This window comes from Canis lupus, chromosome 29, assembly GCF_048164855.1.
Source record: "Canis lupus baileyi chromosome 29, mCanLup2.hap1, whole genome shotgun sequence".
NCBI lineage: Eukaryota > Metazoa > Chordata > Mammalia > Carnivora > Canidae > Canis > Canis lupus.
The window spans coordinates 12,669,520-12,741,608 of record NC_132866.1 but is presented as its reverse complement, the minus strand read 5'-3'; the positions used below and the strand labels follow the sequence as shown (position 1 = coordinate 12,741,608).

Genomic DNA, 72,089 nt, shown 5'->3' with positions numbered 1-72,089 from the left:
TAATGTAAGAAGCGAGGTGTGTGAAGTGTGAAAATTCAACTACTTTAACCAGAAACCTGGGACATAGCAGGGATCCTTTTCCTATGTAATCTGTCATCACTTCCTACTGATTCTAGCCTTGCCTGGCCTCTGTCCATTCCTCCCCGGCCTCTTGGCCTCCACATCTCTCCCCTGAATGACTGCAACAGCCTCATGCCTGTCTCCAATCTTTATCCATGTTTCTCCAACACACTCTCCATTTAATACCAGGAGATACTCAAAACTGCAATTTTGATCATGTCCTCGCAGCCTAAAGCCCCTCAGTGCCTTCCCATAATCTGAGAATCAAATCCAAACCCTTTCTTGTGGTTTATAAGGCCTAGTGGTGTTTGACTCACTGGTCTGTTCAGTGACTTGCAGATCACTCTCACCTTTGCTCTCTACATGGCCACCATGTTTGACTTCCCTCCTTGAAAACAGCAGGCTCTACCTCATGCCCAGCCCTTCACATAGACTTTTCCCCTAGCTGGAAGCATCCTTATCCTTCTCTCTTCCTACATCTGCCTATGCCTCTGCCTCCAAACAGCTCTCTCTATCTCTCTGTCTCTGTCACACACACACACACACACACACACACACACACAGTCACCTCTTTAGCTTGCCTTGCTCTTGCTTCTCCTCCGCTGAGCCACCCAGGCTGCCCTGCCTCTTTCTTTTTAACAAGATTCTGTGTTAACAGTTTTAGGAACGTGAAGAAGGACCACCACTTAACAAGTGGGACCATGGCCCTGGAATCTTGTGGTCTAGATTCAGGCCACTGCTTTGGGGTTTTCTAATTGTATGATCAGAGCAAGTTACCTAATGTCTTTGAGCCTACTTTATTTGTGTTTTCTTATAGAACTGTTGTGAAGATTAGATGCGATATCTGTAAAGTGCTCAGCTAGGTCCCTGGATCATAGTTAGAGCTCAGGGTATCACTGTCATCATTGTCATCATCATTCCCATTGTGATTGTTGTCATCATCATCGCTATCATCATTATTGTCATTGTCATCATTGTTATTGTTATCATCATCATCATCCTCGTCATTGACATCTTTGTCATAAATGTCATCATCATCGTCATCATCATCATCATTATGCACCGTTCCTCCCTTCAGTTGGAGATCCAAGTCATAGGCACATGAGCAGTAGCTAACACACAAAAGAGTGTGTACTAAGCAACCAATGTCATGATATTTCCTCTCCCAGCATTTTCCTTCCTTTCTTCCCTTCCCATTCCCTTCTCCTCTCTTCTTCCTTCAGAGCCAAGGACTCCTCAGCTTGACCAGCTTGCTACTTTTCTGCAGGCTTCCCCAGGACTTTGCATCCCTGGTGCTCTTCCTCTCTCCCTCTGGACTCAAGGTGGAGTCACTCATTTGGTTATGAATCACAGCTGGCCTTTATATTTCCCAAGCTTTGTCTCCCAACATCCACTCCTTGAAGGCGAACCTGAGGCTTGGCTTTGTGGCCTCCACAGATCACAAGCAAATATTCCTTGAGCACCTATCGTGTACGAAATATGGCTGTATGGGCTATGGGTACACCAAGTGCCAGGACTGAGCTTAGCTGGATGGATGCTCAATGAGTGTTTGGTAATAGTCTGATCTAGCATTGTTTTATAAGAGGGTGTAAAGCTCACACCGCTCTTGCAAAGAATTAAATTATTTAAACACCAAAACTGTATGTAGCTTACAGCAAGTAGTCAATTAGGTTACTTAAATTAATTTTTGGCAGCAGCTAAATGGAGCCTCAAGTCTTTTGTCTTTAAACAGCTAATCCAAAACAACAACAAAAAATAATTATTTCTGAAACAATATTATTCACAGACTTAAAATATAGGGATTTAATTAAATTTGTGTTGGTAATCTTTTTATAGAAATTAATTTCAAGTTCATTCAGAAAAAAAAAGGCCACGCATACCTCAGGATCCTATGTACATTGAACACTCAGGTTACCAATTCTTTTGATATCTGTGAGTAGGATAGAGGATGTCGTTAGGTTCTTCTGAATGAGTTTTGGGATTCAAACTTCTTACTTAGACATGGTGGGGTGTTTGTTTGTTTTTTGATATTTCGATGTTTGAGACATAAATAAAACCTGGCTTCTTTCTCAGAGTTGCTGAGTGAACCTAAAATTTGTAAATGAGACAGTATCTAAGATATGGAAGCAACACAAGTGTGCATCACCAATGAATGGAAACCCAAAATATGGTGTATATATACACCACACACAATGGGATAATATTCAGCTGAGGACATTATGCTAAGTGAAACAAGCCAGCCATCAAAAGACAAATACTATATCATTCCATTTATATGAGATACTTCGAGTAGTCAAAATTATAGACAGAAGGTAGAGTGGTGGTTTCCAGGGGCTGGGAGAAGGGACAAATGAGGAGATATTGTTTAACAGGTACAAAGTTTCAGTTTTATGAGGTGGAAGGAGTTCTGGGGATTGATGGTGGTGATGGTTCCACAACATTATGAATGTATTTAATACACTGAATGATACATGTAAAAATGGTTAAGATGGTAAATTTTATGCTATGAGTGTTTTACCACAATAGAAAAGTTAACAGAAATATATAAATTAAAATTCTAGTAAAATATTGAACACACATGCAAGTTTCTCTAGAAATTGGGCTTCTGTGTCAGAGTTTACCTCTTAGATTCTACCTAATACTTAACAAATCAGCCTCTATAGTGATTTTTATCAGTTTCTCTTTCCATCAGCAGTATATTTCAAAATCCTTACCAGTACTTAGTTTTGTCAACCTCTAAAGGTTTTGTCAACCTGAAATGGAACCTATTATTTCCATTTATATTTCAATAATTGCTAATGGGTTTAAGGAAAATTTTATGTGCTTATCGGCCATTTAAATATTCTTCTATGAATTGCCTACTCATATCGTTAAAACATTTTTCTTTTTGGGTGTTATTCTTTATCTCGCTGATCGGTAGGAATATATATATATATATATATATATATATATACACATATATATTCTGAATGCTAAAAATGTTATTGTCATATATATGGAAAAAAAATCTTCCATTTGAAAGCTTGTCTTTTAACCTTGTTAATGACGTTTTCTATCTTACAATTTTTTTTGATCTGACCAATTTTTTAAAAAGTATTTAGGATATGCTGTCTTCCTAACCAAAACATACTTTTGTTTCTTCTGCTGGTTAATATCTATTTGGGACAATTTTTAATATAGTGTTTTGCTATTAATGCAAAGAAAGTCTCCATATTTCCATATTACAGATTTTAGGCCCTATCAGTGTATAATTATCAAGAAGTTAAAAACATATTTCTCACCTAATGATCTCTGAATTGTATATCACTCTTCTTCAAGGTCTGAAATATCTATCCATTTCTTTCCATGTCTCCTACCACTGTCTTAATTCAGGCCATTAAACAATGTTCTACTTGGACTATTGCAGTATCCTCTTAACTGGTCCATGTCTCCAGTGTATCCTTCTCACCCATCTACCAGACTGTTGGCTAGTTATCATACTAAAGGGCAGATCTGATCATGTAATTTTTATGCCTAAAAAACATTCCATGCCCATTCTCCTCCATTATCTGAAAAAAACTTCAAGTCCTCAACATGCTATTTGGGCCTCTTCATCATCTGACCCAAACAACTTCACAACAACTCTCCTAAATCTACTTCCAAAGGATTAACCACAAAAGCCTTCTTGATTCTTTGTACACTATGTAAGGTTTCCTGTCTCCCTTTCTGTAGTCCTCTTCTTGCTCATCACAGTCTTTCATTTGGAAATATGAATATCCTACTAACCACCATCTAAAAACCTTGGCTCAGAGAACTTCTTTTCCTTAACTTCCCCTCCCACACTTAGAATTAATTTCTACTTTTTAAAATGGTTTTATTTATTTAGAGAGAGTGGGAGGAGGCGCAAGGCAGGGAGAACAAGAATCTCAAGCAGAGTCTGAGCTGAGCCAGTCCAATGCAGGGCTCAACCCCACAAGTGGGAGATCACGACCTGAGCAGAAACCAAGAGTCAGACACTTAACTGACTGAGCCACCCAGGTGCCCCAGAATTAACCTCTTCTTGAGCCCCACTTCCATCTTCCTTCCTTTGGCCCTATCAAAGCACTTACTACATATTCCCATTATTAGTTAAATTATTTACATCTCTGTTTCTCTTAGGAAATTATAAGCTTCATGATGACTTAGCTATGTCTAATTCACACTCGACCGTAGTACCTAGAATGGTGCCTTGTACATAGTGCTTATGCACTTTGGTTACATGTCCTTGCCTTTGCTAGAAGAGTTTAAATCTAGAGAGATAAAACAAATGCTCAAAGAGGCACAAAGGAAGAAGTAACTTCATGAAATTCTGAACTGGCCTCCTTTTCTCCTTCTGTTGTTGAGAAAAAGAGCAGTTTTATGGACATGAGGAATGATCTCTCCTGAGAACTTGGCCTTACAGCTTGGGGAATGATGTGGTGTGATAGGACAGAGTTGTCAATTTGTATTTTTTAAATGATTTATATATTCAATGTATTGGGACTTTTAAAATTTCTCAAACTCAAAGGATGGTCAAACTAAAATGATGCTGAGAAAAAAAAATCTAAACATTGGACAGAAGGTATTTTAACTAGTCAAATGAAAACCAGATGTCTTAAATTAAAACACATAAATTATTTGAGCTTAAAAATTTCATATATCTTCGTGATGAAAATCTATCACTCAAGACTTAATAAGATAGATTTTGAAAGCTTACATATTTGTATGTTTAGTTAATTGATGACATTCAATAAAATGTCTCTTTAAAAAGCTGCTTAAAATTATAGACAACAATGATTATGTTGTTATTACATTATTTCTACTTTTGCATTACTATCAAATCTTGTTTAACTTTGGGAAACACAGGAGATAGAAAATAGTGCACGGAAGAAAATAGTAATCAACTGTATTTCTAGCACTTATAGTTAAACATTATTAATTTACTCACTCCTCACTTGTTAAAAAAAATTAGGGATCCCTGGGTGACTCAGCGGTTTGGTACCTGCCTTTGGCCCAGGGTGTGATCCTGGAGTCCCAGGATCGAGTCCCACGTCGGGCTCCCTACATGGAGTCTGCTTCTCCCTCTGCCTGTGTCTCTGCCTTTCTCTCTCTCTCTCTCTCTCTCTGTCTATAGTGAATAAATAAATAAAATATTTTTAGAAAAAGAAAACTTAATACATTTTATAAAAGTGATACATGCTTATGATAAAGAATTCACAAACTTTAGAAATGTACAAAGATAAAATAAAAGAATTTTTTCCTTAAAGTGTCAATTACTTCACAAATTTATATATTGGTCTTAGCAAGGATCAATTGACTCTTCTGGGTATAAATTTCAGGTAACTTTTTAAGCTGCCCTATAGAGCGTTAGTATAACTCTTCTGGGAAATATCAATTTCTGTTTTACATGTAATAGTTGCTATGAAGTAGATCCTCAAAACTTTGACCAGTTTCATTTTGAAAGAATAATGTCTTTTTTCAGGTGTGAAAAGTGAATAAGCAAATTATGTGATAGGAATTGAGAAAGTTCTTGAATGCCCCCAGCTTGAAACTTCAACGAGGAATATTCTAATTTGGAGAGATCAAGATTGGGGTTGTTCTACGTGATTCAGAAATCCTGCTGAATATTTGCACTTTTGCCTATGTGTTTACTGCTCCTGAACATATATTCCTAAGAGCTTGAGTGTGCACAAAGCATTTGCAGCAACCTGAACCCTTTCTTTTCCCAGCGCCTGCTGTTCTGCCTGGAATGGCCAAGCCAGCAGGTCATTTCTTAGAAAGCCAATCCTCCTCATGCTCATCCCTTCTTCCAAAAGAAAGGATTCCTAAGAAGATATCTGAAGACATGTTTACACCTGTACCAAAATCTTTGATAACCAAGGCATTTTCTTTTAGGTATCACTTACTGAAACAAAAATGCAGTGAACATAGGAAGACACATCCCATTTTCTCTTCGATGTGTGGGAAGGCAAAAGAAAGCATCTCTCTCTGGCTGACTCCAGGTCCCAGACTTTAGATGAATTACAATTTGTCTTTATTAATAATGTACTGTGTCTTTATTAAGAAGACTTTGACTTTGAATGTTGTTACCTCAAAGATAGGGAGAACAATATTCCAGTAAAAACACTTATGTAGCTTAATGAAAGAGGATGCTCCTAGGGGAATATTTGATGGGAAAATGCGTCAGGCTGAAATTGCATATGTAGCTAGGCGTATCTGTCTAGGTGGAACTAGAGCCGGAGTTCCATTCGATGACATAATCCACAAAAATCCGTATAAGACATCACGGTGCAAGTCCATGGTGAGCATAGGAAACCGCACTCAATAGTCCTCTGCAAGAAATACCAGGAGATTACTTTTTTCCCTGCCTTAATAAAAATTCCTTTCTATCTCACTGAGTGACTCTTACTTTTATAGTTCTCAAAAACTAGTTGATCTTTTATATTCAGGAGATCTATCTTCTATAGATAGTGAGGAGCTGTCTTCTGGGCCCAACTGCCTTCCTAGCCAAGATCCCTGGCTCTTCCACTGGTGAAAAACAAATGAGAAATTACACTTAGTTCTCAAATTTTATAACAGTCACACTTTGTTTGTAAAGAGCTGGCATTATGACTTCATCTAACAGACGGAGTTAAGTGGCTTATCCAAGGTCACATGCATAGGAAGTGACAGGGATAAGACTTGAACTCCTTTTGGTCTTAAATGTTTTGCCTCTGACACTACCAGCCCTGGCCAATTTTGAGAATCCGTTCTTATTCACGTGATAGAAAAAGATGACATTTTGGTGTTATTATAAAACTGATTCCATGAGAAACTTGTTTGAGAACCATTTGGAGGAATGAATTTGGTCAATCTACTTGTGGGGCTCCAGTCCTGGCAAAGCAGTGCCCTGAACCAATATGATACTCTCCTTCTGCTCCAATCACCTAGAAATTCAGGAGAAAAAAAAAAAACAGCTAATATACAAAAAAATTTTAAAAATACATTGCTGAGCTTGAAAGAAAGGCAAGTCCTCAGATAGAAAAGCAAAAGCAAAGCCAGTGTCAAAATCTTGCCAGCTAGTGAGGAGCCGCTGTCGGGTCATAGGTTTTAAGCCTGAGCAGGGTCAAAAGCTAGTACTTGAAACCCTCAGAAAGAGTTTTAGGAGGGTAAGATCCAGATCTTACAAAGGAAGCAACAGGAGGTGTCTCTCTGCTTAGGGATCTGCATGGGGGTTGGAAGGAGTCCCCCATGAGAAATTCAAATGAACTCATACGTAGATGCAGGAGCTGAATTTCACTGCTTGTGTGGTGTGGACATTCCAAAGCAGGAAATGAATATTAAAAACCAGTCCCCATCCTGCAAAGCTCAGCAAATGTAAAACCAAGATGGTTCTGTAGCAGTATTTTCAAAACCTAGGATGCAAGGGAAATAGCCTTATTGCTGAACTTATTTTTTTTTCTTTCCCTATGGCATTAGAACTGGTGGTCGTTACAGAATTTCACTAAATAAATGATTGCCTTGGGAGCCAATCCCAAGCTAAGTCACTAACCCTTTTTGGAGAGGGCGGAAGGGGTCTTCCCCTGGACACATTGGTCAATTTAGTTCCTGTCCTCATTATTAATTCTCTCTACTGCCAATTTAAATTTTGAATTAAAAAAAAAATATATGGCCAAATTGAAGAAAGCAAGTTAAATTTACTTAAATCATTACCAACATAACTTGTAAAATTAATTTAGGAATATAGCAAAGAATAGTAAGTTGAAATTGTGTAACATTGCTTGTAGAGTTGCTTTGTAGGACTGAGAGCCCACCGGATATATTTTTGTTTTTCTTTAACCTTTTTGGTGATCACTTTAGAGGAATATTCTTCTAATTAGGTAGCTTTCCAGTTGTCATTGTCTTCATATAAAACTTTCAATATTGATTGATGAGAGGGATTTGTCAGCTTTGAGTTTCCAAGAGCTTAGAAATAGTTCAATGATCATGAAAATAAATGGGAGCACACCCCTTTTCTCATCCTTGTTCCGGGGAGGCCCGAAGCCAAGAGGGCGGCTTGTTTACTTTCACTGCAGCCCCCACCCCTTCGCAATCCCACTGAACCTGCCGTGACCTCCTTTGACCAAGCCTCTTCATCCACAAGGCAGCCAGAGAGCATCTTGTGGCCAGATGTGCGCCCCCACACCCAGCGTTCCTGGGCTCAAATTCATAAATCCCCTGCTACCCACACTGACTGCTTTCTCGCCGCTAACAAATGCCTCTTTGGACCGCTGCTCCTTGACCCACTTCCAAGGCAGGGAGGCGATTGGCCAATTTCTGAAATGACACAAGATCGATGAGGTGTCCTCATGCCCAAACCCAAGAGGATGACAGTTAGGCCTCATGCCCAAATCCTCCTTCTCCTTTCTTAGCAGGCACCAGGCGGTTGAAGTCATCCTATATCACCACGGGGTCCAGGAAATTTCTCGATCCCCACAACACGGGATGTATTTTTGAATCCCGTCCACATAGGCCCAATACCTCATCATGCCTATCCAGTGCCCTTACTTATCAGCCAGGATCTGTATTTTTTTTTTCTGTCTGTCTTTTCTTATCTATCAATGCATTAATAAAAATACTCAGTGATGAAAAAACACTGGACTATAGTATATTAGCAGCAGGAAAGCCAGTTTGGGTTGTGAATATTTCATATCCATCGTGATTGGACAGAAACCATCTATCTACTTCAGAGCACATGTTCTGCTCTTTCTTTCTTCTCCTTTTACCTGTGGGGTCATGAATGAGTTGACATTTGTGTAGCACTTAACTAAAGATTTCTATCTTGATTCTCCCATTTAATCCTCTCTACAGCCCTGAGACATAGGTAGTCCCGGTATGTGTTACAGATGAGGACGACAAAGCTCAGATAGGGGTAAGTGACTTGGATAATATCACACAAACCACCCATGGTGGGGCTGCTCTCTACACCCAGACCTTCCACTGCCTAATCCCATGACTTTCCATGGCATCATTACCAAGTCTCTGGAGGGCACCTAGTTCAGTCTTTTTCTTGTTTTGATGAGTGATCCAAGCCCCAGGACTTCCACCAAATAATGGTAGAGCTGGGAGGGGGTCAGGATTTCCTTCCTTTTCATCCATATCTCCTTCTACTCCCCTCTGCTCCTGTCCCTGCCCTCCCTTCACTCAGCTGTCCCATGCACCCAAAGAGCACGCATGGTTGTCTGTGTCCTGGACGTGAGTCTTAGAGCAAGCTGCTGTGCTGAGCCCAGGAGCCTATGTTTCCAAAACGTGGTGGCACTGAATCATCAAATGACTCTCCCTCACCTCTCATATTCATCTCTGTGGTCTTACAGGCTTCTCTTCTTCCGACTCTCAGATGATTTTGTAGAATAAATTAGCAAGTTGCAGGCAATGAGCCTACTGAGACACGATGGATGTGGACAGACAAAACACTACTCAGGACAGTAAACTTATTTTTTTCCATTTTTCTCATGAGCCAGGATCTGTATTTGCCTTCTATATAGTTCTGGGAAAAATAGAGGCAAGGCATAATTCTGAGCTTATTATTGTTTCTGAAGCAGGATTTGTTCGTTGTTCATCCCTCGAATCACTTGGACAATGAAATGACACCTGAGTCTCAATGCTAGAACATCCCCCTTCTGGTTCCCAGGATCCCCCAGGAACAGGTTCTAGAGAAACTTCTTGTCCAACTTTGATAAAGAACAATGGCAGTCTCTCTTATTTCTATAAATAAAATCCTCACAGGCCTTTTTTTTTTTTTTTTTTACAATTCCATTTTTTAACAATCCAACTGAGTTTCAAAACCTTAGGGAATTTGCCTACGATCAAACAGCTAGCAAGTGGGAGAGCCCTTGACTGGAACACCAAAGCCACAGGACAAACCCTGCATGTCATCAGAAGAAATCTCACAGACCATGGTCAAAATCACAAGTATTTATTGATTGTGTTGGTTCTATAAGAGGCATTGGAGGATATTTGAAGAAGTTACTGGATGAAGTCTGTCCATGAAACTTTAAATTTTGGCAAAGGGGGTGTTTGTTTTAAGTTACTTGGGTCATAGGCTTCAATGATTCCAGGAACCACCATCCACCTGATGTTGTTGGGAACATGAGAGGTTTTTTTTTCTAATGTAATTTGGGTGAAATGTTTATAGTGATTTCTCTTAAATGAATAGAATGATAGATTTACAATTGTAAAACCTCTCTCAGTCTTCAGGATGCTGGAACTGGAACTGGCTTTAGCTATTATCCACCCACGCCCACCCATTTGCCCCCTAACATTCCTAGCTACTGGTTTTCCATCCGTTTCTGGAACAGAGCCAGTAGGGAGAACTCATTTTCTCACAAAGCAGCTTGTTGGGTTTTGCCAGAAGTCTATGTTATTAAGAAGTATTTATACCTATGGAGTAGCTCTGCTTCTACCTATCAGCTTTCATTTGTAGCCTGATGAACTTTGGGCCAGACGGGTGAGGTGTCGTGCCTAGATCATGCCCCCTAGCAGAGCTGACAGAGCCAGCAATAGTATCACATCTGGGCCTTTCTAATTCTTGTCCCCTAGAAAAGAGCAAGCGTTCAGATGCTTCCTGGCCATCGTCTGCCTTGTTCTCTACTGTCCAGATTTGATCTGGGTAGGGCAAGAGCACCTGGGGGGTGCTGGGGTATTTCTGAGGGACACTGCGGTGACCTACATTTTCTCCACACTTGTCACACTTTATAGTATTTGCTGAATTCTCTTTGAGTTCCATGAGGACAAGGATCGTGTCTGACTGGCTTAGCAGTATATCCCCAGGACCAGCACCACTCATAGCATGTAAACACTTGTATTCTCAATAAATAAAAAATGAACTGCAACTCCCATCACCCTCGGGACCTCTGCCTCCTATCCTTAGACCATGAATTTGCTCAGTCTGCCATGGAAGGCCACACAAACTGGCCCCAGAGTGACAGACTTCTAGTTTTAGAAACACAAGTTTCCTGTGACCAATTTGGTCAGTGAGACACAAGAGGCAAAGAAATAACTCTCATGCTTGAACTTTTCTTGTTCCTCAGAGATCATTGTCAAATTTTTCAACTAGAAAAAGTCGAGAGGGGAATATTAAATGCAAATGGACTTTGGCAGGGTGAGGGATTGTCAGGCTGCTCCAAGCACACACTTCTGTGTCCACTCTTGAGGAGGGAAGGAGGCAAGGTTTCGGCTCTAAGTGGGAGATTTATTTTTTTAGGTCAGGTGTTTTTTGAAGTTTGCAGATGGCAATTTCATTTGCATTTAATGTCCTTCAGATTATTTCCTTTCTGTTGTGCTAAACACCTCTCTCAGTTGGGTCTAATTTGATGAGGTCATGCTGTGACCCTTGACCCCTTGGATCTTAAATGAAACCATCTGACCAGAAAGGAGAGAGGGCTTTCTTAGTCTCGTTCGCAGACATTTGATATTTGCAGATGTGCAGCCAACTTTGCTAACTACCCATTTGCCAGTTTAGCTCTTGATTAGAAGTGGAACTAGTGAATTATCCACATCTGAGTCCAACATTTGAAGAATAAATGGGTCCAATTAATTCTTTGTCACATTCTTGTCAAAATAAAAGCACTATGCCAAAGGGGGGGAAAAAAACAACCGCCTGTACCTACAGAGGGTAATTTGGGATATTAGCAAACAATTAATCTTGGAAAACACCTAAACATTGCAGTGTACGAAATGTTTGCAGAGCGCTCTGCCAGTGAATTGAGATTTCCCATATAAAAGTAGACAAAGACCCTTTCCTATGGTATAGAATGCAGGCCGCTCCATTAGGTCCTTGTTGTCATAGATTGGGAGAAAGGGACCAATTCTAACTCCTTAATTAAAACTCAAAACAAAAATTGAGAAAGCAGGTGCATAAGTGCAGGGTGAGATTTTCCCAGATGAATAACATTTTTATGCTTGGTTAGGCATTTGAATTGCAGCCTTCTAAACAGTTTTGCAAGAATGCTTATTTTTTTTTCCCCTGGAATTTCACCATCATCTTTTTACATATACAAGATTCCACCTCATTCTAGCTCTGCTCATAGGCCGAGTGGTATAACCTGTGAAGTGTCATTTGGAGGAAAGAGATTGGTAACCACAACTTTCTACTCAGAAAAAATATCCGCTTCTGGAGTAATGATGAAGTACGTTACTGCTTCAGCCATGTCCTCACTTTGTACTTTGGAGTAAATGTACATGTCTGATTAAACCATGTCTCAGGGACACACAGGAAAATATTGCTATGAAAAATTATTTAAATTTGGTTTTATTTTTATGGGATGTCACATACAAGCAATTTAATCAAAGCTCACGGTATCTTTCCAGAGATGTGATGTTGGATGCTACTTGGTGTGACTGGAGCCTAAGGAAAGAGGAAGGACTAGGATAGGAAATGGATTCACCCAGGGGACCAGAAGCCTGGCTGTAGGGAGCAGGGCATGAGGCAGAGCAAATACTGAAGATGAGCTTCTTGTGGCCTTCAGGTACTTTTAAATATCTTGAATTAACTATTGACATTTAAACATGGAGGGATTTAATATTCAAAAGCTAGATATCTGGCTTCTCTTGAAAAAAAAAAATCCAAAGATCTGGCACCAGGGAGCCTGCCTTCTCCCATGGTAGAGATGAGCTGGAAGAGAGGAATGGCTGCCCCATTTAGACAGAGCGAGTGGCCTCCAGGGTGCCAGAGTCCTCACCATTTCCTTGTACTGACACCCTATCCTCTTGGCTCACCTTTACCTGACACTTCCTGGAGCTTCTGAGTTTGTGACCCTTGATGAGGTAGGATAAATATAGGTCCAGGGTTTGATGGGCCTGATATAAATCTTGCCTCTGCCCTGGATTACGTGTTGCCTCAGACAAGATTTATTTTACTCTTTCTAATTCTAAATGAATACGTGTTAGTTTTAGAGTGACTGAAGGTAAAGCAAAGTATAAAGCAAGAGAAAAAGAATCTTCCAGTTTAATAACTATAATATGTAGCTCTATCGCCCTTCATTTTTTCCTGTGATTTCTTAATATGATTGAGATAATTATGTATTATTTTGTGCCTTGTTTTTCTCTTAATGTCTTATACCTATATTTTCCTATGCTTTGGTAAACATCATATTTAAAAGCTATATAGCATTACATTGTGTGCAATACACTTAACCATTGGTCTCTTTCTTTCTTTCTTTCTTTCTTTCTTTCTTTCTTTCTTTCTTTCTTTCATCTCTCTTTTGCTTTTATAAATAATACTTTGATGAACATCTTTGTGTGCCAGTCTCTATTAACATTTTGCATTATTTCCTTAGACTAGATTACAAGAGTTGCAAGTTCTGTGCCAAGAGGTATGAATAATATTTTAAAGTTCATGAATCATATTGCCAAATCCTCTCCAGAAGGGTTGCAAACTACATTCCTACTAGCAGTATATATAAGAGTTCTCTGGGTGGCGCAGCGGTTTGGCGCCTGCCTTTGGCCCAGGGCGCGATCCTGGAGACCCGGGATCGAATCCCACGTCGGGCTTCCGGTGCATGGAGCCTGCTTCTCCCTCTGCCTGTGTCTCTGCCTCTCTCTCTCTCTCTCACTGTGTGCCTATCATAAATAAATAAAAAATTTAAAAAAAAAATTAAAAAAAAAAAAGAGTTCTCATTTTACTTCAACTGCATAAGCTTGAGTAATCTTGCTCATAAGGGAATCAAGTTGATGTATTAAGAGAGATGTCTCATCGTTATTTTGTATACATTTCCCTTACTATCATTTGAACTCTCGCTATGATTTGATTTTGTTCTTACATTCAATAGCTACTTTGATTTCTTCTAGTATAAATTATTTCTTAAATAAGTTACTTTATCTTTCTTAGATTCATTTTCTTCATCTCTAAAATGGGTATAATAATGCTGCACCTGCCTCGTAGGTTAGTCTTGGGAATTAAATAAGATTGCTTACATAAAGTTCTACACACGTAATAGGCACTTAATATGAGTCACTGTTCTTTATTTCCTTGCGATTAAACAAGGATGTGCTAACTTTTTTGCTTTTTCTCTAGTTAATAAAACAGTGTTGAATTGTAGCCCCTTCGAAATTCAATCTAATTGTAACAAGTATTTATTGGTTCTCACTGATTCTCACTATGGGTTAGACACTCTGCATCTTCTTTTGGTATTCACAGAAAGCAGGAGATGGTCATTCTTATCATTGGTCTTCAAGTGAGAAAACTGATGTGTAGTGAGGTTTAACCATCTGCTGGGTTGCAAGAGCCAAGACTCAAGTTTGAGCCATCTCACTGTGCAGCCCACCCTCTTCACTGTCAGGCCACACTACCCGGTGAAAGGTCCTACTTGGTGCTCAGGACCACCAGCGGGGCTGCCCAGATTCCCACCTGCTCTGCTCCAGTGCTGTGATCAGATGAGGATCACACCCCAGTTCTGTACCACAGCATTCTCCTTGGTAAAATGAAAGGATTCGGATAGATGATCCTAAAGTCCCATCCACAGGTACATAGTGACTTTACAGTCAGGTGTGTGTCCACATCTGTCATACTCATAGACACACTGAAAACTCAAGTATACACACACACACACACACACACACACACACACACACACATATTCCTTGAGGAGAGCCAACCCTAGCAAGCTATACTTTTGGATTGTTTTTCCTCCTAGCCTTCTGAAAAAAAATATATATATAATACATATATACACAAATATATTCATATTTCATTAAATTTATACACACACATATATAACATACATATGTTTATTGTGTGCCAGACTTTGTTCTAAAAGTATTATTTGTATTAATTCACTTAATCTTCACAACAATGCTATGAGGTAGTTCTTATCATCACCAGTTCCCAGAGGAGGAAGCTGAGGTATTGAGGTGCAGACGTGTTGAGTGTCAGCTATAAGCACATGCATTAACCCACTTTCCTCTGCCACCCCTCATAGATAGAGATGTTGCTTTAAATAAGTTCAAGTAAATTAAAAATAATCCTTAAGGTGTGAGAGAATGTATGTCTTATCAGTTTTTACATTAATATCGTTAACAGAAGCCTAATTTTAAAAAAAGCTAAGGTCATGGGCACTTATACCACCCTCTCTGTCATGACTTAAAATGTTTCCTCTGTTCATAGGAAATTGTAATTTGAATATATGTAATTACAGCATGCCTTTAATTTTGTATTTTGGTTTATTCAATTAATATTACACCATAAGCATTTCTATGCTGCTACATAGTCAACACAGCCATGTTTTATAATTGGTGCTTGTGTGGCTCAGTTGGTTAAGCATCTGATTCTTGATTTTGGCTCAGGTCATGATCTCAGGGTCCTGAGATCGAGCCCTGAGTCAGGTTCCATGTTGGGCATGGAGCTTACTTAAGATTCTCTCTCCTTCTGCCCCTCTTCTCTTTCTTTCCCTCTCTAAATAAAATAAAATAAAGAGTAAAATTGGAGACTAATATTTTACCAGATGACCAATCCAAAATTTGCTTACCTCTTATCATTACATGTTACCATTAATTCCAATTTTCTTCACAGTTATAAGTAACTCTGTAATAAACACATTTATTCATGTAGCATTTCATTTTTCTTAGGGTTATTTTTAAAAATTAATTTAAACCAAAATAATTACCTGTGGTTGATTATTTTTGCTTTCAAAAATTAGTTCTATAATTTATAGTGTTTTCACAGTACTTAAATTATGAACAGTGATTGCATTGGAAGGTGACAGAGAAACAAATAAAATAATAAATATGTGTTACATTCTGCACCTAAAATTTATGACAATAACAGAAGAGATGCTTTTGGAAGGAAATTTGATAATTGTTTATTTTCAAAGCAGCTTTTTTTTTTTTTTTTAAGGGAAGTTCTTCCAGAGCCCGTTTATTTTGCATTGATCACAATTTCTTTTTTGAGCTTCAGCCTAAGGGTTCACAGCTCTTCTAAGTTTGTGTGGATAGGTCTGTTATTACAGGACAACAGATTTAGATGTTTCCCTGGAAATGTAAGGACTAATGAACACAATTAAGAAAACATTTATATTTGGTCTGAGGAAGAATATCCTCAAGACAAGGCAGAACAACCATATGCTGAATATGCAAAAAAAAGCTGGGGTTCTCAAATTGTTGTGCGTATTAGAATCATCTGAGGGACACTGCAAACTCCCTGTGCTCAGGGAACACTCTAGAACAATTAAACTAGACTTGCTGAAGGTGAGCTCAGACTTCAATAGCTTTTAAAGCTCCTCGGGTGATTCAAATGTGAGATGAGGGCTGACAACATGTGCCATAGGAGATGCTTCTAGAATTCTACTGCATGTATGAACCACCAGGGATCTTACTGAACGTAGTCTTAATCAGTAGCTCTGAGATTCCACATTTCTAAAAATATCTCAGAAGCTGCTACTGTTCTCAGGACCAGTTTAGTAGTAGAGACTCGGGCATCAGAAGAGGTGGGGAGAACATGAATACAGTAGGCAAAGGGGAGGTGAATTTGGGAAGTAGGATGGCCTCCCCAACTTCAAGGATTCTCAGGGGGGCAGTGTTTAAAACTACAAAATAAATCTCCTTCAAAGATGTTTTGAAATGTAACTTTTTCTTTGATAATGAAAAAGAAATCTAAAATCCATCTCATTTACATCACGATGTCTATGCTATGTTTTGGATCACTGCTGAGACTCTTATATGAACAAATGAAACTGTTCAAAACCCACTCAGTTGATATAGATGATCCTGCCTTCATTATTTTTAAATAAATGAGAAGAGTTGTTATCATAGATTTGTTCTGATGGCAGCAAATTCTCATTGCTACTTTGCTTTCAGAGCTTTTTGTCTGTCAGGGGTATCAGTCTTCAACATAGGGTCTAGATATGGGTGTTTCCCTCTGATGGGTAAGTGTCTTTGGAACCTTTCTATACTTGAGAGATCTGCCCCAGCCAAGAGGAGGAGGATGCAGTCTCCCTGGTTGTCATAAATGCCCTTTTCTTAAGCTTCAGGCTCTATGAGGTAGGACCCAATAGACAAGAGTGGGTGCCATGTAGCAAATGGAGGCGTCTCTCTGGGCAATATTAAACTCGCTCCAGAACCTCAAAGGCAGCATGATGGTTAAAGCAGGGATCTGGTTAAGATCTGAACCTCTGGGTCAAACGCCTGGTTTCATTCCTTCTAAGCTGTGTAACTGTAAATAAATTATTCACATTTTCTAGGGCAGCAGTTGTCCATCCTGTAGGCCCCCATGAAGCCAGGAAGCCATGGTCAGTTCTATTTTTCTTTCACCTTGGCTTAGCAGGACCAATTTTCCAGGCAGAGGGACATCCACTGCATCATGCCAGGACAGGAATGATTCATGTGAATTTTGCTTTAGCTATTTTGTTATGATTTCTCTTGTCTGGTGAAAGTGCTTTTCAAAAGTATTGTCTGTGTCAGGACTTAGAGGTGGCAAAAATATGAATTTTTGTATCTTTTCCCCCCCATGAATCCCTGACTGGTTCTCCAACCCATTGGCCATGTGGCCCAAAGGAAAGAAAATTGCAGGCAGGTGAGGGGGGTCCGGGAATGGAAGGAATCTCTGGAAGACAGGTTCAGAGGGACCTTTGCTCTGAGTGGGGAGGGGCCTTGACATATCCACCCCACCCTCCCAGTTGATGTTTTCTATCTACCTAGGTTATTCGTTTTGTAAAAGAAGGCCGCTCACTTTCTAAAGAACTTCACTTGCCAACATCCCACTGACACCATAACCGGCATGCCACTGTGGTCCTCAGGACTCATTGAAAGTGGAGAGGAATCCCAACATCAAATACTCAAACACTGAAATCAGAGACAAAGAATGGTGTCATGTTCTAGGACTGGACTTCTTTCTAAGACTAGAACAAATTCAACTTAGAAATCTCATCTGTATGATTGCCAGATATTTTGAATAGGGAGGAAGGAAATGTCGTCCATCAAGCTCTAATTGTTTGCCGAATGCTTGCTCAGACCATCTCATTTTATCTTTCCAGTGAGCTTCTGAAGTAGGACTCACATGAAATTGCTTCATAAAGAAGGCCAGTTCCAGAGAGGTTGACTAATTGTCCAAGATGTGTAACTAATGGTAGGGCCTGAATTCCAACTTGTGTTTCAAGCTCTGTTTTCCTGCTACTGATTCCACATTTCTTCTAGTTTGATAAATGCATGTGTGCTGATATTTTATCTTTCAAAAAAAAATAAATAACAGAAAGGAACACTGTGCTCTGTTCCACAGAATCACCCCATTACAGGATTTTGATGTGTTTTCGAAGTATTCAGAGCGAGCATGTCTTCCTTTAAACAGGCCTCAAACATAAATAGATGCTGACTATATTAGGGGTTCTTTCGGGGGTCTTCAATTCTTCTGAGAAAATGGTGTAAACAATGGATTCTCTCCCCAGAGAAATGCACATGTACGCATGCATGCAAAACTTGCACAGAGTTTCCAGCTCACGGATGCCCTGGAATCTGCAATTAAGAAATGCAAAGGGCGGACACCTGGGTAGCTCAATGGCTGAGCATCTGTCTTTGGGGCAGGTCATGATCCTGGAGTCCTGGGATCGAGTCCCACATCAGGCTCCCCCTGGGGAGCCTGCTTCTCCCTATGCCTATGTTTCTGCCTCTCTTTGTGTATCTCTCATGAATAAAAAAATAAATTATTAAAACAAAAAGAATGTAAAAGGCAAGAACTTTTCCCACTGCCCCAACTTCCCTTCTTTGTAAGCTTCCTAGAGGCCAGCTTCCAAGGAGACAAACTTTTATTCATCAGTCAAGTATTTATTGAGTCTGCCAGGGACTGCTGGGCACTGAGGACATAAGAGTGAGGGGATGCCACCGTTGCTCCCAGGGCACGAGGCAAGCAGGCAGAGAATCAGCACGGTGGAGGCTACTTGGTAACTGAGCCAGATGGATTGAGAGGAGCAAAGGGAGAGCCAATCCTGCAGAGAACTCCCGATTGTTGGGACAGTGAAGGTAGCAGGCATTTGTCACTGTTTATGTGTGCCCAGCATTTGAACCCCATCCTATTCAGAGAGAAGACCACCTCCTAAAACAGGCAGGTCCAGAATGATACATGACTTCTTCACCCTATTAAAGCCCAAAGTGCCAGATTCTTGTTTGCCAGCTTCCCTTACCCTTAGGGCCCAACCCACAGCTTCATCTGTACTTATCACAGGAAGGGAAGCCCTCAGTCTTGAATTAGAAGCTGGTGCAGCAAAGAAGTAGGTTCGACCCAGGGACTGGGATCGGCAGCAGCAACAGGTGTATCCAAGCTCCAGAGGTAGCTGTCCTGGTGATTCAAGGGGCAGCAACTAACCCTCAGCAGTGGTGAGGGGAGCACTGTGGTACAACCTTGGGATGTGTCCCCTGTGACTGGCACAGTGGTAGTCACCAGCCTGGCTCTGCAGCATCACCTGGGCCTTGTTCTTGGCTGCCTATCCCCAGGCACATTTTCTGGGCTCCTAGAGATACTGTGATTTACCCAAAACCCACTGAAATTTAAATGATCCAGTGTCAGTTTCTGTGCCTTGTACTCGTACACTCAACAGACGCAGCGATTTTCTGTGACCAGGACAGAGCAGAGTGATAAAGCTGGGCATGCACTTGGACTTCCATGGGATTACCTGCTTATTCCATAGAAATTCTGGTAGCTAACACCCAAAGGATGTCAATAGGACTCAAACTAGAGCTTCCTTACAACATTATTTGTTCTTTTTTTAACAGCTATTTTGTTTAGCACTCACTTTCCTGAACATTTGGTCTCTAAGGTTTTATATTTATAAATTTTCTACTTGGAATCAGTCTACTCTCATTTTAGACTGGACTAGAGAGCTCAGTTGACACCCATTTAGTGAGTGCTTCACGTGATTCGCACAGCAGGGGCAGTGAAGATACTCTACAGAAGTATAAGATACAGTCTCTGCCTTGAGGGTCCTTAGGATTTGGTTGTGAAGATAAGACATGAACATGTGTCAAGATAAAAAACCCGGTTCCCCGGATACCTGTCCTGGGAACAACACAATAAACCAAGTCCTAAAAAATAAAAATAAATAAATAAAAATAAATAAAAAAAATAAACCAAGTCATTATGTCACATAGGCAGAGGGATGGGATCGTAGATTTTAAACATTCCGAAATATCCTCATGTTGGAGTCAGCTCAAGACTTAACAGCTACATTTAAGATGGATAGGTTTGGACAGTTTGCTTCAACAATGAAGTTGTAGGTCATTGTCAACAATAGTCACAGAACAAGATTTTTGTTCGGCCCATTACCCGTCGCCACAGCTCAATAAAATTGTTATTGCTGACATCCAAGAAGAGGCAAGACAGGGGGCCAGAGAGAGGATGCTTTTGGGTTTTCATTTCAATGGGAAGTGCTCCAGAGGTCTTGTCTCACCATGAGCCTCAGTATACTTGTTATCTCAATAGGGACTTGTTAGCCTTTGAATCTCTCCCTAATGGGTTCCCAGAAAAACCTAAGAACAGGAAAAGGATGAGAACCGCAGGCTGAATCAGAAAGCACGTTAATCAAGTTCTGAAAGAGAAGCTCCTTGCAAGTTTGTCCCTGGATGGTGCCATTAACACACCTTTTTTTGTTGTTGTTCTTAGCACCAAATTTAAAATAAAAGTTTACGAGAAACCTGAGTGGAAATAGATTCGATGAGCCTTGCATTTAGAGGTGCCATCTGTTCAATTTTTCACCCTCGCAGAGTGTTAATATCTTCTGTGCGAAGACACCATGTGTCAGCATTTTCTGTGGGTTTGGAGTTACCAAACAGTTCATTTTTTACTCTTTGGCCCAAGTCGGCCAAAATTCCCTGAGTGTGGACGTCTTGAGTTTTGTATGTGTTTCCAGTGACCTCCTTGCTTGAGGGAATTTCCTTTGAAAAGCCTATTAGGAGAAGCGACAGAATTTGGAACTGACCTGTGTGCACTTATCCAAGAAATGTTGGGGGAAGAGGAAGGTGCAGAGGATCAGACTCTCCCGGAGAATGGCTGGTATCTATCTTTATGAATAACTTCAGCGAGACTTAAATGAGTTTTAAAGGCCCTCATAAAAGAACTAGGGAAAGTCACCGGGGGGAGGAAACATACAATATTTCTATTGCAACTGCCAGTGATCTTTATAAACTCTAATTAAGCCCGGATGGGGTATAAGATATCCCAACTTTTATAAATGACTCTGTCAACTGGACAATATGCAATGTTCAAATTCCCACAAGAATCACATTCATTTTCAATAGCATTTTAGTGGAGGGAAGAATATAAATATTCAGTTGGAATAGTATTTCACTCGAGGAAGAATATAATCTATGACTTATTTCCGTACCAAGGCACACAGCTCTGGTTTCTTCGAGTTTGGCTCTTCCCCTTGGAGCTGCAAGAGAAAAGCAGACGCTGTTGCTGTTGACGGTGTCACTGCCATGACTGCTTTTAAAACAGCTCCTGGTTCCCCGGCTTCTCCCCACCAGCAGGGCAGGCGTGTAGATTTTAAAAATCATAAAATTATTTTTTCCCTTGGCCAATGCATTAGTGATTTAAAAGTTTTTGAAATACGTGTTTGCTCATATCATTGATGGAGATTTAAAATATAATGACACTGTGCCTATTTTCAAAGGTAAAAGGAAAGAATATGAAGCAACATACAGAAAGAGAGAGAGAGAGAAATAAAGAAAAAGAGAAAGAGAAAGAGAGAAAGAGAAAGAGAAAGAGAAAGAGAAAGAGAAAGGAAAAAAAAAAAAAAAAAGAGCCCAAAAGCACATAGACGTCTGGGTGCATAGACATACAGGGCTAAAGTGGTCGTAGGAACTGGACGAGAAAGTTTATCCTTTAGTATAAAAAGGATAAAATCAACACAATTTTCAAAATGAGCTCTCTTTAAAAAATGGCATGCACATTTGAGATGTGACAGCAATCTCGTCTGTGGATGTGACCAGGGAAAAATTATGAAGGCAGCATGCCTGAGCCGCTTTCCCAAAAAAGCAGAAGTCTGAGCAGTGAAAGGAAGCTAAATGCTGGAGAAGTGAGCAGTCCTTTGGAGGCTTCGATGGCTGTGGCTGTGCTTAACTTTCAGCCAAAAAGAGATGCAAACGGGACCAAAACAGATGTAAGTCTTGGGCTGCTGAGTACTCCATGGGCTTCATGCACTAACCTGAAGATTTAGGCCCAGGAAGGGCACCATTGGTCAAACCACGTGGGTTGGGGGACGCTTCGTTAAAATAGTTTACGTCCCTTGGTCATGAATCCATCCCAGCCCATGGATTATCTTTATGATCAGGACTTTACTTCCCATGGGAGTTCTCATCACCACCTCTACACTCACTCTCCGTGACCCTCATTGCTTCCACTATGCTCTGTCCTCTCTTCCCTGGGCGGAATCCCTAGGCAACATCTCTCCAGGGTCCTTAGAGATAGGTACTACTCTAATCTCCATCTTACAGATGAGAAAGCAGGCACAGAAAAGTGAAATAATTGCCCAAAGTCACACACTGACTAAGGAGCAGGGCCGGGTCTTGAACCCAGACTCAAGTTCAAATACTATGCTCTCAGCCACTCTTCAATACTGGCCATCCTGGTTGTTTGTAGGAATATGTCATGTAGTGGACATCTGTTCCTATCATTATTAGCAATTGGTGTTGGCCTCTTGTGAAGTTGGTTCACTTGAGACAGTCTTCAAGAGACTACTGAGCTCTAGTTTTTTTGTTCTAGAAAATACCAGTTTGGTTGCCTACAACTATATTTCATGAAATAGGCATTCAATAAACATTAGCTATGATTAGCTAACGTGGTCATAGCATTATTAGCATTCTTGCTTTCTTATGAGTTGAGTTAGCTTGAGATAGTCTATAAGAGAATACTCTGGCTTGTTGTTTAGACAGTATTTGGTTTCTAGGACAACCAGGCTGAGGACCAGACTTTGTCTGAGTGTCTACTGCAGAGTTATCCTGGGAAGTCTCTGCCTGAGCATGTCTATGACACTTATCATCTCAGTGTTTTTGAATAAGACAATTCGTAATCAAGCTAGCTAAAAGAAAATAGAATAAGATTAGAAATTACATAAAAATTAAGATGAAGGGCAGCCCTGGTGGTGCAGCAGTTTAGCGCCGCCTGCAGCCTGGGGTGTGATCCTGGAGTCCTGGGATCGAGTCCCACGTCGGGCTCCCTGTGTGGGGCCTGCTTCTCCCTCTGCCTGTGTTTCTGCCTCTCTCTTTCTCTCTCTATGTCTCTATGAATAAATAAATAAAATATTTTAAAAATCAAGATGATTATATAATTATACTGAATTATAACAGTAATAAGATACATATTTTAGTTGGACAATGAATCTAGTTCAGAGCTTCCTGATGGCCAAGTAGAAAAAGAAAACCCAGCAAGACAGTTACCTTTAATTGGTAAAAAGTAGTTTATCACTTCTTTAGGAGGGGCAAACTTACTGGTACTGAAGCTTAGAGTTTATTGTCATCAAATAACAATAGGATAATGCATCTCATTAAAAAGTAGTTTTATGAAAGATCCAGACATATTTATAGTGATGCTTCTAATTCCAACCAATGATAGAAAGGTAGACACAGTATTGAGTTGGAGCACTGTTTAGTGGAGTTTCTGTCTACATCAGACTTTGGTACTATGACTTGCCATCAGGTTAGAGCCTAAGAGACTGAGAAGAATATGCCTTGGACATGTCAGTCAAGCGTCTTGAGTCTCAGGCATGCCTTTGGTGGGCAATACAGAGCATTCAACAATGAGCTGGCTGGTCAGAGTTGATTAGGAAGAGGTCTAGCCTTGTGAATGCCAACTGGAGATTGGATAAGAAGATTGATTTTGTTATGTTTATTAAGAAGCCCAACATGTATTTTTATCCCAACAATTTTACTTATATTTATAACAAGTATCTGTGGAACAAAGACACAGTAAAAGAGTATATTCATACCTCATATAGCTATGAACACATTGGAATGATTTCTCTACAGTTTTTCTATATAATCTTATTTTTTCATTTTATTTATTTATTTATTTGACAGAGAGAGAAAGAGCACAAGCAGGCAGAGCAACAGGCAGAGGGGGAGGGAGAAGCAGGATCCCCACTGAACAGAAAGCAGGACACAGAGCTCAATCCTAGGACCCTGGGATCAAGACCTGAGCCAAGACAGCCACCTGACTGACTGAGCCACCCAGGCACTCTTTCTATATAATTTTAAATAACTTTTCTACTCACCAAAGCATGTATATATATTTAATAATAAATCTATGTTTATATCTATAGCTCTAAATATCCATCTTAATATATATGTATGTGCGTATATTTATAACTGTGTGTATGTATTTTGATTCCATAGAAGATTCTTTGAGTTTCCCTGCTAAAGAAGTTTGAAAACTACTGGTTCATAAATTATTTTTATTTTTCCCCAGACTTTTGTCATCTAATATTGAGGGATTTAATTTAACCATACTTTATTTTTTTTAACCATACTTTAATTGTTGCCAAAACAATTTATTATTATGCCAAATTAAAAGTATTTATTTATTATGCTAAAATGGACATTCTCATCCATAATTCTCTGTGTACATCTTGACTGTTTCTTCCAGATAAATGCAGAGAAGTGGAATGGCTGATTCAAAGGATGGGAAGTTTTAGAACTTTTGGTATAGATTTTCCAGAAAAACTATGTACCAATACTTTCCTCCAGCAGTGGGCTTGCATGACTTTGTGACTTATGAACAGCAACAGTCAAGCTGGTCTCCATTTGCTGGGCACCTGTGCTCCACCCTGCAGTTTATAGACATCTTGCCAACAACCTTGCAAGGTTGGCCATCCTGCCCCATACAAATGAGGGTGTGAGGCTCGAAGTTGTGCAGAGTTACAAAGCAAGGAACAAGACGTGCTGGAATTGGAAGCCATTTCACGGGATCTGTCCGGCCTGTCTGCCTCCCACATTCAAACAGCAGTTGGCTCCTGACTCAGGAAAGAGAATCACCTGTTCTCTCATTCCATTTCCATCGATACCTCATTGGGTTTCCATTTCCGGAGTGCTATCTGAGCCTAACGGGGCTCCCTGTCCCACTCCCTTAGTTTAGAATGAGCCTCTCACCTTCCCTACTACAAGGTCCTCCTGGCTTTGATTGACAGGCAATATCATTTTAGAGTGAAAAGTATTATGTTGGGCCTTCCTAGATTGTGAATATAAGATCAGGGCTCCTCGATCCCGTCTGGGCCAGAAGCCAGCACAGGTCCTGAGTTCTCTCTATATCCGGCTTAGAGGACCCCACCACAGAAAAGGCAGGAGAGGATGGGGGAAGCAGCAGCAATTATATTAATTAAAATAAAATACTCACTTTCTTTTGGTCTCATATTCAGCAATAATTCACTCAGTGGAATTAGTTCTTTTTTACTTAAGGGCAATATGCCTGACTCATGGGTGTCTCTGTGAGCCAGATTTCATGGTCTGTGTCAGAAATCTCTCTCTAAATCCTTGTAAGTTGTGGTTCATCCTATACAATGCATTTTTGAATGCCCATGGGACTTATCCATAAAACTCCCTCAGCTGGCTGACGTTTCTCTTTCTTCCCACCCCCAAGTTTGGAGAACACAGATCACTTTAAATGCTGTGTTAAATCCAACCCATAAGATCCGGAGCAAAGAACACAGACTAACAAGACCTGTCTGGGCAGAGGCGCATCATGGCTGCCGGCTCCACCATCTTCCCAGCTGGCTTCATGGTCAACCCAGGACTCTCATCTTCTGCTGATTCTGATCTTTACCATTCTGGCCCTTTGAGGAATCAGCCATGCCACCACTGACACCCCTCTATATCAGCCTCCACACTTCAGCTGGGGGTAACTCCTCTGCCTTTGAACTCATCACTGACTCATCCAGACTCTCTTGTTTCCCTGTCTGCTCTGTCATTATCTTCTTACCTCCTGGCCAGAGGGAAGCTTACCTGTCTGTTCAACGAGATTCAACCCAGCCGTGACTCACCCCTTCCATGCCAGTGCTGATTAACACTGAGACTTCTGAATGGTGACACTCTGGCACCAACAAGCCCCTTCAGAGAGAGAACATCTCCCACACATGAGAGTCCTCAGTCTAATGTTGTCACTTCAATGACCCCTGTCCTCATGGCACTTAAATTTTAGAAGTCGAACATTCTAACAAGTTCTTAAAACACACACACACACACACACACACACACACAAACGATAAGGCAAATGTCAACCTTCAAATTAATTTAAAAATCTTCCTTTCCCTCACACCATACATAAAAATAAACCTCAAATGGGTGAGAAATTGACATGTAAAACACAAAACCATACATGGACTAGGATAAAACACAGGTGAGTTTCATTATGTAACTGGGACGTGGGAAGGTTTTCCAACTATGACTCCAAATCCAGATGTAACAAAGAAAACATTGAGTTAAAACTTTGTTTTGTGTGTGAAAAAGATCATAAGTCAAAACACAAATGTTAAACTGGAATAAAATACTGTAGTTGCCACAAACATCACAGACAAAGGTTTATTACCTTTTATGCATAAAGAACTCTTAAGAATTATGGGGGGGAAAAGAATAAACTTAACAGAAAAATGGGAAAAGACATATACAGAAAATTCACAAAAATTGTATAATTGTGTAGACATACACAGTATGCACAAATGAATATACAATTGACCTTTGAGTAATGTGGGGGTTAGGGGCACCAACCCTGTGCACAGTAAAAAATTCATATATAACTTTGCACTCTCCAAAAACTTAACTATGAACAGCCTACTGTTGACCAAAAGCCTTACCAATAACAGTCCATTTACACACATTTTGTGTATGTACTCTGTACTGTAGTCCCATAATAAAGTAAGCTACAGAAAAGAAAATGCTTTTAAAAATATTGTAAGGAGAAAATACATTTACAGTTCTGTGCTGTATATATGGGGAAAAATTCCATGTGTAAGTAGACCCACACAGTTCAAACCCACGTTGTTCAAGGGTCAACTGCATGACCCTTACACACTAAGAGACGTTTAACGTCACTTAGATAAGAAAAATGCAAATTAAAACTGTACAGAGATACAATTTCCCCTGAATCTGATAGGCAAAATGTCAAAAATTTGATAACATCTTCTTGATGAAACTTCGAGGAAATGGGTACTCATACATTGCTAGCAGGCAGCATCTAATTATGCATGCATTTACCTATTGGCCTAGAAATCCAACTTCTAGGAACTTCCTCCGAAGATATACCTCTAGGAATATAAATAATTATGCATAAAATTATTCCTTGAAATTGTGATTTATAATAGCAAATTACTAGAAGGAGTCTAAATGCCAATACTTAGGAGAATGGCTGAATAAACAATGAAACAGACTCACAGGGAAGTAACATGCAGATGTTTAAAAAAGGGGATGAAGAAGACTTATATGAACTGGTAGATGATAATTCTCATGATATATTGTTAAGTGAGAAAGAAAATCAAGATGGAGATATATATATATATATATAATGTACTACTTGTGCGTAAGACAGAAGGAAAAATAAGATATTCCTGCAAAAGAAATACAGGAAGCATAAGCCAAGAAATGAGTTAAACTGGCTATTTACAAGAGGTAGGTGGGAACATAGTTGAAGGAATAAAGAAAAAAATAAGATTTTCATGAGTGTATAGTTTTGACTGTTGAATCATGTTTATATTCACACATGGAGTTAAATCAGAAATGATGGAGAAGACCCTAAATTTGTATACAAATGGAAATAAGCTGACCTAACTATACATGAAATTGATAGCATAATCACATAGAAGGAAGAAAATAATCTAAATAAGTTTCGAGCATATTCCTACCTATACACTGTCAGCGGGATATAGGCTGAAGACATAAAGGACCTCAACTTGACTCAGTAGGTTAGTTATTGACAACAGTACTGGTAGAGTGTTTCTGAAATATTGTATGGTGAGATTGAAAAAATATGTAAATATACTGATGTTGCTGGGAACCAGGCTTCCCCCCCACCCCCCCGCCTGTGGATAAAGGGAGATAAATAATAGGAAAAAAAGGAGAATCATGATTTTGGGTTAGACCTGAAGGTATCAGGTGTGTGTGTGTGTGTGTGTGTGTGTGTGTGTCCTGTTCACACACCCCTGTATGAGGTGTGGGAGATGGGACATGTTAGGCTCAGCTAGCCTTCTGGGGAATGGGTCCATCCTAGGTATTGAAGAAAATGGGATGATTAAAAAGCATGTTATAGTTTGCAAAAAAAGGAGACACAAAGTCACAGGAAACTGGATCCTATTTTTAGCACATTGTTTGAGGTAGCTTAGCCAAGTGGGAAAAGCTTAGGCTCTAGAGAGACCCAGAGAAAGGACTTGCAGTGCCAGCACGTCTTGTTCCTTGCTTTGTAACTCTGCACAACTGGGTCTCTTTGAGCTTCACACCCTCATTTATATGGGGAAGGATGGCCAAACTCATAAGGTTGTTGGTGGGACCCTATGAGAGATGTCTATAAATTGCAGGCCAGAGCACAGATGCCCAGCAAATGGAAATCAGCCTGACTGTTGCTATTCATAACTCACAAAGTCCTGCAAGCCCACTGCAGGAAGGAGGTATTGGTACTTAGTTTTTCTAAGTTTGTCTGGAAGAAATGATCGAGTTATACACAGAGTTATGGAGGATGATGTCCATTTATAGCATAATAAAGAAATACTTTAAAAGTGGGTAACAATTAAAATATGATTAAATTAAATTTCCTAAACCTAGATAATGAAATCTAGGCAGACATATAAATTAAATATATAAAAATAGTTTTAAAATGATAGTTTTTAGGGATCCCTGGGTGGCGCAGCGGTTTGGCGCCTGCCTTTGGCCCAGGGCGCGATCCTGGAGACCCGGGATCGAATCCCACGTCGGGTTCCTTGCATGGAGCCTGCTTCTCCCTCTGCCTGTGTCTCTGCCTCTCTCTCTCTCTCTCTCTCTCTCTCTATCATAAATAAATAAAAAAATAAAATAAATGATAGTTTTTAAAGTTTATTTTAGCAGGGGAATCTAAAGATAAAATGCAAATATATATGCATAGCTAAATGAGTAAATATACAGATAGATTTATTTTTCATTTAAAAATATGTAATTACTTTGGTAATTAGGGGAAATTACATTAAAATCATGCAGACGAACTGAAGATACTATCTCTGTCATTCCTTCTACGTTCATTAGTTGGTGTTTGTCGGTGAAGAAAATCTTTCCCTTCTCCCTCTCCCCCAGCACCCAAAGGCTTTTGTTTTTCTTTTTGTTTTGAGTATCACTATGGAGTTCTGGATTCTTTGTGCTATGATCCATAACTTTCTGCTGCTCAAATTGTCCCGAATTTGGCAATGGGAACTCCTTTAGCTGGCTCCTGTATCTTTTTGACATCTCCCCATCCATCTTTGAGGACTTCCTTGCTTTCTGGCTCAAGATACTCTGGGCTCACTCTGCACTTCTCTCTCCCCTGGCAGTTTCTCTGAAGAACCCCAGTTTCTGTTAATGGAAACTTTGGTATTTAGAAAACAAGATCTGGACACTAGCAGGGCTCGTTGCCCCTAGAGTGTCACTGCTTCTAGAATCTTCCAATACACACTCAAATGTGTTACTATCTGAAGTCTCATTTAAAAAGGGTTTTTCATTTCCGTACAAGATAAAAAATACTAAACCTAAAGGTTTATAGCATTTACTCCCTTTTTCTCCCCTTTAGGTCTCCTTGTTGTATTCATTGGGATAAGGGGTGGAGAGATGAGTTGGACAATAAATAAAGAGGCCAAATGGATTTACACAAGGGCCAGTGCCTCTCTCTGGGATTCCGGGATGTAAGAGAAGCGAGTTGGAATTTCAGAGACACAGAGGAGATGTTAGGGAAGCAGCCACAAAGAGAAGCAGAGGTGTTTTCAGAAGGGAGATGCCTACTCAGGACAGAGTTTTAAGAAGCTTTGCTGTCTCTTATGTGATAAAATTTGCATTTTCTACCTCATCAAGAGACTTCAATGAAGACATTATTTCTCTAGACCTTTGGATTGGTCTCATGTTTCTTTCAATGGGGACACCAAGCAGAAATGGTTCTTAAGGCAAATTCAAGAAGGCCTGGAATTATATTGGATTATAATCATTAAGGGAGCATTTCGTGTAAGGAGCTAAATATCACCAATTCCTATCGTCAGAGTGGTGGAATGAAAAATAAATACACTCTGGAATCCAAAATGGTTTTGTAATCCATCCCACCACCTAGTAGTTACACAATCTTGGCCAAGGTACTCAACTTTTCCAAATCTTGTTCTATCTGGAAAAAACATAGACAACTTGGGAACAGTCCGAGTTTACCAGTGTCCTTTCAATGGAATGTGGGGCATTGTTGAAACCAGTGTCTCAACTGGGGTGATTTTTGTCCCAAGCATTATTTGGGCATTTCAGAGGATATTTCTGGTTGTCACAACATGAGCATTGCTACTGGAATCTACTAGATAGAGAGCTGGGATGCCGTAAAACATTCTATAATGCACAAATCAGCCGTCCACTATGAAAAATCATCTGTCCCAGAATGAGATTAAGAAAACCAGGTCTAAACACATCCTTCCTGGGGGCTGATCTGATTCTTTAGGGATCTACACCTTTCATTGTTTTTTAACTACTTTACAACTCTACAAGTTGCAGGAAACTTACAGGGATGCAAGTGATTCTCGTCCATACAGATATAAGTGCATTTTATCCCAGAAGAGAGGCAAGTGGTTAATACCAGGGAGATACTGACTAGTTGTGCATCTTTAGCAAATTCATTTCAGCATTCTTGATTACTTCTATATGCATCTATTCAAAGGCCTTTCTTTATACCTATTGCATCTTACTAGTTTTCTCATTAATTGTTGAGTTAAAAGATTTGACATGGGTATTTTGCACACAAGCTGTGATTCTATTCATAAAAAAAAAATTAGACTTTAGCTCTACTATCCAAAAAAAGAAAAAAAATCTTCTCCAGATTACAATTGGGTTAACAGTCCAGCATGAAAAACCATCATCCTTGCATTTAGTAGTGTCAAGGCAATGCCACTCTACTTCTTTTCTCTGGTGGACTATGAAGCAGGTTATTTGTCTTGATACTCCGGGACTCTCTTTTCTTTCCTTTTCTCTATTCCCCACAAAGTTTTTCTTCCCCCTTCTAAAAACTCCTGTACATGCCAGATCTCTTCCCTCCCCTCTAATAAAAATCATTTTCAGAAAGAGACCTACTAACAGTCATTTACAACTTAAAGTCAATTTAGTTCAATAGGTCACCTCTTCCAGGCGCCCCCAATAAAAGAAATAAGGTATTAATACACACTTTGTGGGGGAAGCAGTTTTGTAGAAAGAAGGGGCTCTCTGATAATACAGATACTGTGCCACAAAGGAATTGCCCACCCTATTTTGAGCCCACATAGGGCCTTGGTTTTTCTCTGGTAAGCATTGAGATCAGCGGGGGACGATGACAAGTAATGTATCTGAATATAAAGGACCCATGAAACCTAAATTAAAAGGGCTTTAGCAAAGCGAAGTATGCACATTATATTTTTAAAGATCACATGCAATGACAGGGCAGTTAAAGATGAATGGGATGGGAAGGGATTTTGCTTTTAGGAATTTTGTGGCCTTTTGAAAACATTTGAAAATGTAATATTTTCTAAAGGATTTCTTAATCATTCCTGTCTTGTCCATCATGGGAAAAAAAATGTGATGTTTGCATTTTTCTGCATTTCTGAATCTCTGCCATTTGGACTTATTTAAGTAAACTGTCTCCTGAGATGTAATACAATGTGAATAAAACACAGCCTGATCCATAGCAAATACAAATCGTATTCATTTATCCTTTGGAGTACAAACTTCAACCGTAACTAAATACAATATGCTGGCTCTTTTTGTGCTTTTTTATGAACTTTTGAAGCAGGTTTGTGATGAATAGATTTTATAGGATTATGCAGTTATAGTTGGCTTTTAAATATTTCAGAAAGAAATCATAAACATGACCTCATATGTTAATAAATCAATTATGGAATGCTGTTTTATACATATGTTCAAAATATGACCCTATCCAGAAACTCCTTAAATGCGTCCTAAGAAATAACTTTAAACTCTTATTCAGGAGGCTCTGGTTTTCAAAACACTGTATGTTGGAATTCTGCTGCTCCATATAAAGAAAGAAAAAGTTTCTTTAACCTAAATATATATTGTTTCTAATACATTAAATATTAAAGCCATGTTGAGGGTGCGACATTTGCTCTCCATTAGGCCTTTTCTCTCCTTATTTTCTCCTGCCAAGTTGAAGCTACGAAGTAAAGGCAAGAACAAGAACAAACCTACCAAATGGGTTGAGTCATTGACACAGACCTCTTGGGCTTCCATGTTCTCGGTTCTGTTATTTTTTTATATTTGCATTACTCTTTGATTCAAAAGGTCATGAACCACGAGGAGAAGTTTAATGGCTGTGATTTGCCTAAATGATTAAGATTTCTATAAGACCACTTTTTGCTTCCCAGCAGTTGAACTTTTAGAACTGTTACTTACTCGTTTCTCTGTGTGATAGTCAAAATGACTCCAGGACAGCTCCAAATGCTGACAACAAAGACTCTTTTGTTCTCTATAAATGTACTTTAAGAATATTTAATATTTCTTTATTAATTATTGATCTTTGGCCCTCATTATTCAATATTTAACAGCATGATCAACCAGGAAAATAATTCAGCAAACTCATCTTTAAAAGTGGAAATGGATCGCCTGGGTGGCTCAGTGGTTGAGTATCTGCCTTTGGCTCTGGGCGTGATCCCAGGTATCGAGTCCGGCATGGGGCTCCCTGCATGGAGCCTGCTTCTCTCTCTGCCTGTGTCTCTGTCTCTGTGTGCGTGTGTCTTTCGTGAATAAATAAAATCTTAAAAATAAGAAAAAGAAAGAAAGAAAGAGAAAGAAGAAAGAAAGAAAGAAAGAAGAAAGAAAGAAAGAAAGAAAGAAAGAAAGAAAGAAAGAAAGAAAGAAAGAAAGAAAGAGTTGCCACTTTCAATTGGGAGTAGATAATGCCACCTAATCCTAAATTCTAGTTTTAAATCATGGCTAATGAACCTGAATTATGTTAGCAAGCATCAGACAAAATAAAAATATTAAAAGTCCAAGGTGCAGATAATAATTTCCAACTTAAAGTCCTGTGTTCAGATTTTTATAATTATAAGATTGGAATTGGGCTTTAATACCTCATCTTCAAAGCACTAAATGCTTAGGCCAGCAGTTTCAGTTGTATCTGCCTTCAGAGCCAGACAGGTAATAGAAATGATTAGAGCAGACAGCCAGTAGAAAGATATAAGGTAGGAGAGAGTAAATGAACTGTGACAAATGGGGGAATGTATCTTCCACCTGAGAATTACAGGTGAGATTTTGCTTTTTAATGCTACCTTGCTGAATAAATAAAATGTCCCTGGGGTACCTGGGTAGTGTAGTCAGTAAGTATCTGACTCTTCATTTTGCTCAGATCGTGATTTCAAGGTTCTGAGAGTGAGTCCCATGTTGGGCTCTGTACTCAGTGCAGAGTCTGCTTGATATTCTCTCTCTTTCTCTCCCTCTGCCCCTCCTGCTTGTGCTCTCTGTCAAATAAGTACATTTCTATTTTATTTATTTATTTTTAAGATTGTATTTAGTTATTCATGAGAGACACAAAGAGAGAGGCAAAGACATAGGCAGAGGGAGAAGCAGGCTACCCAAGGGGAACCCCATGCAGGACTCAATCCCAGGACTCTGGGATCATGACCTGAGCTGAAGGCAGACGCTCAACCACCAAGCCACCCAGGTGCTCCTAAGTATATTTTTTTTAGAAAATGCTTTAAAAATGTCCTTGTTGCCATACTGAGATCATCACTCCCACAGTGTGCAGCCACAGGTCTAAGCCACCCAGGAGTGCTGCTAAATATTCAGAGTTAGTGAACACCTAGCCTTTTTCAAACCCCTTCTGTTGTTTATTCTGTTGTTCTTGTTATTTGTCTACTTGTTTGCATTACTAGAGTTGGAATTCTCCCAACATTGAATGGAAACGTCTGCTTTGATATAAGTCAGCGTTCTTGTTTGTTCACTATAGTCAGGGAGAATTTAAATCTTAGCCTATGGAGGTGAAGGTACCTAAGAGTTCCATTCAACAAACTCTAATGACTGCATGAACTTCCTCTTCACTGTTTCTAGGGAGTGCTCATTCTTGGTTAACCTCCTGAGTGTATTTTTCAGAAGAAATCTTTGTATTCTTTATCAAATTATACATTAACCTTTCTTTCTCTAGAATAAAACTTCCACTCTTTGGCTTTGCCTGATAGGACCCATTTTCTGTTCCTTGGTCTGCTTTTTGGGAGTGACCACCCCAGGCATTGTATCTCTTTTTCTTCTCTGGAGTCAGAGAAGGGACAGAATGTGGTTAGCACTAGGTGAGTCTGAAACTCAACTTTCTCAGCAACATCTATGTATGTTTCTTCTCATTCTTAATTCTTTTGACCAAGAATCCCACAGCGTTATCATAATCTTAGCCTAGAATACTGTCAGCTGTGCATCCCATAAAAATTATATGACCCCCACCAAGAAAACTACTGATCATTTTGGAAGATATTTGTTTAAGAAAAAAATGGAGTATTGGGTCTTTTATCAGAATGATAAGACTGAATGTCATAAGTTGGAAGATGTCAATTATTTCCAAAGTAAAATGAATTTAAATATGATAGCAATAAAAATCATAAATAAAAGTGCTCAAAAGTTGTGCTATAACAGTTGTGAATTGCAAATAATTATTTAAGAAAAGATGTATGAGGAAGAACTAACCCTAATTGTGTGCTGGTAAATGGACTTTCAGAGGAAAAGAGAGAGTGCGTGAGTGCTATGAAATATAGTGTTGTCAATTTCTGTGGTGTAAGTACTCCCATGATGGGTCAATTTCAAACTACTGACATGACATCATCGGATATGGTGCTGGAAAAAGATGTGCAAAATTGACTTTTGTGAGCTGGTAAAAGACAGCTCTAGCACATCACTGACTGAAGCACATTAAAACAATATTGTAAAAGAATACCAAAAATATTGTAAAACAATAATTTTAAAAGCATACTATTACTAAAAAGAGAGAGATAGAAAGAAAAAGATAGTAAAAGGAAAGAAAAAAGGAGAGATCAGTGTAACATGATGGATATCCCCCAAATGGATATATTCTCTATAAAAGTATAATATAATGACAAAGAATATATTCCAAACTACTGAAAGAGGGAAGCATTTTAACAAATGATATTGGGACATTGCATAGAGGAGGAAGGAACATCGGAAATAATGTTGAACATCATCTCACACTGTACACTAAAATCTGGATGAATTTGTTAATGAAGAAAAATCAGAAGAAAAGTATGTGATTCAGACTTGTAGAGAAGGGTAGAGCTCTTAATGACTGAAGAGATGGAGAAAATATAAATAACCAGATCAATATATTTAACTAAATAAAAATTGTTAGAACATACAAATTAAAAATCAAACAGAAGGACTTCTACTTCTGAATAAGTAGAAGAACCATAGAGCAGATTTATCTTCTCACTTGAAAGAACTAAAAATAAGGAGACAAAAAATACCAGTAAAAACAATTTGTGAGATCCTGTACATTAAGCAAAACTAGACAGTGATCCTTGAGAGAAGTGAGGCAAATGAGATGAGCCCTATGTTGCCCTGGGTTGCTGTCTTGAGAGTTTCTAGGCTGCAGTGCATAAAGGACAAACTAAGGCAGAGCCCAAGGGACTCTGGGAGTTGAGGGATGCACTAAAGCAGTATTTAGTGGGAAATTCATAGTGGAAATACTTACATTATGAAAGAAGAAAAGTCTCAAATCAATGACCTCACTTTCTATCTTCAGAAACTGGAAAAAGAAGAGTAAATTAAACCCACAGTAAGAAAAAAAGAAATAAAGATCAGAATGGAAATCAAAGGAGTAAAAAACAGAATATGATAGGGGTGTCTGGGTGGCTTAGGTGGTTAGGCAGCCAACTGTTGATTTCATTTCAGGTCGTGATCCCAGGGCCCTGGGATTGAGCCCCGTGTCAGGTTCCCTGCTCAGTGGGGAATCTGCATGAAGATTCTCTCTCTCCCTCTCCCTCTGCCCCTTCTGTTTCTGTCACTCTCTAAAATAAATAAATATATCTTAAAAAAAAAAGAACACGATAGAGAAAATCAATGGATATATGAAGATTTCTCAAAACTCTGTAATGAGAAGTAAACAACCCAATAAAAAGGGCAAGAAATGTGGACAGGCATCTTACACAAGAAGACATACAAATGACAAATAAGCACATGAAAAAGTTCTCAACATTAATAGCCCTCAAGGAAACATGAACTCAGGGTAACCATACATGGCTGGCAGGAAGGTAAAATGATATAACTAATGTGGAAAATGTTGCCAATCCCTGAAAACATGAAGCATACACCGCAGTGTATGATCCAGCCACTCCATTCCTAGATGTTTCCCGGAGAGAAATGAAAACATATCCCTAGAAAGAAGAACACATGAATATTCACAGAAGCATTATTTATAATAGCCCCAAACTGGAAATAACCCAAATGTCTATCAACAGATGAGTGGGTGAACGAACTGTGGTATATAAGCCATATAAAGGAATCCTACTCAAGAATAAAAGAGAATGAACTACTGTTACACTCAACTCTATGGATAAACCTCAAAATATGGTGAGTAAAAGAAATTTAGAGGCTGAACCTCAAAATATGGTGAGTAGAAGACAAAGAGAAATACTGTGATTAAATTTATATATAACTTTAGTAAGTGCAACCTAACCCTTAGTGTCAGAAAGCAGATCATTTGGGATAGGAGATTTTGGGGTGGGCAGATTACAAAGGGTTATAGAGAAATTTTGAGGGTGGGCAGATTACAAAGGCTTATAGAGAAAATTGTTGGTCTAGGTCAACATGCCTCAGCCCAGTTTCAAGAGAGGCTGGGAAAATGAGTGTCTGGTCTTTCCCTTTCCGCCCTGGGAGGCAGTCTTGCACCAACACTCTTATGCTGTTTCCCTGATTTCTTATTGATGTGTCTTCTTCACTCTGCCAGGAGGCAGAGGCTATGCCTTACTCTTTGCAGCCTCCATTCTGCTAGGAACCAGGCAGGTACTCAGTCACTCCTTATGGAATGAACAGAACTGAACTGGATGACATTATAGGTATCTGTGTCCCTCCCTCTCCTCGCTCCTTTAGAAGTGCTGGGGGCCTTCTAAATCCTTTTCCAGGCTGGGAGATCTGGCTATTTCCTGGATCTACACTTGAATTGAGTAACGACCAAGTCTTATTTATCTGTACTGGGATATAAAAAGAGATTGAAAGAACACTGGAAGTTTTCGTCCTTATGTACTTCTTCGTTGCCAGAGCATAAGATACTCAACACATAACACTTCCAGCTCTTCTTGGACAAATAGACGCTTATTATTAGGATGATAAGCTGAATTAGGCAGAGCAAATACACAGAGAAAAGAAGGATAGCACAGACAGATGACCAAGTGTCAAATCCTACTCTGTCCTGATCATCTACGTGACCTTGAATCAGCTGTCCCAGACCCAGCACAGATCTGACGTTTCTATGCCCAGTTCCTATTCAGCTTTCTCCTGGGGACCACAGCCTGACCTCTCTGGGTAGCCAGCCTGCCCTCACTCTCGGCTCGTGGATTTCCGGTGTCTTGATCAGAGGATCAGTATAAAACCTGTGACCCAGGCCTATGCCAGTCAGACACCATGTCGCGGACTGCTCCGGGTTGGGCCTGTGTGATAAATCTGCTGACTTCATTGTGGAGTTTGGCCACTGACAGTCCTCATGGGGTGCCCTGCCTACCTAGCCACCCCCACACACCAACACACCTTTCATCTCTGTGGCCCCATGAGAGTAAGAGATGCTCACCTCTGTGCTTATGGACGTTTCCAGTAGAGCAACCGCTAACCCATGCTGGGGGACCCCCAGCCCAGCTACGCCCTCAAAGCCTCCAACTGACTTTGCTTTTATTCACTTGGGAGCCTTTCTCCTTGGGGAATCCTTCTGCTGTTTACTGCATAAGTAATCAGCTTCACATCATAGTCTTAGATTCCTTTGTGTCATTTGTCCCAATACTTAGGTAAGTAACTGGGCAGAGGGGCTGCTTCACATCTCCCAATCCCAGCACAGAACTTGGCACCAGGATGACCTCATGACTGATGGATTGAATGAACGAATGAATGGCTTTCCGTCTTGATTTTCGCCTTCATGTCTGGGCACCCACGTTTCATCTATTGCTCATTGTCATAGCAAAGAGGCAACTTGAGGTCTGAGCCACACGTGCTCTGACATTACAATTCATGTTTATCCTTCTTGTTCTAAATCCTACCAAGTACATTAATTCTCCCCAATTTAGTTCTGATTCCTTGTGGTGAGAAGAACATGGATCATGCTAAAATAGAGTGCCGTTTCTTAACTGGGAGTAACCCCTACAAAATATGTTTTTATTTAATTGTTTGTTGACCCACATCTCAGCCTTGTATATATGGTCTGAAGGAGTCCGCAAGAAGGGTTTTGACTAAAACCACTATTTGCTTTGGGCTGCACACGGCGGGATTTGATTTGCCACGGTAGGAATGTCAGTCTGATAATTCAACTGCAATTTCTCCAGCTATTTACCTTTAAATCTCAGTATTACACTTGCTACAGATGATGTATGAAAGTAAAATATTTGCACAGTGTGTGATTCAGTCGGGAGCAGACAGCGTTGCACCCAAGAGGAGGCTGCTCAGCTGGCCTCACCAGGACCAACATTTTTGTAGGAAAGAAGCAAACCTCAGCGTCGTGTGTGCTCTGTGGACGTGCCCTGGGGTAGGGCACTGCCCAAGTGACAGCTATTGACAAACACGGCTAGACTGTGACATAATCAAAATCTCAGTTTGTTTGTTGGGGGCTCAGGAGACAGCCAACAGATACCCATATTTTATTCATCACGTCTGGTTGGTGTGTTTCACATTGTCACAGACGCCAATTGAGGCACACAGTTTTCCTAAATCTCTGGAATTCTCAGGTTCTTTTTTTATATGTCCTCAATCTGCCTCTCTTTGTAAACTACTGCCCCTTTGGAGTTCCAGCCTTCTTTTCCTTCCCACTTCCCCTGGGCTTGGGGACACATGGTTCCAAATGAGACATTTAAAACACTATGTGTATTTTAGGGAGGACCCTGCCTCCTGGATCATGATCGTTTAAAACAGCTTGTGAAAGAAAACCCACTTTAATTTACCCCAAGAAAAGCTCATTTTGTTGCTAATTTAATTTTAGTGAAAGGCCTTATGTAGAGGGTGCCCCAGGAATTTCTATGAGATCTATTTATTCAACCCAGGAGGATTATCTGACTCTTATAAGCTAATCCTCTTGAAAAGTATGTCTGCAGTTCCATGAGGAAGCATGTGATATTCTTTACATTATGAGTGTTTGAGTTTGATCTGGAATAAATGAAACAGATTGCACTCTTGGTCACCTGTGCCCGAGTCATTGGAGACAGGTGAGCTGTTCCAAAGAGCTTTGTAGTTACTGAAACTTCTTTTTATTGTCAGAAAACCAAACAGTGAATTTAATGTGATTGCCAAGTTGACATATAGAAATTGGTCGTGACAAATTTAATCAATAAATATTTATTGAGTTGTCGCTGTGTGTCAGATACTGTTAAAGATATTGAAGTGAGGATAAAGGAACCAGACGACAGAGAACTCTGTCCCCAGGAGCTCACATTCAGGTGGGGAAGACAGACGTGGAACCAATAAACAAAGCAATATGTAGCATATATGAGTCATGCTATGCAGAGACACCAAGTAGGGAAGAGAAATAGAGAGGTTGCAGGGAGGTTGATATTTTAAGTCTTGTGGGCAAGAGTGGCCTCTCCGCAGAAATAAATTTTGATCAGACAATAGAACAAAGTGACAGGAAGTTATACAAGTGCAAAAGGGTTTTCCAGGCACCAAAGGCAGCATGTGCAAAGGCCCTCAGGCAGAAGCAAGGAAGCCAGGCTGGAAGGGAGTGAGTGGTGGGAAATGAGGTTGAAGAGGTAGCTTGGAGAAAGCTTCATGCAGGGCCTTCTCACTACTGGGAAGGACTGGGGGTTTGATTCTAAGCGTGAAGAGCCAGTGGATGGTGCAGCATAGGAAGAAATTGGCTCCAGTAGAGATTTTAGGTATTGTCATCTTCTATTCTCAGTTTTGTATCATTTGCTCCTTGAGTCAGATGCATTCCCACTATTTTCATGTCTTGGCAAGCATCTGTCAACAGTTATTCACGTTCCTGGGTCACGAGACAAAGGAAACAAATTCTGTTCTCTTCATACTCATGATGAAGATTGAAAAGCTGGTGCCAGACATAATGCACTCAACCTCAGGTATGTTTGGAGATTTGGTCAGTTGTTTTCTTTTTTCTCCCGCCCCCCCCCCTTTGTTTTTTTTCAGAAATACTGCCTTGGAGGAAGAATTTTGGGGGGATGTTAAGGAGAATTCTGATTTTTGAATGAATTTTATTTCAACCATTATATGAGTAAGCTCCTTTTTAAAAATAGACTTATTTTTTAATTAATAAACTTATTTTAGAGGAATTTTAGAACCACAGCAAAACTGAGTGGAAAATACAGAGATTTCCCATATAACCCCTGTACAGACCCCCTACCCCCCATACACACAACCTCCCCCTCTATGGGCATCCTGAACCACAATGGTGCATTTGTTACAACTGATTAACTTATACTGACACATCATCACCCAAAGTCAGCAGTTCACATTGGGGTTCACTCTTACTCTTGGTCCTACACATTCTATGGGTTTGGATAAATGTATGACAAGCATCCACCACTGTAGTATCATATGGATCCCTTTCATTGCCCTAAAAATCCTCTGTGCTCTGCCCACTCATCTCTCCCTCCCCCAGCCCTTGGCAGCCACTAATCTTTTCACTATCTCCACAGTTTTGCCTTTTCCAGAATGTCATAGAGTTGGAATCATATAGTACATAGTCTTGTCAGATTGGCTTCCTTCACTTGGTTATATGCATTTAAGTTTCCTCTATGTCTTTTCATGCCCTGATAGCCCATTGCTTTTTAGTGCTGACTACTATTTCATTGTCTGGACGAAGCACAGCTTATTTATGCATTCACCTAAGGAAGGGTATCTAGGTTGCTTTCAAGTTTTAGTAACTATGGGTGAAGCTGCTGTCAACATCCCAGTGTCAGTTTTTGTGTGGATATGTTTTCTTTTTTCTTTATTTTTTTTAAAGATTTTATTTATTCATGAGAGACTCAGAGAAAGAGGCAGAGACGTAGGCAAAGGGAGAAGCAGGCTCCCTGTGGGGAGCCTGATGTGGAACTCGATCCCGGATCCCAGGATCACGACCTGAGCCAAAAGCAGATGCTCAACCGTTCAGCCACCCAGGCGTCCCTGTGGATATGTTTTCAGATATTTTGTGTAAATGCCAAGGATCACGACTGCTGGATCACATGGCAAGAGTTTTGTAAAACAAACAAACAACAAAAAAAAAAAACCCTGCCGAAGTGTTGTCCAAAGTGGCCACACCATTTGCATTCCCACCAGCAGTAAATGAGAGTTCCTATTGCTCAACATCCTTGTCAGCATCCGGTGTTGTCAGTGTTTTGGATTTGGGCTATTCTAATGGATATGTGTTATGTTGTTTTAATTTGCGTTTTCCTGATGACATAGGATGTTGAACATCTTTTCATATGCTTATTTTCCATCTGCATATCTTCTTTGGTGACATGTTGGCAAGCCCTCTTTTTTACATGAGAGATCTATTCCTGAAATTGTGGGTAAAACAAGTTGTAATTTGCATCCCCTTCTTGTGGTGACTTGTATTATATATTAAGATGATAGCTCCCGGGTGCCTGGGTGGCTCTGTCATTTAAGTGTCTGCCTTCGGCTCAGATTGTGATCTCTGGGTCCTTGGAGGGTCCTGGGATGGAGCTTCCTATCAGGCTCCCTGATCAGCCAGAAGCCTGCTTCTTCCTCTCCCTCTGCCCCCCCACCTCCGCCCCGTGTGCTCTTTTTCTCTCAAATATATAAAGTCTTTTAAAAAGTGAGAGCTCCATTTTGATTGCTTATCAACTGGCGATAATGACAAGATTTTTTATAATCAAAATTTTAAATGGGAGGAGGGGCATAGTAAAGATATATTATTATACATAACCCTTTATAGAATAGAATTATATGTGTTTGTTAGCAAGAATAATCAGAGGTATCCTCCACTTTTCAAATGTTCACATTATGCTACTTCCCTTTTATGGAAGGCCTACATTAGTATCTGCTTCTACTAACCAGAAGAAAGCCAAACGGGATTTTTGCTTTTATGAGATAAGGCAAACCGTGAAAATAGCGTTCAGCATTTGTTTTGCAGCCAACCACCATTAAAGAGGCTGTGTACCCCTAAGAAGCAAGAGTGGCACCCCCAAGATCCTTCCCCTGGGAATGACACTCAGCATCTCAGCATAAAGCTGCCAGAGCATTGAACTGTGCTTTATCTAGATTTGTTTTGTGTATTTATTAGTAATTTATTAATAAAATGTGTGCTAAGGTATCAGGTCTAGGAATGCTCAAAAAATCTTTCATATAAATTAATGGCAATTACTTCTTTGCTTTAAGCCTGAATTTAAGCTTTATAAAAGGTTTCATAGAGGGGCACCTGGGTGGCTCAGTGGTTGAGTGTCTGCCTTTGGCTCAGGTCATGATTCCGGGGTCCTGGTATCGAGTCCCACGTCAGGCTCCTTGCGGGAAGCCTACTTCTCCCTCTATGTCTCTGCCTATGTCCTTGCCTCTCTCTCTCTCTCTCTCTCTCTCTTTCTCATGAATAAATAAATAATAAAATCTTTTTAAAAAGTTATTTAAAAAGTTTTCATAGAAACACTATTTTCGGATAGCAGGGGAAACCTGTACTCATTTATTTAACAAACATGACTGAATGTCATGTGCAATACTCAGATATTTTAATATATATATTTAATGCTTGTGATAGCCCTTCATGGTATGTTTTATTTTCCTCATTTTACAGGTGCGAAAATATCAGGCCTTATGTAATTATTTTCCATTGCATATGATAAAAAGTTTAATTTAGTTGTATTTAGTAAAAAATGGGAATACATTGGTTCATGTAACTTCATAGTCAAAGCTAAACAGACGAAGTCAGGTAAGGCTTGATCCAGGGCTAAATGATGTAGTCACAATATAATTTTTTCTCTCCATTTTTCAGACCTACTCCCCTAGTGCTGACTCCATTCTCAGGCTCTGCAAGATACCAACAAAGTTGCCAAAGTTCCAGTTTGTATCTACACTCAGGTTGTAGTCCTCCACAGGTCTCTTTCTTATTGCTCAAACTAAAGATTTGGGATACAGTCTGATTGGACAAATGAGCTTGGCTTGAGTCACACATTTTATTTGAGTGCCTGCTGTCCCCTCTGCATGCTAAAGAGCAGGTTTGATCTCTGACCTTATTGAAAAGAATTCCAAAAAACAATGATAGACATGAACCCATTATCACTCAGATATAAGGCCTTTATTACATGTTATCACAAATCCTATGAAACAAAAGGATAGGATGCTCTAAGGCATGGGATGGCCAGTTATGGCCTGTGAACCCAATCTAGGCCCTCTGTCTGTTTTGTAAATAAAATTTTATTGAAATACAATCATGCTTATTTTTCACATGTCTATGGCTGATTTCTTCTACAATTGCAGGGTTGAGTAATTCCTAGAGAGATCATATGGTCAGCAAAGCCAAAAATATATTCTCTGAACCTCTAGAGAAAAAAATGTGTTGCTCTAGCTCTCAGTACATCTAACAGAAGGACTCTAATCTCGGGGATCAGAGAGGTCTTTCTGAGGAACCAACATTTAAAATGAAACTAAAGATTGAAAATGGGCTGATCTGGCAAGTCGTAGAGAAGAGTGTAAGGGCTGAGACAAAGTTAGAGGCTCTATGTAGTCCTGGGTAGAAAGGACAGTATGAATGGAGGTCTTGAGCCATTTGGGGAACAGAATGAAAGTCTCCGTGGCTTAGATATAGTGAGGGTGGGGTGCTTGATAAGTGATACAGTCAGAGTAGGTGTGGGGCCACACAGTATTGGGTCTTGGAGGCCATGCTAAAGTGTCACAGAAGAACCCACTGAAGGGCTTTAAGCCGGGGTAAAATACATTTAAGTTGGTGTCTTGCATTGTTATCCTTGCTGCCACATGGAGAATGGATGGGGAGCAAGGAGAAGATAAGCAGAAACAGAGAGAGCACCTGGGAGGCTGTGGCTAGAGCTGAGGATGCAGATGGTGGTGATGGTGGTGCTCAGACTATGAGGATGAATGTGTAGAGGGAGAAGTAGATGCAGGATGTAATGGGACTTGGTGTTTGATCGGATACTTGTTGAGGGAGAGTTGAGTGCAACAGGGTGAAAGCAAGTTATTTCCTGAGCTAGAGATGCTGGAAGATGAGCAGATTTGAAAGTGACAGAAGGGAGAAAAGGTGATCTGGAGGGTCCCTCCTGGTCCTAAAGTTCTACAGGAGAACTTTCTAATCAGACCCATCAATGATATGAGCTCTCATTAAAGGCTCAGTTTAGCACCCCAAACAGATGATGTAACATAGGTAATCTTGAAGACACGCTATTCTTAAAGCTTTTGTAAAGACCCTGGGATATTCTTCCCAGAAATTATCGAGGACCTAAGCTTCTCTGTGCTGCAACAACTTCTCTAATGTGTTGTGAAAAGTTGGGCAATTGTACATCCCACTGATTTGCTACCAATTCCAAGGTGTTCTCCTAGCACTACACACATGAGTGAGCAATGTTAACTCCAAGCTGGAATGCCCTTGAAAGGAAATGAGGTTTACAATTTGAAAAAAAAAAAAAAAAAAGCCATTTGCCTACTAAAATCGTTACCAACACAGAAGAAAATTTTTAGGTTTCTTTCCAGATAGAACATTCTGTGACAATTGAGGCACGATGCAAGGTGAGAGGACGTGGCCTAAGCAGGGTGATTTTTCTGGCCTCTCCCCAGATAACTAAAACATTCCACTTCACCTTAACAAAGACATAATCCAAAGCCAACTAATTCCATGAGCTAGAAAGAAAATGATCAATAACTCTGCAGCTCTTAAATCAGCTGACATGGTTCCATTCATTGAGGCGTGGCATGCTTTGAATTTTTCATGTTTCTTGTAATATTCCTGTAAGAATTTTAAGGATCCGGACCAAAATCCACCCTGTTGCTTGCTCACTTTCCCTTAACATCTCATCTCGATCTGAAACCTGAAAGGCTTCTCTCATGCAGGATTCTTCCCAATGTACTCTCTCGATTGCCCTCTTCTTTCTCCAGCTCCACAAAGCTGGGTGGCCACCCAGGAGCATCACTATGTTTATGCTGCTTTATCCTGCTCGGTGTTGCAGAGACACAGCAAGTGGAGCTGTGGGGCTCTGAGCCTTCACCAGTGTGTCATCCTGAAAACAGACGCCTCGAGTGGATTGGCATCACTAACTAGAACTCAGATGTATCCAAATTTCATCATGCTAAAGAATGTAATTGAGCCACATAACATTTCTGTGCCTTCGGCTTATTTTTATCCCTTAAAGTCACTGTTATGGTTGACTTTATGTGTCAGCTCGCCTGGTCTAAGACATGCCCAGATAGGTGGTAAAAGATTATTTCTGGGTGTGCCTGTGATGGTGTTTCTGGAAGAGATTAGGATTTGGATCGATACAAAGAGTAAAGAGGATGGCCCTCCTCCATGTCGCTGGGCATCTTCACTTCTGTTGAGGGCCTGGATCGAGCAAAAAAGGCAGAGGAAGGGCAATTTGTTCTCTGCTTGAGCTGGGACATCAATCTTCTGTCCACAAACATCGGCACACCTAGTTCTCGGGCCTTCGAAGTCGGACCAGGACTTGACACCATTAGGTCACTTGGTTCTCTGGCCTTGGGGATCTATGCCACAAACTTTCCCAGGCCTCCAGCTAGCAGACAGCAGGCAGTGAGATTTCCCAGCCTCTAGAATTGTGTGAGCCAATCCCTCATAATAAATGTCTTTTGGGGTGCCTGGGTGGCTCGGTCAGTTAAGCATCTGCCTTTGGCTCAGGTTATGATCTCAGGGTCCTAAGATGGAATCCCGAGTCATGCTCCCAGCTCAATGGGGAGTCTGCTTCTCCCCCTCTTTGATCGTGTTCATTCTCTCTCTCTCTCTCTCAAACAAGTGAATAAAATCTTTAAAAATTAAATAAATAAATAAATCTTTAAAATTAAATACATAAATAAATAAATAAATAAATAAATAAATAAATAAATAAATAAAGTCTTTCTATCTGTATCTATCCCATGGGCTCTGTTTCTCTGGAGAACCCACACTAATACAACCATCATGCTTTTATCTGGCTACAAGATATAAGTAGGCCTGTGTGATATTACTGGGCAGAGTTCTCTTGGGTTTCTAACCTGTAGAGAATGCCTCAGTTTCTTCATGGCAAAGGAAAAAAGAAAATATAACCACATGATCACAGTTAGTCAAGGAGTCAGAGAGAACATAATCTATTCCCAACTACCCCAGCTAATCCAGTATTCACCTGCCAAGTCCTTGCTAAGAACCTGCTGGGTATAAGACACTGTGCACGGCCCCTTGGGAGCCACAAATATAACATGGCCCTTATCCCTGTTCTGAGGAACTGGAGAGTTGGTTCAGGTTCAGAACCAACCCAAGGTACCCACTGATCCATGATGTAAGAAAAAAATAGACAAAGGGCTATGGAACAGCAGATACAGGAAGATTATTCTTTATGGATGGGATGAGGGAAAGAGGACATCAAGTCTTCTAGGAAGACTTGATGGAAGATGGGGTATGTATACAGGGTCTTGAAAGTTGGGTGGAATTTAGAAATAGAGGAAAAGCAGGACGGGGTGACTGAGTGGCTCAGGGGTTGAGCATCTGCCTTTGGCTCAGGTCATGATCCCGGGGTCCTGGAATCGACTGGAATCCCTGCGAGGAGCCTGCTTCTCCCTCTGCCTATGTCTCTGTCTTTCTTTCTGTGTCTCTCATGAGTAAATAGACTCATCTTTAAAAAGAAAAGGAAAAAAGAAAAAAGAAAGAAGAGCAAAGAAAAGAAAAGGGGCACCTGGACGTCTCAGTTGGTTAAGAGACTAACTCTTGATTTCAGATCAGGTCGTGATCTCGGGGTCATTGAATGGAGCCCTATGCTGGGCTCTGTGCTCAGCGGGGAGTCTGCTTGAGATTCTCTCTCCCTCTGCCCCTCCCTATCCCACTTTCAAATAAATACATACATACATACATACATACATACATACATACATACATACATTTAAAGTAAGAAAGAAAGAAGAGCAGGATGGGGATACCAGGGGGGCATTCCCAGGTGGTTAGCAAGGACCATCACCGATGTTGGTGGCAGGATGCAGAGGGAGCAGAGGGCATTTCCCAGGAATTGAAACAGGGCTGGAGGGTCTGGCATGGGGAGACCGGGGGCCGCGGGGCCAGCCCAGGTGGGGGGCTTCCAGCAGACAAGCAGGACCTCAGGAGGGGTGGGGGAGAGCCAGGCAGCCCATGAGCTGGTGAAACAGACTGGAGATGGCTGTTTCCACATCAGCCAAGTCTGAGGGTCCAGGGCAGGAGATCAGGAACGAATGACCGACACAAAGTTGGAAAGAGTCCAAAGGAACAAGTTGGAAGCTGTCTCTGTCTCTCATTGAAACCTGCACTGGCCTCTCTCATCTCCATATTAAACATCAGCCTCTGCCTCAAAGACACTTCACTTCCATCTTTAACGCATTATCGGAATCTACTGACTCTGGAAGAATCAGACACATCTGCTGGCAGATTGTGACAATAAATATATGCATCAATGCTTGCCCCGTGAATGTGCCTCCTTACACAGAGCCCTTCTGCAGTTTGCAACTTGCACAACTGTGCACAGTGACACCACACACACACACACACACGCACACACACTTTGGGGCTGAGGCTAATTCTTGAGCATTCTAAAAGCTGCATGGTTTTCTTAGAAATCGTGCCAAGTGTACTGGACTTACTGCAGTTTTCTCAAGGCAGTAGTTTCCTGGACAGCCACCTCAAAGCGTGATGTAAAAGACACTGGACAGCAGCCCTTATATTCCTTCCAGGGTTCCAAATTCTTTCTCCTCCTGGTCTCCTAGGAACCTAAAAGGCCAACATTGCTCCCAGCCTTTAACTCAAAGCACTGAGAGCCCCCGTTGACATTCTCAAGTGTCTGGGGAGAAGGTAGGACACAAATGGTTTATAAGCTGTTCTACTTTAAGCTTCGCTCCTGAGAGAGCCCGGAGGGACTGGCACCCGGGATGTGTAAGCTTTAAGAGGGGAAGGGGAAGGAGAGAGGTGAGTGTTCCAAGTGCACTGGTCTGTCACAGCAATGATTGTGAGGATGCAGGACAAGCGTCAGAGAGGAGGTAGAGAGATGCCGAAGACACATCCCACTTCACATATCTCACCATCAGTGGGCCCCGGCCAGAATGTACTTTCTGGATGGATTTGTCACTACAGAGACTCTGACATTCCTGGCTGGAATAGAAGCTATAACAAGGAAAGAAGGAGAAATGTCCAGGGGCCACTGGGTGGCTCAGTCTATTGGGCTTCCGACTTTCGATTTCAGCTTGGGTTGAGATTCCATGGTCATGGAATTGGGCCCCACATCAGGGTCCTCACTCAGCAGAGAGTCAGCTTCTCTCCCTCTCCCTCTGGCCCTCCCCCTACTCATGCTCACTCTCTAAAATGAGTAAATAGAGCTTAAAAAAAAAAGGAAAAAAAAGAGAAATAAAAAAAAACATCAAAGACAAAAGTTCACAACCAAAGAGGGGTACCCCTTGTCCCACTGTGGAAGGCAGGCAGGCGGAAGTGGAACAGGATTATATAAGCCCATCCCAGGTCAGTGTTGGGGACAGACAAAGGACAGGACAGACGATGAGGAGGCCAGTCCTGATTACCAAAGATGTTCATCAAAATGCTTCCTCCGAGCCCCAGGAGATGGTTAGATGTGAAGGGGCCTATGTTCTGGGCCCCCGGTGTCCCAGTTTCCAGTTTGGGGACCGGGGGAGAAGCACACATGGCAGGATTGGAAAAAGAAACCAAAGCAGACCTCTCAGTCTTCTTGGGGGTCCTCAAACCTCAGTGTGCTTAAGAAAACTGGATCCCCTGCACCCAGAATCTTCCCTTTCTATGCCTGTGCCTGTTGATGTTGGTGCAAGGGGTCCAGGGCCACACGTAGGAAACCCTCGGGGTCCGTGTTGGGATGGAGAGAGGAACACCCAGAGAGCATCGAGCCTCTGAAGAGGAGGGATGGTGGACAAAATGCACGCATCCCACGGGGCATACTCAAAACTGGGTGGCTGCGCTGGCCCAGCATGAGCCCTGGGGACGAGTCTGGCACCGCAGAGGTTAGGACCCTCCTGGCTGGAGTGGAAAACCTCCAGGCGGGGCGGCTCTGCGCGGGTGGTGAGTGGTTAGTGTCCTCTGTCCCCTTCAGCTGTGGGCGCTTCGGCCCCAGCCCCCCAGCCCCTCCAGGTCACCCGGGTTAGAGCTGAAGTCCCCGGCGCTGCGTTCATGAAAACGAGGACATTAGCGACATTAGCACAGGGCATGTTTCGATTTTATTCTTTGCTTTTCTTGGCAAAGCCCCTTCCAACAGCTTCAGACAAAAACAGTCAAGATGAAAGCATTTCGGAAGCACTTACACAATAATCCTGTCACTCGTGGACTTAGAAAACAGAGCAGCTTTTCCTGAGGATGTGACAAGCCAGAGTGTGACCTATTAACTGTTGTCAAACCCTTCGCCAGAGCCTGGAGGGCCCTCCAATCCAAGCCAAGCCCCCTTTAAAAGCACCCCTCGAAACCCTTGTCCCAGAAGTGGGCCCACCACTGCCCCGCCACCCCAGCAAGACAACTTCGTATTCACGATGTGCTTTTCCAAAGACGTTGCCAACCAGCGCCCTGGAAGTGAGTCAATGAACGCAATTTCAATCAGTTGCTGCAGATGAAAATGTTAATAACTTTGCACTTTCTCCTCTACATGGAAACACACGTATAGACACCCTCACCTCCCGCAAACCCAGTACACATTAGATACTAAAAACAAACAGAAAATTCCTAGCAATATATTTCTTTGATACATTCTACATCTTCGCAGAAACTGGCATTACAAGCTGGGACTTGCCTACATACATCTAATAATTTTCTTTTTGAATTGCACGAGGAACCATCATCAAATGATCACTTTTTACTTACAGGGGGGAAAAAAAAGTCAAAATAGACTCTCTTTTTCAGGCTTAAATCAGAAGCGTAATGTTGATCTGAGCTAAAGGCAGCTGGCATGTTTTTCCCGAGGAATGTCTGAAGCAGTGGGCTCTCTCTGGAGTCATCAACCTAAAAAAGTCTGGATGGAGAAAAGACAGGCTGGATATCAAGAGGTAGGGGGAATGTGCTCTGGGGTCAAAATGTTTGTTGGAGCAACGTAATCTTCCCATGAGAGGAAACCTGGGACCCGTTCGGGACGGCCTTCTTCGGAGTTCTCCTAAAACCCTCAGGCTTCCGTTCAATTAAACTTGGTTATAAACACATCATAAGTTCACAGCACCCAGAGCGCACCCCTTGAAGGCCTCTGAGCTGATGGTAAGCATCACCTGGGCTCAAAGAAAGGTTACATTTTTATCTGGGTCTGATCTTTCTATTTTTTTCTCTGACCTTATTTGTCCTTCTGGCTTAGAGATGGATATGCCCCTGGGAGAAATGTGCATCTTTATCTGTCGATTTGAGGGCTTTTCTCACCTTGCAGTGAGACCACTGTCTGCTTGTTCGTTCAGACACCAGCCCCTTGCCCTCATGGAAAGCCACCAGTTCTCAGATCTCCTCCATGGACAAGCCAGCTCTACTCCCCTTGTCTCCCCTTATAGGAAAACATCTCAGGATTGTGTCCCTTCTCCTGTTCCCACAAAGCCAGGTGGGTGCTGAGGACCCACTGGTTACTTGTCCTAGGGCAGAGCCCTGAGATATTCAAAGTTGCACCTTGTCCCAGGCCAGGCCAGCTGAGTGCATTTAGCTGCTAAGAACCTATCAGAGTGAGATCTACAGGCTTTGGGGGCTCACTAGCAACATCTGCAGAGACATCAGAGTGCCGTGTACTGGGGCTTGCAGGGTGCTGGGGGTACGCCCTGGCTGGCTGGGAGGTCCAGAGGCAAGTTATCCTGAGGGATTCAGGGGCAAGCCTCTTAAAGTCTCAAAGTCAGTTGGGAGGATTTGGGCCAGCTGCTGAGATCCACAGGCTGGCTGCTGTGATTCGCAACCCTTTCTCTCTGCTCCTGACTGTTCCTGACTGCCCCCAGCTGATGCAGCCGTGCTCACCCCCTCCGTGTTCTGCATGGGGCAGGGCTGAAATGGGCCTCCTGGGCATCATCCTGCAAGGCTGGGGAGACCAGGTGCTCACTTTGCTCTCATCTTCCCCTATGGGAGAAATCACAGGCTGAGGAGGCCTCTTTTGGCACCAAGATGTGTACTTTGGGGAGGGTTGACATGGGTGAAGTTGTTCTTTGTTCTTAAACTCTTCATTGGGTCCACTGAGATTTTTAGCACCAACAGGGTGCTGGAATCTCAGCTAAACTCCAGAATCCCCCACAAAAGCATTCTCACCGCGTGGTGGTTGCCAAAATTAGTGTTTTTCCTGGGCTGGAGGTGGGGGTGATTAGGGCGAGGGAGTGAGGACCAGAATCTCTTATTCTGCTATCTTGCTGACATCATTCCATACACTTCCTTTCTTTTTCTTATAATGGGTTTTATTTACTCTTTTTTGTTGGTTTTCAAAAGATGAGGTCTTTTGCTGGAGACCTTCCTTCTTCTCCAATATAGGTGTTCAGTGCCATACATTCATCTCTAAGTGCTGTTTAATGGCATATTATTAAATTTGATGGGCTGCATTTGTATTTTTGTTCACTTGGAACATTTTCCTTTTGATTTCTTTTTAATCATTACTTCATAGAGAAGTCTGTTATTTAGTTTCTAAATATTTGGTGATTCTCCAGATACCATCCTGTCTTTTTTTTTTTCTAATTTAATTCCCTTTTGGTCAAAGAACATACTTTGTGTGACTTGAATCCATTTAAATTTATTGAGAATTTCCTATGGCCCAGAATATGGTTCCTAGAAAATGTACTATGGGTCCTTAAAAAATAATACGCATTCTGTTGTTGGGCAGTGTCTCCCCTAAACGTCAATAAGATCCAGTTAGTGAACAGTATTATTTAGATCTTCCCTATCCTTCGTGATTTTCTGTTTACTGCTTCAATCAGTTGTTGACAGAAGGGTACTCAAATCTCTCTCAGTGTGGATTTCTCAGCTCTCCTTGCAGTTCCATCAGTTCTGCTCATACAATTCAAAGTTCTATTATTAGATACCTGGACAGCTAGGATCATTATGTCCTTTAATGAAATGGCCATTTTTTTCATTAGGAAATGACCTTTATTTCTTTTTTTAATAATAAATTTATTTTTTATTGGTGTTCAATTTGCCAACATACAGAATAACACCCAGTGCTCATCCTGTCAAGTGCCCCCCTCAGTGCCCGTCACCCATTCAACCCCACCCCTCGCCCTCCTCCCCTTCCACCACCCCTAGTTCATTTCCTAGAGTTAGGAGTCTTCATGTTCTATCTCCCTTTCTGATATTTCCTACCCATTTCTTCTCCCTTCTCTTCTATTCCCTTTCACTATAATTTATATTCCCCAAATGAATGAGAACATATAATGTTTGTCAACCTTTATTTCTTATAGTACTCTTTGCTCTGAAATCTGCTTTGTCCAATAGTGATGTAGCCATTCCAACTTTCTTCCCATTGGTGTCGGCATAGTACATCTCTTCCACCCTTTCACCTTCAACCCCTTTGTGTATTTATATATAAAATATGTTTCTTGTAGGCAGGATATCCAATCTGTCAATGCTTGCTTTTAATTGGGGTGTTTATATCATTTACATTTAATGTACTTAACGATGTGGTTAGATTTGAGTCCATCATCTTTCTTATTATGTGTTTTCTATTCCTTGCTCCCCCGTTTCCTCTACTTTTCTGTCCTCATTTTTAGACGAACTGTTTTTGTTATTTCACTTTATCTCTTTTCTTAAAAAAATTTATTAAGATTTTATATATTTATTTGACAGAGTGAGAGCACGTTAGCAGGGGGAGCAGCACAGGGAGAGGGAGACCATGACCTGGGCCGAAGGCAAGATGCTTAACCAACTGAGTCATCAAGGTGACCCTCTTTTCTTGGTTTATTAGTCCTAACTCCTTGCTATTATTTTAGTGGCTTAGAGTTCATAGCATTCATCTTTAATTCACTGCAATTTTCCTTCAAGTGATATTATACTATTCCATTTATGTTACAAGATTTTTTTCAATAGTATGCTTTTACTTCTTCCTTCCCAGACGTTGGCTGTCATACATTTTACTTTCACACATGCCACAAGCCTCATACTAAATTGTTATTGTTTGGTTTAAATAGTCAAATTACTGTTTAAAAACATTTAAATTCCATGGCGGGGGAAAGCCCCACCTACTTATAATTTTCCAAGATCTTCATTCCTTTGTCAAGATCCACATTTTCATCTGGTATCTTTCTTTCTGCCCAAAGAACTTATTTTAAATCTTTTTTGTAGTGAATGTCTGCTGATGATGAATTCTTTTTGCATTTGTATATCTGACATTTTCAGATTTCACCTTTGTTCGGGAAAGACATTCTTTATGGCATAGAACTCTAGGTTGACAGATTTCTTTTTTCTTTCAGCTCTATAAAGATGTTGTTCTACTCCCTTGTCACTTACATGGCTTCTGACAAAAAATCTGTGATGATTCATACCTTTTGTGCTCTATAGAAAATGTGACGCTTTTCTCTAGCCACTTTTAAGATTTTTTTTACTCAATAAAAAACCCTTTTTTAACTTTTGAGCAATCTGATTATGATATGCTTTGGTGTGGTTTTCTTTAGTCTCTGTGTGCTTGGTTTTTGTTGAGCTTCTTGGCTCTCTGGATTTATCACTTATCATGAAATTAGGAAAATTTGCAGACATCATTTCTTTAATATGTTTCTCTTTTCCCCACTTTTCCTCTCTTTTGGGGATTCTTATTTCTGTTATATTCAGTCTCTAAAGTTTTCCCACTGCTCACAAATATTTTCTTCATTTAAGAAAAAAATAATTTTTCCTTCAGTGCTTCACTTTGAAAATTTCTATTGATATCTTCAAGTTCACTAATCCTTTCTTCTCCAACATCTAATCTCATCCAAAGTATTTTTTCATCTCACACTAGTTTTCCTTTTTGGAGTTCAATTTGAGTCATTTTTAAACTCTCATGTACATCCTTACTTAATTTTTAAAATATGGAATGCATATAATAACTCTTTTGATATTCTTATCTCCTAATTCTAACATCTGTGTCAACCCTGAGTTGGTTTTGATCAATTGCTGATTCATTTCAGGTTATATTTTCCTGTTTCTTTGCATGCCTGGTTATTTCTGCTTGAATGCCAGACACTACACATTTCACCTTCATGGCTATTTGATATTTTTATATTTCTGTAAATATTCTTGAGCTTTGTTTTGTGATACAGTTAAGTTACCTCAAAATAGTTTGATCCTCTTGGATCTTGCTGTTAACATTTGTCATGTGGGGCCAGAGATGTACATAATCCAGAGATATTTATTTTCCAGAACTGATGTAAGACATTTTAGTGCATTCCATCCAAGGCCCTGTAAAGCAAAATGTTTTCCAGTCTAATGGACACTTTTCCCAACCCTAAATGTATACTGGGTATGTCATCTTTAATTTTTTCAGTCGGATTTTGTTTAGCAGGGGGAGGGGAGGATTTGAATAGTAAATTCGTACACATACAATGATCACTAATCAGCTCAATATTTGCAAGGGACCCAGTGTTGGTTTCTGGAATTCTTCTGGAAGGCTCTCTGTTCTCTGGCATTCTATCCAATGAATGCTAGTTTCTTCAGTCTCCACAGATTTTCAAATCCATCTCTTCAACTCAGGAATCCACAGGTCTCTAACAGTTTGTCTTTCCCTGTGCCACAGCCTGGAAACTCTCTCCAGGCAGTAAGTTGGGGCAATCATAGGGCTCCTTTGTCTCCCAGGGATCACTGTCCTTCATTGCCTGATATTCAGTGTTTTAAAAACTGTTGTTTAATATATTTTGTTAGTTTTTTAGTTGCTTCAGGAGAATGAATTCAGTCTCCCTCATTCCATTTTGACTACAAAAGAGGATCCCTGCCCAATATCTTTTTAAATAAGTATGCTTTGTTCTATATATCCTCTGGAGTCAAGATCCATTGCTTAGCAACTAAGAACTTGTCTGATACATCCTGTTTGAATCCATCAGTCTCTCCAAAGGGCAGAATCAGACTTTCCATCTTTTCCTGTTTCAAATGTTCTCCTTCTTCCCTTTGAACTGCCCGTTAAGATCCTGTTACTTGTGGCAGATGCCTCTACCTCTCGGGTGATTTACACACTTGGATAAATGACTTTCACCCTCTGTGCTCCCACCACACATCCCTTCAGCTCACTAGCTATGCTCCATCCTTCAGGGCTCTGCTTAAATACCTGCTTCCACAGGAGCACCTTTCCTAACCCTTAGATTTGATTGGACTTCCCTTGACAAATATTCCCACAGCTTCCTAAAGCTCCTTACCATATTTGTTTCTTCTGCTTAATTGTACTGATTTCTTTAAAAAAAATTGCAGAGAAGTTATTGACTGTAGGGGAAATAAAGTTAATTCAAATTTTGAAAAAAAATAAAATAAAATAAAAAATAAAAAAATCTATGTCCTCCATTCAGTTGTATGCTCTAGGATGGCAGGGACTACTCTGCCCTGTCTTTGTTTTATTCCCTTCGTTGTGGCAGGACCAGGGTGGGTACTTAATCATTATTTGTTACATGAATGAATCAATGAGTGAATGAATGAAAGAATGAATCTTTCACAAATAGGATGATAAAATGAGATCTTCTGTGTTGATTGATCATGCCATTAGCTCTTGGTAAGTGTTCTGTTTATGTTGGTAGTTTTATCATGCAAAAACACTATCAGCTTTAATTGTTGTGAGGTTGTGATTCCCACAGCAGGGAGTAGAGGGTAATTTACTCACTGAGAGTGATTTCCTGGGTCCACCACCATGTGAAATAAGTTTCTTTTCTCCAGAGGGGAAAAGGACAAAATGTCCTAAGTCAGAATTGGAAGGGAACTTCAGAAATCAATGAGTTCATCCCTTTTTTTCTACAGAGATGAAGCAGGGATAAGACTTGTTGAGGTCACCATGCTATTTGGTAACAGAACTTAGACTAGAAACAAAACCTCCTGACTTTATATCTTGTGCTCTTTCCATCCCCCAACTTCCATGCTGCCCCTACTCCTAGACCAATTTGAAATGTATCCTGGGGAAAAGAAGCACCATAAACAATTTCTGGCTGTATCAGTGCCACTGGTTTGCTGGACTTTCTTTTCTGCAAAAGGGAAGATCTGTAGCAACGCACACCTTCCGTACAGGAGAGCATACCCTAATAAATCCATGCAACTGGAACTCTGAAACATCCAAAATGCTATACATTAATAATAGTAATGACCATGAGCAAAAATTTATACATATAACCAGCTGCAGGTGCAAGCTGAAGCCAAACTCTTTGAAAAGTGTCAGTGAACTTTATTTGCAGGGAAAGTATTTTAACCCAGCATGCTGTCCCCAACTTTTATCCTGGAATTGCTTTTGCTAACCAACCATTCTTCAGCTAAAGTTTTATTGTTCCTTTTTAATAATAGCCTAAGCAACTATTCTTTTTTTAATGTAAAGTCCTGGAACTTAACAAGCCGATTAAATGATAGAGACAGCTTTTGCTTCTTTCTCTGCCTCTGCTTTCTTCTAGGTCTTTCTGCTCCTCCAATTCTTAATGAGTATGTTATCTAGAGCACCAGTCCAATAGAGGTCATCACAAAACAAGAACAAGATAGGCTTACTTCTTCTCTACACTGTTGGTCTCCGAGTATGGCTAGACAATTTTGAGGCTTCCTGCTGGGAGAGGTCATGTGGCCCAGCCCACACACTGGCCATGAACTTCTTGTTCCTGAAAAATGAGTCCACGGCAGTGGGAACAGTCATTGTCTGAGCAGACATGTTCCCATCTACTATCTCATCATGAGTAAAGCTCTGAGCCTAAAGATGAGGCATAGCCAGGGGCTGCCACTCTGTGAACAATGTACAACCTGCATAAGCAAAGGTTGAAATGAGCCTAATAAATTGGACACATCTCTAGAATTGTCTTTTTCCCTCCCAGACCATCAGTAGCAAGTGATAGATTTTTGTTTCTTAGCTTTGATATCCCAACTCCTTATTCATATTTTTATTCCTGGACCATTAAAGAGAGAAGATAATTCTGCAGTTCTTCTGTGGACTAAATGTTTGTGATTCCTCCCAACTCATATGTTGAAATTCTAACCCGCAAGGTGATGGTATTAGAAGGCATAACCTTTAAGGCGTGATTAGGTCATGAAGGCAGAGCCTTCATGAAGGGGATTAGTGCCCTTATAGAAGAAACTCCAGGGACCCTTGGTGGCTCAGCGGATAAAGCGCCTGCCTTCGTCTCAGGGAGTGATCCTGGAGTCCCGGGATTGAGTCCCATGTCAGGCTCCCTGCATGGAGCCTGCTTCTCCCTCCGCCTGTGTCTCTGCCTCTCTCAATCTCTTTCTGTGTTTCTTATGAATAAATAAATAAAATCTTAAAAAAAAAAAAAAGCAGAGATCTTTCTCACCCCTTCCACTAGGTGAGGACAGAGTGAGAAGATGGAATAAAAAGACATTTATGAACAAGAAAGCAGCCCCCATCAGACTCTGAATGTGCTGGCACCTTGATCTTGAACTTCCCATCCACTGGAACTGTGATAAGAGAACCTTTATTGTTTAAGCCACCTGGCCTGTGGTGTTTTTGTTATAGCAGCCTGAACAGACTAAGACATTCTGCAAACAGCTTTCCAGAGGGGAAGATTTCATGCCCAGAGTATTGGATAAAAAGTTCAGTACAGGAAACATGCCTATATAAGTTGGGAGATTCACTTCATCATTTACCGGTTAAAACTGGGCAAGCCATGTAATTTCTCTGAACCTCAGTCTACTTAATCTCTATATGGAAATAACGATTCTTGTCCTCAGAGCAGGAGTAAATTAAACTTGATAAAGTATGTAAGGTACATGGCACCACGTCTGGCACAAGATAAGTCCCTAACTAATGAGAGCTGTCATTAACCAAGGACATTTTGTGCAAAGCAGGTGCTTAATATGTGCTTTTGATTGTCACTGAATTCAGCTAATGCGAATACAAAACAGGTTTCTTGGGAAAATCATATACTTTTCGTTTAGTGAACTATACTGTAAGATACTATTTCACATCATCTCCAATCTTTTCATGTAAGTCTTACATTAGTTGAACCTCCCTCAAGATGGTTGTCATACTTTCATATTAAAGAATGGTTATTGTTTTTACAGCAGTCTCAGGTTTTGGAGAAAACACAGGAAAGAGTAAAGGAAGGAAAGCATACCCTTCTTCTCAGGCATTGATGGAGTCAACCCAGGGAATCAGTGAGATGACAGATGTTGGAAACAGATGCCCAAATATCCACTCAGTAGTCAGGCTTAATGAACTAACACAGGAAGAACAATTAGAGAATTCATTAATTATACTCTAGGTTCAATTCCATTGTTAACTCTAATCCTTTATTTGGACTAATGACTTCAGCTTTTCTTATAATAATTTGAGCCTATCAATGAATTATTATATCCACAAATTTCTATTATTGTCTAAAACTCACACTACATGTATAACTTTCTATTTCTAAAAAAAGACCTAACGTATTTCTAAAGGTACATGAAATACTTCAAAATAGCATAAATTCAGAGAGAAACAAAATAAGAACATAACATGGAGCAAGGAACAAAGCTTATACAAAAACATGTGCAACGAAGCCTTATACACTTGCCTCAGGTTCCATTTTATTTGCAGGAAGAGCTCATCTAGATCAGCCAATGAAAATTAATGCACAGACTCATGTTTAAACAGCCACCATAGTAAATCCACTCCAATTCAGTAGTTTGCTAATTGTTTGTTTATTCTTGCAAAATAATATATTGCAGGGTATTCTGTGTTCCTTAATAGTCTATTGTAGAAACCAAAACAGAAATTCCTTCGGTTAATGAAACATAATGGAAAATTCGTTTTTGGTCATTTTATGTACTCCAGCCAGCTTCTGAGAGGAGGCTAATGAGATTCTGAGCTCCTAACCTTTCAGGTGCCCAGTCTTGCTCTTGAACTAATACACATGCACTCATTTGCATACTCTCATTCCCTCTCTCTTGAACAAGCCACACTCTGACACAAGAAGCCTCCTTGCTAGGCACGGAAACTGTTTCAAGATGTTTCAAGCCAAGAAACGGCCACCTGCACACATTCTGGTTAAGACTTTAAGTTATCCCACCACTCAAGTCTTCCTGAGGAAAGTTCAAAAGGTGTTCATCTGAATCATTCATGCTTTTGTTATCCTTGACCTAAAGAAATCTGGTAAATTTTTTTTCAGTGGGCGGGGGAGGGGAGTCAACTTCATATTTGAAAATGTAAAAAAAAAAAAACAAAAAAAACCACATATGCTTCAATATCTCGATAACTATATAGATTTTATTATATTAGACAACTGCATATTACTTCTAAGTTCTAACATGAGGTATGGTAAACATAAATAAAATTTATAAAAATCTGTCATTTTGATCAAAAGGGATTTATATTAAAAGTAGGATTACAAAAAAAACATAAATAAATAAATAAATAAATAGGATTACACACAAATGCATGATTGTATTTTATGCATGTATATAATTTCATTTGCCTCCATAAGCTAAAGTTCCAAATCTTACAGCTTAATTTACTTCTAACCTGGCTTAAACTGCCTGAGCTAGAAAACAATTACAGTAGCAGAATTTTGTTTGCGTTTATTAGTTTGTGATTTCAGGCCCAGAACATGCATGACACATGAGAAGATGCACCTTCATCTGTTCGGTGAGAAATGTGCAAATCAGTATCAATACAGAACTGCTGAAGAAAAAAAAAATATAGTGTGGGTTATTTCACCTTTGCAAGCTGGGAGCCATTAAGTAATGGCTCCCTCCACTCCCCCACCCCCTTCGGTGAAACACATTCTGAACACTGGGCCCATGTTTTCCAGAAGAATGTGCCCCACTGCCCCTTGGAAACTCCATTTCATTTACTTGGTTCAGTTAGTTAATGACGGTCCATTTTGTCTCAAACATCCTACTCCCTTTCATCAATCATGTCTTTCTAGACTGTCAGTTTCAGAGCGATGACTACCAACTCTTTCTACGCAGACACCCACAGACATTCTCGGAGAGTGACCCAGTTCCACTTCTCCATTTAAGATTTCCTAGGGACCCACTTCCCTCCAAAAAGAAAGAGCGAATTTTGTGAATGGAGGAAACCCCACTGGGAAATGGATGTTGGGGACTCAAGTGTTAATCTAGAAATTCTTCTTATTTGGTGCTGGACAAGGGCATTGTAATAAGATGGTTTTTTTTATACAATGCAAATGTCAGGAATACAAAACACTGTCAACCATGAAAATAAGATTTAATTTGGAATCACAACACACAGGGTTTTTTCCACTTTAAATTCTTCTTATTCAATCATATTTGTTATAAATATTCAATAGAAATGCAGTTTTCCAGGACTGAAATGGTCTTTAATGAAGCAAGCCATGTGTGGCTTTTCAGTCAAGCATTTTCATGCTTGGCTAACTGTCAGTACGTTCATGTTCCTTTCCCAAAAAATATTCTTTGTGACTCTGCTTAGGTCTCTGAAAAGCAACTTATTCTCTGGAGACTTCAGGAATCATCCACACATCACAATTCTATAGACTTCAAATGCATGAAGCATTTGGATGCGCTTTAACAGGGAGGCAGACCTTCTATTTAGACATGGCCACCCATCCACATGTCATTACAATTAATTCAGCCCAGTGTGAGCACTTGCCTAGAAGCTGGAGAGGCCTATTTCAGCTCTAGCTCTGCCACTGGTGCAACCTGTTGTTTAACTTTGGGTAAGTTACTTTCTCACAGAAGGTCCAAGATGTCTGATCTTTAAAATATGAAGCGGAGCTCAGTAGGAGTTCACCAGAATACTACCCCTGGGCCAAATCTAGTCTGCTGCCTGCTTTTATAAATAAAGTTTTATTGAAACACAGCCATGCTCATTAGTTTACTATGATCCGTGGCTGAAAGGACAGAGTTGAGCAGTGGCGATAGAGACTAGCTGGTGGACAAAACCTAAAATATTTACTATCTGCCCATTAACAGAATAAGTTTGCCAGCTCTGGACTAGACATTTTTTGGATCTTTTCCAAGCCTGGAATTCTTTATGTATTTCTCTAAAACATCTAATTCTTATATATTAATCCTTTCAATCCCCATATATTTACTGAGTTTCTCCTATGAAGTATGCCCTGTGATGCTTCAAAAGATATGTATAATACATTAACCAAACTTTGTTATAGTTTCTTTTTATAATAGGATTTAAATTATATTAACAACTCTTGGAAATAACCAAGGCAATATTTTGGGGCAAATGTCTTATGATTTGATTATCATTGGTAAATAGAGCATATCTCTTTTTCTGCTAAAAATGTTGAAGAAGTTAAAAAAAAAAAAAAAACCCGTATGGCACAGGAGACTTACTGCATTAAGACATCATTTTAACAGATTGTTTAGTTTTGGTAATATAATTTGACATCTAAACATAAGCTGAGAGGGATCTCCCTCAAAACCTTTGATAATATGATTCATTGTCAAATGTTTGTTTTGCCTATCTGGCACTCATTAATTAATTCTTTTTAATATAGCTTGGATTTACTGATTTTGAAAAAGAGAATTATTCTTATTGATGTTGCTAAAATATCCAGGTGGCTTGAATTTCACCAACTAGATAGTTTAATCTAGCACATTTGTGTAGCCCTAATCAAATCTTTACTAACAGATGTGAGAAGCCCAGTACTGGAGCTAATGTTTGTGTCTCTATGATAATTAAATTAGCTCAATAAGGAAAATAAATAAACAATAATGACCAAAATTTTTCCCTAAACTTGTATTATAGTCTTTAAAACATTTCCCCTCCCCCTCCATGGAGCCGTTCAGTAATGAAATACAAATTGAGAATTTTTAATTTAAAGACATATATTTATTTTTTAAAGAATCAGTCATGTACTAAATTGCTGATAATCAAGTAATCAAGTAGCACTTCTCTTACCGAAAAAAGCAAAACCTATAACTAAGCCAATATTCAGAATTAAGGTTTCTCAACAAATTCATTATAAAGAATGGGAAACGAACTAGGGGTGTTGGAAGGGGAGGAGGGCGGGGGTGGGAGTGAATGGGTGACGAGCACTGGGGGTTATTCTGTATGTTAGTAAATTGAACACCAATAAAAAAAAAAAAAAAGAATGGAATAATCCTTTCCTTTGGCCAGTAGTATAGGAAGCTTTTTTTTTTTTTTTTTTTTGAAGTATTATCTCTTCATAGTATTTTCTAATAGATAGGAAATGCCTTTCTCAGGTTGAATGATTATTTCCATATATAATTAGTTCCTGTTTACGACAGAGCTGTACTAATGTCATGGCTCAATGAATTGGCTTTATAATTCATTAATCATAGCTTTCATTGAGCTTTTGGCTTCAGGTGACATTGCCCACCACAAGCCAAATAACTTCTCATTTAAAGGCAATTGGTACAAACAGGAAAGGTTAGAATTCTCACATTCACCCAAAGATTGAAATGTGTTTTAAAAGCCAAGATAAGGCGGTGTATGGAAGGCAAGTTCGTGGAGGAAAGGTGGCTAATGGGTGATGGCAGATGGCTTTCCAGGGAGACCCTGGCGCAGACGCCGTGAGGGAGGCCATGTTGCAGCTGCAGATCAGAGCACATTTGATGGTGTTCCGTGTGAACGTGGAGACAATGCCGCCTCTGTTCCTGTTCCCTGTGCTCTGACCTTGCTGGAGGCCAAGTGGTGTCACAGCTGCACTTAAGGGATGGTCAGTCGTGGTGGAAAGGGGGCCAGTGTGGTCCTCCCAGGACCAAGGCTGTCTCACCCCACTCGCATGCCTGCAGGTGTGGCGACCTTTATTTGTGTATTCTACTGTATTTATTTATTTGCCTGGCTAATCAGCTTGGGATCACATTCCCAAGCTAGATGTATCCCTTCTTTGTTCCTTCAGGAAAGAAAGAAGGAAGGAAGGAAAGAAAGACTCCTAATTTTCTTTAGTTTCTCCAACAAATGGTTTTATTTTAAGACCTTGTAGACAAAGAATGGAAATATGATTTGACCATCACTTAGAAAGCATAGAGGTGTATTGTTTAACATGTTATTGGTCAAGTATCCACTGCAGTAAAGAAATAGCCCCTACCCCTGCTCTGTGCTCTTAGTTTAATATATTCACTTAACTTAAAAAGTTCTAAGACAAGAGGAGACCCCAAATTCCTTCAGCCTGATCAGAAAAGTTGTGGGAATTGAATGTGCCAATTACTTTGAATTTTCAAATTGAATTGGATATTAGTTATTTCCTATTTCATGCAAAACAAAGTGGATTTCCCTGTTAATTTTTTCCCGTTAATTTTAATTTAATACTCAAATCAATTATGTGTATCAGTGACTGGTCTCCTAATGGTCCAGCATGGTCCTAATGCATTATTTATCTCATGTAACTCACATAATGAAGATGGAAAGAAGATCTCATGTGTCGCATTGACCAGAAGAGAAAAATCAAAGCTCTAAGAGTAACCTGCCCAAGTACACATAGCGTCACATAGTGGAGAAGCTGCCTTCAAGAGTGCAGCCGGCAGTATTTCTAGGCACTTAGTGGCGGGTGTGTGGTTAACTTTCTCTGTTTCAGGAACCTGTTCCTGCAAAGCACAAGTGCTCAGTCAAGTTCACAATTGCAGCACGAAACACACTTTCGAGACCAGATCATATGATTCTCATCAAATTGCTAGAATGTGCTCAGCAGGCCTAGAGTACACACTTAAATGAGTATTCCTTTAAACAATTTATTACAACTAATTGATTTTAAATAGATGATAAACTAATTCTTTCAGGAGCCTCTGGTTTATAGAACTGACCATATGTAGAGCAGAGCAAAGCATGCAGAAAACGATGTGAAATATTGACAGTATTATAGACCAAATTCATGGAACAGTTGAAGAAATTTGAATAGGGTCTGTAGATTAGATAATAATACTGTACTGTATCAATGGTAAGTTCCTGATTTTGATTATGGTACGGTGGCCAAGTCAAAGAATATTTTTACACAGGGGAAATAAACACTGAAGTATTTAGGAGTAAAGGGACATCGTGCCTACATTTTATTCTCAAATGGTTCAGGAAAAAAATAAATATATCTCTATCATCTATCTATCCATCCATCCATCGAACAATAAAGCAACTGTGGTAAATGTGGACATTTTGGCAATCTGGATGAAGGATATAGGGAACTCTTTGTCCTATTTTTGTAACTTGTCCATATATGTAAGATTATTTCAAGCTTTAAAATGTAATAAAAATAGAAACTGTAAAATAAGTGAGCCTCTAGACTAGACATCCGGTTCCGGAGGGCACAATGGTGGGAGTGTACATAAAATGCTGGAGTGTTCTGAAACGGATCACTGCAGGGAAGGTTTCTCTCCACATGTCTGGAGCTTGGTCTCTGGAAGCCAAAATGTCCATAGAATCCTGACAGCTAAAATAGGATCCAATTCCCGGCCATTTATTTGACTGGCCACCAGAAAATATGTCTCACCAAACAATGCATACCAACAGTAAAAAGCATAGTGTTTTCAGATTCACAGCTCCAAGTATAATAATAAGTATCCACAATTATATTATTGTCTTCCTTATAGACAAATGCTTCTGTGTGCTGAATTTTCAATTTTCAATACCAGATATTCAAATATTCCAATAAATGGAGGAGAAGCACCAACCCCTTGGCTAAGATTGAGAGACATCTTTGTGAAAGTGTATTTTATACCCAAGAGGAGGTAACATACACATGGAAAGTAACTTCAGAACTAAACTAGGAGTATAAAGGAATTATGAAATTAAAGAGCAGGTGAGAATATGAGTTCTGGAAAAAGTAATATTCAACCTGTATTTCAATTCTGAATGTGTTGAGTGCTTAATGCTTTTTCAGGTTGCCCTCCGTGTTTGACTAAGGATTTTCACTAGCATTCTAAATAAGAAAACAAATGAATGGAGGAGATGCAAATGTCAATGTGTTAAAAAATAATGCTGGCATCCTCAGTCCCTCCTGACTTAGCTGGGACATTAAGCATTTGACATTTAGGGTCTAGGAAGAGCCCTGGACTTAGTGGATCCAAAGCCCATTCCAGTCCTGGATCTGGGGCCCATGCAGAGTCCCTAGACTGCTACCCTTCTCTGGTCCTCAGTGTCTCCATCTATAAAGTGGGGAGGTCGGTGTGACATTAATGGTAACTTGTGACATTTATGGTAACTTGCGGCTTTCAGACTCTGGCCTGCAACACTGATGAGCTTACCTTGTTAGACAGAGGACATGAAATCCAAGGGGAGCATTCAGATTACACTATATGGGAATTTGAGTACATTTTATATTGCTTGAAAATGTTGAACTACCAGCTAGAAATCAGAAGTCTTTGGGTTATGTTAATAGCTTGGTTTTAATGAGAATTTTCTTTCTAATGAGAGAAATTGACCTGCAAGCAAATGTATTTTCTTCTTAGGTTGAGCATCTGAGTTAACTAAAAATAACTCATTTTTCTACTTTTCATCTACATTTAGAAAAAAAAATGTCTTGTACTGGAAACATCATTAGAGGATTTGGTAGCTCCATCTCTTCGCTCTCCCTCCCAAGATGAATTTTGTATTTTCCTCCAAAGAATTTAACTAAATCTTGAAAAGGCACCAAAATGCCAGTCTTTCTCATGCCACTTTCGATATTTTTCCGCCTGTACTATTATTTACTTAACATTTTTTTCCTTCCGATTCATTTTTGAAATCTTAAATGCTTATAATAACCTCATGCATACCAGTGGTATGCATATCATCCTTCAGGATAACAATGCCCTAAAGGTTAGTGATGATAATTAATATTTATAGTTTGCCAAAAGTTCCCACACTAGCTCATTTAATCCTTACAACAACCCCCAATTTTACAGATGAAAAAAATAGAAGCTTAAAGAGGTTAACCGATTTGCTGTAATTACACAGTTAATTAGTGATTAGCTAAAATTCAAGTTCAAATCTTCTAACTCCTTATCCCATCTTCTCTCTGCTACACCAACAACATTATAGTTCTGAAGCTTACGCTCCATTTCTTTTCCTAAACGCATGTCCCATTGTGGCTGTTCTCTTTCCCCCGGGCTGGAGAAGTGAGGAATGTGCTAATCAAGAAGAAAATATCCAGGGCTATATATTTTATGTTTATGACATATTATACTCTAAACTATACTTTGTACTCTATGCTAAGCCATAGATGTTATATATTTGGGCTTTTTAAAGATGGGCACTTCTGACATCTTGGTTTGATTTTTGTTTCCAAACACTCACGAGCAGAAAGACCTGCTCTTTAGCTCCTATAAATTGGAGCCTATTTCCTTCTGAATGCAAGCAAAATTGAATTCCTCTCCCCTTAGTTATAGAAATCAGATTAGTTACTGATTGGAGCGAGATATTCTGATTTTCATTTATTTATTTTTAGCGTTAATCGTCTCCGTTGGTGAGCACGTCTTGGTTGAAAAGGAGTTAAAAATACAGTCAAAGAGATTTCCTTTCCTCCTTTCTTCCTGTGGATCATGACCTTTGCTTTTTTCAACTTCCTCAATTTAGATTCAGTAAATTGTCATAGAGCGCCACAACACCTGCTTCGGTACTTGAGAAATTGACTTTTCCTGCAAATTACCCTGATCAGTGACCTTGTCTTGGCTACCAAAGGGTTCGAGAAGGAGGGAGGCTGTACGTGTGGCCATGCCCCAGCCCATGATTGGTAGTTAGTGCTTTGAAGTTCACAGTTATCTATTTAATGTACAGAAACAAATACCACATTATAATCATCCACTGGAAAACCCAACTGTCGCCTCTTAGAGAAATAACATTTGATCTTCCAAGGAGTAGACTGCAGTATAATTTAAAAGCTTCCAATTATAATTTTCTTGGTGAGGGGACGGACATTGGGTAGGTTCGCCTTTTTGTTGTGAGTGACTATCTCAGTCAGGCCTCTGTGTGAGTAATCATGCATGAGTGATATGACGGAGGATAACAACGTTCAGTCAGCACCCAGCTTGTGTCTTTCAAAGGTGCTTCTTTGGGGAGAAAATGTAAGATTCCTGCCTCCTGCCACACAGACTTTGGGTGAGATCAAAGGTCGCCCCTAGAAGCTCAAGAGGTAAAATTATATTTTTATCCTTAAGCTTTGATTTTTGGCGGCTTACTGCATTTTTAAAAAAATTAATTGCTCTGTCCAGCCAACAGGTGTTAGCCTTCAAGTGTAAGCCCAACGGCTGGCTGCTGGGCAGGCAGCTTAAAGGCCCATAATTCACTGCAACCTTGAGCTCCCTCAAATTGGTCCAGGAGAAAGTTCTAAAAGTACTTCAAGGCCAGATGACATGGGAACCTGTGTCCCTGTCAAATATCAAAGAAAAACAGTTAGACTGTAAAAATGTAAACTTATAAAGCATGCACTTAATTTTGACAAGCTTTTAGTATCAAGTTGCAGATTGTAGGCAATAAGGCAGCTTAGGCTGAAATCGGCCATAGGAAGCGGAACCTGAAAGCTCATTTCGAATTATATGGGGAGCCCCTGACTCATTTCTCCACATCTGTTTGGTTTAATTTAGACAGGGAGTTTGATGCACAATTCAGGGAATCAAACTCACTTTTTTACCTGTGATTCTTGTAATTCTCCAGAGCCAAAAGAGATTTTTCCTGTTTTTCCATGAAGTCTCGTACAGGTTAACTGGCATTTTGCAATTGATTAAAACTCTTTTAAAATATCGTTTCAAACATTGTCATGCCGTAAATGAAAACACAAGCTTTGCTTTTCTATTTTCCCCCCCCCTTAAACAACTGAAAGAGCAAGGCTTAATAAAATATTTGACCTCATACTGAGTCGGCTTAGAATGTCTCCAGAAAGCCTCATTTCAGCAGGGCCATCTGTGCCCTGTACCCGGAAGGAAGGGAGACCACGAAAGCTGTAACACAAAGAACATCCAACAGCCATCTTCGTGATGAGCGGAGCCTGGCATTGAAGGACCATCCACAGCTCTGGTCTGTCTCTGGGTGTGCAGATGCATTGTGGGTATGTCCACTCACTGGGTTACAACAAAGTACCTGGATGAGGTTGGGGCTGTGAGTGTGCCACGGGGTTACCTTTTCTCTATCTCTCCAACAAATGTCATCCCCTCTTTGACCAGGCATGGAGGACCAGGTGAGTCCATGATGGTAGGGGTGGGAAAATAGCATAACCTGACTACCGGGTAAATGCTTTAACTCACACATCTCACTGGATATGGGGAAGGAGAATGATCCCTGTGTATAAAATGGCAACTTGAAACAAAGAAAACTTGATAGGACATGAGGCCACATGTTTGGACTGGTGGTCCCTCAGATTCTCTTCTGCCCAGCAGTACTTGGAGTCCCTGAGAGACGCTGTTGGAAGTGCCCAGGCAAGCTCAGTCCAACCCATACACCGGAGTCAACTATTTACAAGGTTCTCTAGGCTTTAAAAAAATATATTCCAACTGAAGGGTTAGTTCTATTTCCTGCTGCCTCTTTTCTTCCCAACCCCGCTGCTCCAAAAAAACATTGGCTCAGTGACCAGGCTGCTGATATCACAATATGCTTGCTCCCATCGAAACGAGGCAGAGCTTCAGCATGTGAATTGTATTCTCCACAACATATGGTGGAGAAAACAGACAGTGGGAAGGGACGTGATTTGTGACTGTTCACCCCAATGTGCGTTCTATTGTGTTGCCAAAAAATGATAGACTTAAATAAATTGCTCTTTTTGGAATTTATACTCGTGCCTTATTCTCATTTTTAAAAAATGAAAACGAAAATCCTCATGTCCATGTAGAAATTCCCATTTATTTATGTGGTTCCCTGGCCTGCCCCTTCCTCCCCCTGACTTCCTTACCCCAGCAGAGCCAAAGGCATTTTGGATATGGAAACTGCATGTCCCTTTGCCGATGAGATGAACAAGAAAAGGGGATGAGCTAAAAGGGGAGGGAAGCAATTAGTGTGGAATCCTAAACTCCAGATTCTTCTCAGAAATTTTTATGGCTTTTCTTAGGCAGCTGAAGAGAGACTGGATTTACTTAGAGAAACTATTAAGCCTGGTGCGAATTAATTTTTGTTGGTCTATGTTTTCTGTTTTAATTTTGTCAATTGCAGCGCCTATTGTTGAGAAAAAATTAGTACCTTAATGCTGTCTAAACATAAATCTCATCTCCGATCTGTTAACATTCAGCGGTGGCAAGAACAATTAGATGAAGTGTTTTTTAAGTATTATTTACAAATATGCTTGCAAAAGAATGATTTAAAGAGGCATTTTCTTTAATGGATTTAAAGACAGCCAAATGAAATTAATCAAGAGAGTCTTGCCATTCTTAATTTTATGGTTTGTTGCTAGGGATGGGGGGCTTGCTGGGGGAAGAGCAGCCTGCCACAACCCTGATATAGAGCAGTACCATGTGAGTGCATCCCAGTGCCCTTCAGAGAAGGAAGAAGCAAATGAGGCCAGGAGAAGATTTAGAATGCCTGCAGATCACAGAGACAGGCTGGAAATGATCCAGGGGTCACAGTGGACCAGACGCAGAGTCACATATATAACCCTGCTCATAGATAAAGGAGTGAGGGGGTAGAGAAGTATAAGATACAGGGGTTGTAAAATTAGAGGAGTTTGGAAGAAAACATCGGTGGGCAGTTCTGGTTCTACCAAAAAGGAGAGATGAGGAAAGGTTTGGGGTATATCAAAGCAGAGCCACAAAATTTATGGCAGGGTTGAAAACCCAACAGACATGATGAGGAACAGCCTTGGGGATACAGAGATACAGGGCAGAGGCTGATTTAGGCTCCTGCAGACCAAGGAATGCCCTCCATCCTGGCTCTCCATAGGGGAGCCTGTACCACCGCTGGTGTCAGAACAGGGACAGGTGGCACGATGAGCATTTGTGCCAGGCAGGTCAGCCTCTTCACACTGCCGTCCAGGGTGGGCCCAGCCCCTCTTTCCAATCACTCCTCCACACCTCCTCTCTTCCTTTCGACGCTCTAGCCAACCTGGACTGCTCCCTGTTTCCCCCCAACCCTAGGCTTTCTTGACTGGCTGGTTAGAGCATCTGTTCATCCATCTCCAAACATAAAAGTCCTTTACATGCATGATTTAATATATTCCCCCAACAGCCATTAATCCCATTTTAGAGATAAAGAAAGTGAAGCACTGGGATATTAAGTAATTTCTCCCCAAGCTCATCAGTGAAATCAGTCAGAATGCAAACCCTGCTGGTCAGACTCCAGAGTTCAAGCTCTAATCAAAGTAACTTTACCATGTAAGGAATGTCAATGACACAGTTTCAGTCCATCTTCTAATGGAGCGTGGAAAACTCTGGGCCAAACCCTGGATATCCAACCGTAACTTTGCTTAAGTTTCCTTTTCCTTGGCAAGCTGTTTCCTCTGTTCCATTTCTGATTTTCTCTTTTGCCTACTGCAGTGGGCCAAATCATCCCCCTGCCCCGCAATAGGCATGGCCATCTAGAACCTCAGAACGTGATCTTATTTATGAAAAAAGGCGCGTGCAGATATAATCAGGTAAACTAAGGTGAAGTCATACCCGATCAGGGAGGAGTCCCTGAGCCCAATGACTGATGTCTTTCTAAAAAGAGAGGATACAGAGTGAGGCCTGGCAAAGTCCCACATGCCAAAGGAGACAGAGACTTGATACAACTACGATGCAATGGAAACCAAGCACTGCAAGGAGCCACTGAAAACTAGTGAGGGCCAGGAGACAGTTCCTCTGGAACCTTCAGACGGAATGCAGCTCTGCTGCCCCTCATCTCTGACACGGGCCCCTACGGCTATGAGAGAATAAACATCTGTTGGTTGTGGCATTTGGTTATGACGATCCTACAAAACTAGCACAGTCACTTTTTAACCTTGTTATCCCATTGGATCATGGTTAGGTGCCTTCATCTTTGTTTCTTTCTTTCTTTTTTTTTTTTTCCAGAGTAATTGGATAAATATTGAGGTAAGTAAAATTAAATTTCTGCAAAAGCATTAAAAGAAATTGGCTAAAGAGATCTTTCACCCAACCAAGGAAGTTCTGACTTAAAATATGGAGTGTGTGACTCACGTGAAAATCATTCTAGAAAAGCCTGGAGGGGGGAACATGGTGGCCAAATCCGGCACTCAAGAGGCCAATGTGACTACTGTTTGGGGAGAAGTATGACATGCATTTTAAGAGCAAACAGACAATGGTTTGGAATTGCCCTAACCTGATAGTTACAGGCATAGATGCCCCCGAATCTAGACTGGTCTGGTCTGGTAGAGCAGTGGCTTCTTAGAAGGGCAAGTGTATCTAGTGCTCTCCTGTGCATAGACCTCAATATTTATCCAATTTAGTGCTCTCCTTAGTGATTAGCTCACGTTTGACTCACAGCCTGGCATTTATAAACTCCATACTGGTTTCCTCCCCTTTCTGGATTGTGAGTCTTCCTTGGGAAGTTGTGCCTTTGTCATTTACCTCTTCAGCACTTAGCAGGATTCTTCAGAGTGGTCTCCAAGTAAAGTTGGTGAATCAAATTTTTGAGAATAAGGAAGAAAGATACTCCTCTCTGTCCTGA

At 40.4% G+C, this 72,089-nt stretch overlaps 2 long non-coding RNA genes across 3 annotated transcripts; one reads left to right on the top strand and one right to left on the bottom strand.

The window, feature by feature from the left end:
• Nucleotides 1-21,245: 21,245 nt before the first annotated feature.
• Nucleotides 21,246-48,453, bottom strand: LOC140620799 (uncharacterized). Its single transcript, XR_012020503.1, has 4 exons — nt 48,148-48,453; nt 35,888-35,941; nt 23,105-23,273; nt 21,246-21,425 (listed from the first exon to the last, which is right to left on the bottom strand). It is a non-coding gene; the product is annotated as an uncharacterized lncRNA (long non-coding RNA).
• Nucleotides 48,246-57,845, top strand: LOC140620798 (uncharacterized). 2 transcript variants are annotated; one of them, XR_012020502.1, is made up of 4 exons: nt 48,246-48,355; nt 50,411-50,553; nt 53,291-53,382; nt 57,049-57,845. It is a non-coding gene; the product is annotated as an uncharacterized lncRNA (long non-coding RNA). The 2 variants fall into 2 exon arrangements; XR_012020501.1 differs by having other exon boundaries at nt 50,411-50,755.
• The last annotated feature ends 14,244 nt before the right edge of the window (nt 57,846-72,089 follow it).